Here is a 71,809-nt window from a genome sequence, read left to right as displayed (position 1 = left end):
GAAAAAAATACAAGCTTAATTAAACATATGGACGGTAAGTGAGATAATTTCACGAATTTCACCACACCCACCCCAATTGGAGGTATGACTTGAGTGTCTATTGGACGAAAATGGATATCCAAAATCATGCCCGTCATGAATTGTGAATTTAAAATCATACCTAGGTTACCGAGCTTACCCTACTCAGATCATCCAGCTCATATGATGTGAGTTCCACCACTAACTATCTCCTTCTTGCTCTCTTTCTTCATATTTTTTTTTCATGCAATCAAATTTATTATTCTTTATTTTCCACCATCTACCTTAAAACCTACACTAGACTACCACCTAGTATTCCTCTTAGTGAAACGCTAAATAATACCCCTATTTTACATACTAACGTCCGCATTTTAACTAGAACATATCATTTTTGCCCCTCTCCTTCTTACTGTCATCCATAGAAGCACCTACTCAAAATTCTTCATTGAAAGTGGCTTATGACTGTTATGAGCCATCCTTCATTTGATACAAAATATGGATTCTCTATGTAACACCCTAGAAATCTCTTTCTTTTAAAATACCTGTTTTTTTCCTATTTGAAACTCAAAATAGAAAAATCTAAGACATTACCGCCACCGTGAAAACGGCTAAGGCAACTATCAAAGACACACAGCGGAAGACTCTCCTTTAAAATATTTAGAACGACTCAACTTAAAAAGTCAACCAACGAAAGTAAAGTCAACCAAAAAAACAAAGTCAAACCTACAACTTGGAACCATTGTAAGCCCTTAACAAAACCAAACCAAATTCAAACCTTTACGTTAGTCTTGGAAACAATAATATCATAAAATAATTAAAGCAATAACACCTCATAAACTTATGGAAACTAGCATGATTCGCTCTTCACTCATGCCCATCATGAATATGCTTCATCACCTGAAAAGCTTATCCCTACTTGTTTCCACTACTCTCCATTAGAAATGCGTCATCGTAGGGCCAAGGTAAAGACAAGGCCAACAAACACACAATCAGCAAAGCTGAGTACATAAGCGTAGTTAAACACACTAACATGCTTTTACCTATCAACACACAACTTACCTTGTTGCACCTGTTTTCAAGCACACAACATACAAAACTTCTCAACTAAGTAACTAAATAATTTATTTAGTTTTGATTACGCATCGAACGGGTTTCCCCCCTAACCTGCCCCAATAAAGGGGTACTAACACGGGAGCTAACCGTGCCAGTATAAAAGAACCACTCGTAAGTGGCGGAATTCTTGCGCATAATAATAAAAGGAAAATACAGCGTCCGGTACTCCCAGTAGAAGTTATGGTCAAATATAAAGTCGCATAACTCCCCCCATGTTCATACTCAAGGTATATACGTTCCAAGATTTTTGGTGCGTAATCTCTTTCACTTTACGCTATTTACATATTATTAAACTTGGTAATGACTCTCAAATCATAACAAAATCAATCAAACATTCCAATTTAATTCTTGAATAATTAGTGACCACATAATATTTAAGGTTGAACCTTTTTTAAATCTACCCCGGTGTCAAAGACACCTTAAATGCATATTGCGCCACAAATCCTATCCCTCGATGTTAAAAACACCTTAAGTGCACTAAGGCACCAACATACAATTTATTCCTCGTGTATATAGACACTTACATAGCTCCTTTCCCATTCTTATAGCATCAATAAAAATTATATGAACCATGATAAAATTCCCTTTTAATATTCCAAACCAAATTAAACATTTAGTTTAATTAAACATGCTTTCTATCATACCATAAATAAAAGTGTGGTTCATATTCAACATGCCAAACTATTATTTTCCAATCATTAATCCATCACAAATAAATCATGCTTCATAATTCAATTACCAATATCAACCAAATCACAATTTTCAATCATAATCTAGCATGATACTACTTGTAATTAATTAATCAAATCTAGCATGCTACTACATCATCAAAAATATGCTAAGTACGCGAACGTACCTTAAATACGATCTTAATATCGCCACGACTAACAGAAATCACTCACTTCAAAGTCTCCTACAAACCAAAATCATAGTAGAGCATTAAAATCCACTCTACATAAATTTCCAACAATATATACTCTTATTAAACCACTCATAATTTAATTAAAACAAGATGAAATTTTATTAAAAACCTCATACTTTAATCCCACTTAATAGGTAATTAAAATTCTTTCAAGAAACTTGATTTTTAGCATACTACCAAAAATTCCAGCAATATATATTAATAAAACTTGTTGTAATTATGCTTTAAAACCCTTAAATTAAAAGTTTAAACCACCCTAAATCATAATCCTTCAATAATCAATTATTTATGAATCTAGGGTTTCAAAATTGGGGCTTTTTAATTAGAATTAAAATCTGAAAATTAATTTGCACCATAAATAATCTCAATCATCATAAAATTAACACAAAACCCTTAATTTATAATTAGATCTAGGATTTAAACAAAAACAAAAACAAAAGATCTTTTTTTTTTCCGAAGAAGGGGTGGCCGGATAGCAGGCCGGCGCTGCAGCCGGCTGCTGCCAGCATGCTGGTGGTCGCCGCCTCTGCCTGCTGGTGCTGGTGGTGGCCGACGGTGGTGAACCGAAAAAGGGAAAGTTGAAAAAGAAAAGAAAAAAAGAGGAAAATAAAGGGTGTTTTGGGTAATTTTACCCATGCCACATGGGCTAACTAGATCGTGACACGTGTCATACCCCGATTGGTCCACCTCGGACCAATCTCCATTTGACACGTGTCACTCCTAGAATGTGGGAGAAAAAGGCGACCCTCAAGGGCCCAAATTCCAAGAAAGCCGTAATTCGGCGTAACCCAGCAGGATTAGGTCATTCACATTTCCCGTGATCCTATAAATAGGGAGATTTTCCCCATTTTTGGGGATAACTACAAAAATACATCGACCCTACATTCTCTTACAGCAGAGAAACACCTGATCTCGGAATGCAAGAAGATCTTACCTAAATTTCCGCACCTTTTTCCTATTCTCTTTCAAGTATTAACTTGATCGTCGGAGGCGGAGCTCCAACCACCCGGAGTCTCCGTTGTTTTGCAGGTACAGGCCGCATTCACCAGTCTTCGAGCTGTAACTCTCTCGAGGGACAAAAACACCCAAAACATTTGGCGCCGTCTGTGGGGAGAGTACCTCAAAGATGGTTCAAGAGTCTGTACCGCCTCCTGACACCAATAATCATCAGTTGGAGGTCTATACAGACCAAGAGGATGATGACCTTCAGGTTGAAATATATGTGGCCAAGGATGGGTCACTCATTACCAGGCGCCTTCGCCCCAGAGATAACCTGTAACGAGGTGAAAGCCAGGCGGGTACAAGCAGGCCCCTTGGACAGCCAGAAGAGGAAACCCAGTCGGCAAGAGGTCAAGCCCCAGTCACCAGAGACGAGCTCATGAAATTCATGGCGAGTTTCAGGGGTGAGATAAAGGACCTGATCGAAAAGAAAACGGTTGGATCCAGTAAGGGTCAGTCGGCCAAAAAATATCCTCGAGCAGCGAGGAAGAAGTCAGTTAGGGACATGCAGCCTACTCCACATCCCAAGGAGAAGACTACGCCTGCCCTTGAGTGGTCAAATATCCTTCTGCCCCAAAAGGGCGCAAGGAAGGTCATTCGTACTGTTCAGCCGGATGGTAGAAAAAAAGACTTACACCAATGCTCGACATGCCATCGAGCAAAATCGAAACCAGCAGCTGTCTGAGTCAGCCTCTACTTTGAGCTTTCCAGACAGCTTCAAAAATACATCTGCAAGGAATACTCAATCCTTGCATGAGAGCCATAAAAGTGGTAATACCGTCCATTCTGGCCCTTAGTTGATTGGGAATGCACCGTACGTACCCCCTATGGTCTACGGTCAGTATTTGCCGCATTTCATGCAGTCGGCCCTCTTTGGGGGTCAGGCGGCTTACAATGTCCAACCTTTTGACTGGCAGCTCCGTTTGCTCAAACTTGGTGAACAGACTTCTGCGTTCACCAAGGAGATAACCGAGGCGGCACAGCCAACCAAAGTTAAAAATGTGTTGGTAGGTGCCTATGATGGTACCACCAACCCGGAAGACTACCTCATGGCCTACTCCAACCTCATGCACATGCAGGGTTTGGAGGACGCTATGTGGTGTCGCTGTTTCCCGGCCACCTTGAAGGGCATAGCCCAACAATGGTTCGGCAACCTGCCAGCCGGGTGCATTGACAGCTTCAGGAAGCTCGCCTTCCTGTTTGCCTCCGACTTCTCGATGAACATCCCTGCTGAAAAGACAAGTCTTGACTTGAGCATCATCCGGCAGGGAGAGAGAGAAGGACTCCGCTCCTATGTCAGGCGGTTCAACCTGGTGAGAATCCAGATCAGGGGCTGTCTGACGAGGTAGCTTATACAGACTTTTTCAAGGGTCTGAAGGACGGGTCGACCTTTAAGTTCGACCTTGTCCGAAAAAGGGTTTTCACCCTTCAAGAGGCATTGATAGAGGCGGAGAACTTATCCAAGCTATCGACCTCTGCTCGTCCAGTCATCAATCGGACTACTAGAACTCCGACAAGCAAAAAGATAGTCGGTCTGCTCAGCCGGCTTAGAAATCTAAAGAGACAAAAAAGAGAAAAGAAGTTTGGGCGGTTGATGAGCCTGATCAGACATCCAAAAATAAAAAGGAAGAATTCAAGCCGTATGTCCCACGGTATGAATTCAATAAAGACTGTTACACCATCTTTACAGAGGTGAAGGACCGGTTGGCCATTAAAAAGCCGAATCCTATGAAGAGTTCCGTTTAGTCGCGGAACAAGAACAAATTTTGTCACTTCCATGAGGAGGTGGGCCATGACACTAATGACTGCTATAGCCTCAAACAGACGTTGGACCGTTTGGCAGATAAGGGCTTGCTGAAGTCCTATGTTTTGAATTCCAAAGCGGCTTCTAAGACGAATCCAGGGCAGTCGTCTAAGACTGTCCAGCCTACTATTAACTCGGACATCGACAAGGATCCGGTCTACACTATAGCAGGCGGATTTGCATGCGGTGGCCCGACCATCCGGGGGCACCAAGGATCATCTGAAAAAGATGATTCACTCGGTTGATGATGGACAGGCATCTACCAGCGAAACATTCCCAGATGTCCTCATCACCGAGAAAGATTAGGGTAAAGTCCGCCGACCGCATGACGACTCGGTCGTCATTGAATGTAAGGTCGCCAACCAGCTGGTTGGATGGATCCTCATAAATACGGGTACCTCCTCTGATCTCATCAGTTACAAGTGTTTGTCCAAGCTTAGCTACAAGTTGGACAACCTGAACGACATCTCCCATCCACTAATTGGCTTTGGTGGAGGGGTCGTGCACCTAGTCGGACAAATTGACCTACCCATCCGGCTGGGGTAGAAAGGTAAATGGAGACATATGATCGTCCGGTTCCTGGTGGTTAAAAAGTTGACCGCCTACAACATCATTCTTGGCCGACCCACTCTAAATGAGTGCAAGGCTGTCATCATCCCATCTCTCATGCTTATCAAGTATGAAAAAAATGATGGCTTTGTTAACTCCCTCAACGGGGATCAGAAGACGGTAAGGGAGTGTTACCTTTCAGACGTCAAACCAACGGCTGCTGCAGCCGGACAGCTGAAGGAGCCAATAGACCTTGACGATGTCAAGGATCCTGATTCACCCCCTCCAGCACCCGCAAAGAAAAGAAAAATTGATCAACTGGTGGAGGTGAAGAAGGATAGGAAATAGCAATCACTGACCGAGGAACGGTCAGATAATCTCCGTCCCTAGCCAGCTGGTGAGCACATTGATATTCCTCTGGACGACAACCGTGTAGAGCGAACTGTTAAGGTGGGGCCGGCTGCTTTTGAAAGGTTGGGTGTAGACTTGCACTTCCTGCTGAAGAATTCAAAGACATCATTGCCTTTGAAGTGGAAGAGATGCCAGACATCAGCTCAGATCTTGTTGTCCACAAACTCGCCGTTGATCCAAAAAAGAAGCACATCCGACAAAGAAGAGAAATCACGGTAAGGAGAGAAGTCAGGCGGCAGCTGCCGAGGTCAAAAAGCTGTTAGACGCCGGTTTCATTCGGCCATGTAATTTCCCTGATTGGGTGCAAACGTTGTGCTTGTAAAGAAGTCGAATGGTATTTGGCGCATGTGCGTAGACTACACTGACTTGAACAAGGCATGTCCAAAGGACAGTTACCCGCTTTTAAAGATCGACAGCCTGGTTGACTCTATAACCTGGTCGACTCTACAGCCGGGCATGCCTTGATGAGTTTTATGGATGCCTACTCCGGCTTCCACCTGACACCCCTGTGGAAAAAAGATCAAGAGAAGAAAACCTTTGTCACTGATTAGGGGTTATTCTGTTATACGGTGATGCCGTTTGGCTTGAAGAATGCGCCGGCTACTTTCCAACGGATGATTAATGCATTCTTTGTTAATCAGATTGGGAGGAATGTAGAGGCGTACATTGATGACATGATAGTCAAATCCAAGCTACAGATGGATCACCTTGCTGATCTCCGAGAAACCTTCACCACACTTAGGCGGCACAAGTTCATGTTAAATTCCAAAAAGTGTGTTTTTGGTGTTGAGTCTGGGAAGTTTCTCGGATTCCTGATTGATCAAAGGGGGATAGAAGCTAACCCCGAGAAGATACAGGCGGTAATTGACATGAAGTCACCCCGCACTGTCAAGGAAGCTCAAAGGCTTACCAGTTGCCTGGCTGCGCTTGGGAAATTCCTCAGCCGGTCAGGCGACAAGTGCCTTTATTTCTTCCAACCAATCAGGAAAAAGACTAGATTTGAATGGAGAGATGATGCTGAGGCGGCCTTTCAAAATTTGAAATAACATTTACACTCCTTGCCAAGGCTTGTTAGCCCTCTGCCAAAGGAAACGTTTTACATGTACCCAGCCGTCTCAGATCATGCCCTCAGTGCCGTTCTCCTTGCTGAGAGAGATGGTATTCAGCTCCCGGTCTATTTCATTAGCCATGTTTTTAGAATTGCTGAATTCCGGTACCCTATGGTTGAAAAATTTGGCCTTGACCTTTACATGACTGTCAAGAAGTTGAAACCATACTTCTTGGCACATCCGGTGGTAATCTATATAGATCAACCCCTCAAGCGGCCAATGACAACCCTAGAGTCATCCGGTAGAATGCTCAAATCGGCTATTGAAATGCAGTCTCTTGAAATCACCTACAAAACAAGGAAGGCAGTGAAGGGTCAGGCGTTTGCCGACTTCATTGTCGAAACGACAAGGCCAGTTGCTTCGGACAACCTTGATCAGGTTTGGAAGGTGTATGTAGACGAGAGCTCTACTATGAACGGTTGTGGTACAGGTATAATCTGTCAGTTCAAGTTCCTAGCCTCAAACAATGAGGCAGAATATGAAGCCCTGCTAGCCGGCATCCGTATGTGCAAGGTGGCTGGGGCAACAAAAATTGACGATTGCTCTGACTCTCAATTGGTCGTTAGCCAATACCATGGTGAGTATGAAGCCACCCATCCGGCCATGATCAAATATTTACAGGCGGTCAAAGCTGAAGCTGGGACACTTGAACAATTTCATCTAAGTCAAGTGCCCAGATCTGAAAACAACCAGGCGGATGCTCTGACAAAATTGGCATCCTCCGCCTCCTGTGATACGCCACGGTCAGTCTTCTGAGAAGTTATGGAAAAACGAAGCATATCTGATGATGAGCCCATTGGAGTAGTAAACCGAAGCTCTACCTGGATGGATGGCATCTGGGCTTATCTAAAAGACGGCACGCTCCCTGATTCACCCTAAGAGGCGGCGGTACTGAAGAAGTGTGCTGCGAAATTCGAGATAAGGGAAGGAGAGCTCTTCAAAGCGGGGTTTTCGAAACCTATTTTGAAGTGCGTTACCCCAGAAAAAAGGAAAGAAGTTCTCGAATAATTGCATGCGGGATACTGCGCCTCTCATGTAGGCGGCAGATCTTTCGCCGTCAGAGCCAGACGGCACTATTTCTGGCCCACTCTTGAGTTTGTTAAAAAATGTGACAAGTGTCAAACGTTTGGCAAGCTAATCCATCGGCCGACTACTAATCTGATGGCAATCCACAGCCCGGTCCCGTTTTCTAAATGGGGCATGGACATTCTGGGTCCTTGTGCTCCTGCACCAGGCGGAAAGCGCTAAATTCTGGTGGCTGTGGATTATTTCACCAAGTGGGTGGAAGCAGAGGCGGTCAAGGGCATCAAGACAAAGGATATCATCTCCTTCACCTGAAAGAACATTATCACCCGGTTTGGGGTACCTATGTCTATGGTGTTTGATAATAAACCTCAATTTGAGACGCTCGACTTAAAACTTGGTTGGGAGATCAAGGGATCTTACATTGCTTTGCATCAGTCGACCGACCCCAAGCCAACGGCCAAGTTGAAGCCTACAACAAACTCATCTCAGACGGTATCAAAAAGAAAATAGAAAGAGCCGGTGGCTTATGGGCAAAAGAGTTAATTCATGTCTTATGGGCCATACGGACAACTAAAAAAAGGGCAACCGGTGAAAGTCCATTTCTCATGGTTTACAGTGTTGAAGCCGTCTTGCCCATCGAGCATTATGAGCCGACTCTACGAGTCATGCTATACGACGAAGAGGCAAATTGGGAAGCCATGCGGCTTGCATTGGACTCACTCCCGAAGCGTAAGGGTAATGCTGCCTTGCGTCATGAGATTTACCGTTTGAGAATGACTCGTGCCTATAACAAGAGAGTGCACAAATGGCCCTTGAAAGTTGGGGACTTTGTGTTACGAAAAATGGAGGCAACCGGTGGGGCCAATGAGCAAGGAAAGCTAACTCCTAAGTGGAAAGGCCCCTGCCGGATATATGAGGAAGTAAGAAACGGCACCTACCGCCTAGAAACTCCAGACGGCAGGCGGCTGCCAACAACTTGGAATATAGACAATTTGAAAAAGTACTACTTCTGAGACTTGTAAATTTTTGTAAATAAAAAGCCTATCAATGAAAGAAGCTGCTTTTTGTGTTCAAATCGTTTAATTATCTCGTTTATATACATGCGCAACAATAAAATTACCGTCTATTTAAAACACAGACGGTCCATTAAATAAGTTAAGCTAAGTTAAAAACTTAGTGGCTAAATCGATACTTAAATTGAGGCCAATGGCCGGAAGCAAATTTATAAATTCGTCTACCCCAACATGAGAATGGCGTCCAGCGACGCCCCTCCGGGTTTTATCGTCGCAGAGGACATTCTATCATTTGCTCTACAAGTATATGCAGACGCCAAAGATTGAACGACCTAATAGGTCAACTTATAGCTGTCTGACCAAAATAGTCTAAAGAATGATTCAAGTTTAAAACCGGGTGTCAAAAGACACCAGCCGGTTGATAACCGAAGTTCTGAGTTAGACTATTCGGAAAAATTGTACAACTCTCCCCAATGGGGCAGTGGGACAAGTGCAATGTATTGCGGGTATCTCAGACGACCTCTAAGTCGTCTAAGGACCATCTGTCAGGCGGACTATTTGTCCCCAGCTTCATAAACTGCCAGGTGGCAATATACCGCCTAAGTTATCAAAAGACAATATAATCATATTGCGAATGCCCCCAAACGGAGGATTCTGGCTACAATCTAGTTAATTCCCTGGCTGGGTGAGACGACTACATATTGGTCATGTAGACGGTTGTGTACTTGGTTTGGGGCAATCACCACTGTGATTGATTGACTTAGGAACTTTTCATACTCCTTAAAGTATCAAACCTTCCCAAGTCAATTAACCAAGGTGCTGAAACCAACCACACAGCCGCCAGGGGCAAGAGTATCCGGTGTACTAACTGCCGCATGCTTTTGATAAGATAGGCAAACTCAGACATACATAGAAAAATTTAAAGAGCAAAATTTAATAATCAAAACTGCAAAACAAACCGACCCAGTCGATATTTTCATATATAAACCCGGCCACAAAGAGCCGGGGAGAATTGTCTAACCAGACAACCATCCGGTGGTAGATTTAAAAATCGTTGATTCACATCTAAATACTCGGCACGCAGGCCGGAAAAAACTAAAAGTTGACATACTGCCGCTGAAAGTTAAGGCTGATGTTGGGCCGCTTGGTCCTCCTTCTTGGAATCCTCCCCATCAGATTGGAGATCAATTGCTTCTCTTTCTTTGGGGAGCTCCTTCGTAGGCTCCTCAAGCTCAGCGTTTGCCCAGGCTTCAAAGGACTCAGGCTCCGGCTCTCCTTTCTCTCTCCTATACACTATGTCCTCAGCGTATTGGAAAGTCAAAGCTCAAATACCATAATCCTTTTTTGGGTAGAGCGCATTCCAGGCAATCCTCATCCGGGTGTCGGAGTCCTCTTCATTCTCAGCAATCAGACGGTCTTGCTCCGCCTCAATTGTTGCTTTGATGTTCATTAGACCTGCTCCGCATCCTTTTTCAGGCGCTCCACCTCCACCTTGAGACCAGTATTCTTCTGGGCAACACCTTGCAAGGCCTTGAGGTCGTCCTGCGCCTTCTTGAGGTTGGTCTCAGCCGTATTGGCCTTCTCCTTAGCCTCATTCAAGGCTGCAGTTAAACCTCTGATCTGATCCGCTTGTTGCATCAATTCGACTTTAGTTTCAAGTTCATTAATTGTACATTAATATTCAGCAACATCTTGAGAATCCCTAGCTGATCTAATGGCTCTTTTTACCTCCTCTCTCTTTCGAGCGTATGGCCGCTTGACTCCATCAACCCTGAGCAAAGCCTGCAAACACAAGCGGTGTGAATCATACGAGATATATTTTACCTATTTCCACAAAAGAAGGAATTAGTTATATCTCAGACAGGAGTGCAGTGATCCGTTCAACATTGAACGTCTCAATGCCCGGGATGACATCCTTCTCCTTCTTGGGGACGGCCGCCAGCATGGATTTAGCGTGCGCCTGCACGTCCGACCATCGGGGGGATTAATCTGCACCATATGTGAAAGGGGGTGAATTAGCTATATACGTGGCACCAGCTTGAAGCCGGCTGTCTGATGAAGAGGTCTGTTGAGAGTAAGATTCCACTCGCAAGGGTCATCCCAGCTCAGGCGGAGATTCGAAAGGATTGTATGTACCTTCAGAAGCCTGTGGGTTTGCACCACCCACAGGCGCAGAGAGGCCGGATATGACCATGTCGAAGCCCACTCCGAAGCCTCCAACGGTAACGTTCTTCCCCCCGATGCGCAGGCGGTGTTTCCAAGAAGAGCCTTCTGGGCCCGTCTTACCTGAAGCTGCCTTAGCAGACTTTCCAGGCTTGGTTGGAGTGGAGGCGGTATCGTCCCGTCCCCGCTTGAAAAGGTTCTTGGTGAAAGACCTAGGAGGCTCTCCACCCTGCAAAAAAAGATGCGTTAAGCATACAACCGGCAATACCTGTTTGAAAATCAGGTCAGGGGGCTAGACGGCTCTTTACCTCAGCCTTTAGCTTGGCGGCTTTAGCCTCCGCCAGGTCCTTCCGAATTTAGGCAGAAGACCGTTTGGGGGTTTTCTCGTCTGCGACCATTTTCAAAGCTTCTTCTGCAAAAATAATAAACAAACACTTAGTATAAAGTCATGAATGGTTAATAGAGCAATAGCACAAGCGGCATTTCGCCGAATGTGTAGCAAACATACGCTTTGAAAACATCGTGCTTAGACCGCAGGCGGACAAGAACGCCTCATCTCTAAACCATGCGCACATGGGGATCCAGTTATTGGGAACCTTTATTACCTCCCCGGTTGAGAGAGTCTCTGGCCTGAGCTCAAAGAACTTGGTTTTCATAATCTTGTCATAATCATCCCCTGGGATCCGGGGAAGGGCGCATTTGCGACCCAGAAGGTCGGGCTTTTTATTATACCGGCGGAACTCCCGATTTTCACGATGAGTAGGGGCAGACATCAAATAGAAACGATTTTTTAGCCGTCATATTTGGACACCTTGTCCAAGGTCATCTAATATTAAGGGAGGGTGGTCAATGTATACTACGCTCCCCACCCGCCTGGGTTGCGGCTGAAATAGTGCATGTGAGCAAACGCCTCCCAGATGGGGTTCAAATTCTGCATTTCGCAGGCGGCAACATACCCAAAAATGTTAGCCCACGAGTTTGGGGATAACTGCCAGACGCCCAGGCCATAACCCCTAAGAATGGCCTTCACAGCATCGTGAAGCGGAAAACGGAGACCAGCCAGGAACGCCGCCTCGTAGCAGCCAAAATAGGCATTGGCGTTCTCCTAGTCATCCTTCCAAGAAATGGTGCCTAGCTCAGGCGGCACCCGGATAGTGTATCCCTCTCCCAGAGGCCGCTTTTGTACAAAGTCTTCAATTCCTTTTAGCATGATCCTCCTATCCTTAGCAGAGATATGGATTCTAAAGGGATCATCCTTGGCCTCTGTAGGCGTCGTTCGAAGTGTGCCTATGTTAAAAAACGCGGGGAATTTTCGCGTGAAAAGAACGCGGAAACAAGCACGAGAATTCCCGTGTCACGGCACCAGGCACCATGACACGTTGAGAATTCCCGTGTCACGGTACCAGGCCCCATGCCACGTAACCTTCTCCCGCGACGCGACAATTTTACACTGTGCGCGATAATTCCAGTTTTTTACGCGTTTTTAAAATTACGATAACTTTTGATCCATAACTCGGAATAAAGCATATAATATATCATTGGAAATCTTATCAAGTTTAATTTCCAACCCAATTAGAATCAGGTTAAAATAATTTTTATATTTTAAGATATGACCGTTTTAGTAGAAGGGTGTCGGTTTTGGGCCGAATTTAGTGTTTGGTTCATATCTTCTTCGTTTTAAATCGGAATTGGGCTTATGATATATGGTTGGAAAGCTTATTAAAAGGCCTATCTAACCAAATAATAATTGAATCAAAATTATAAGGCAACAAAATCAGTTTCTCTTGGTTTTGCAATATGGACACGAAAAGAGGAAAACAAGTTATGGTTTAGGGAAATGAGCTAGGAAATGGATTGGTTTATGAAATGTATTGAATAGAAACATGGATTTAAGCACTCTAAAGATTAAATACTCAACCTGAACAATAATGGCAGTGAAAGGTTGTTCATCATAAGGTTTGGTTTTGGGGTGAGCAAAATTCAGGGTACCCTGACGTGGAATCGGAACCTGTAGATGAGGTTTCAGTTGCGGGTAATAAAACTGGGAATCTGTTGCAATATGTTCCGTTTTCGGGTAATAAAATTTTGGACCCGAAACCTATAGGGTACCCTGTTAGTATAGGTTCCCTATAGGGTAGATGAAACCCGACCAATAATGTACCGTCTCTTCGACGCCGTCTGGAGGCTGTCTGTTTAATTCTAGCCATCGTGTCCTGCACAGACACATAGATGGTCGGTTGGGGAGTACAAAATTGCTCCATGCACCCAGTTCGGCACTCCCAGTCCTAGACTCAGCCATACCATGAGACCGGCTGACTACTGACCTAGGCCGTGCTGTGTGTGTTGGTGATGAGTCCAATTATTGAATGAAATGATACAAATGTAAAGAATGAGATGAAAAGGGTAGAGGCGGTACCTTTGTCTCTGAAAGAGGGGCAAGCGGTGATGACCGGCTAAGAAGTGATATTGAAGACGACCTTGCTTGCGTGGGGCACAAGTGGTTGTCAAACCGACTAGGGCAGGCGGAAGGGAAGCAGAGTTTGTGTTTACACACAGACGGAAGTCAGACTTTCTCTCTCTAAAAAGTTTTTGAAAACGTCCAAAATAAGGGGGGTAAAATGTGTATTTATAGAGGGGTAAAAGCAGGGGTAATCTTGTAATTTTCCCCGGAATGTGAAAAGTTAAAATTTCGAAAAGTTAAAATTTCACAGTAATATATATATATATATATATATATATATATATATATATATATATATATATATATTATTAATTACTATTTTAGGTGGCTGAGAGACATGTGTTACAGATGCCACGTGGCACGCCACGTCACATCTGTGAGGGGCAAATGTTTTGGGTAATTTTACCCATGCCACGTGGGCCAACCATATCGTGACACGTGTCATACCCCGATTGGTCCATCTCAGACCATTCTCCATTTAACACGTGTCACTCCTAGAATTTGGGAGAAAAAGGCGGCCCTCAAGGGCCCAAATCGCGAGAAAGCCGTAATTCGGCGTAGCCCAGCAGGATTAGGTCAGAATGACCTAATCAGGGGCACATTTCCCGATGACCCTATAAATAGGGAGATTTTCCCCATTTTTGGGGACACCTACAAAAATACACCGACCCTACATTCTCTTACAGCAGAGAAACACCTGATCTCGGAATCCGAGAAGATCTTACCTAAATTTCCGCACCTTTTTCCTATTCTCTTTCAAGTATTAACTAGATCGTCGGAGGCGGAGCTCCAACCACCCGGAGTCTCCGTTGTTTTGCAGGTACAGGCCGCATTCACCAGTCTTCGAGCTGTAACTCTCCTAAGGGACAAAAACACCCAAAACAAAGGGGAAGGGAGAGAAAGTTTACCTTAGGTATTCTCCACTGTTGAATATTTATATCCCTTTCTCTAGAAACCCTTCTAAAAAAACTTTTCCTTTTTACTTTTTCCTAATCCCTTTCCCAATTAAACTTTACTCAAAATAAAACTTTCCTAAATTAAATTTCAACTTAGTAAAATAATTAATTAAGTAAAACTTTCCTTTTATAAAATATTTCCAAACTTGTTTATAATAAATAATTAAATATCATAACTAATTCATTTCAAATTATTTAAATATCCCACAAGATATACGTATAAAAATACAGGGTATTACACACTACCATAGCCTAAGTGTAGTATTACTAATCATAATACATTGCAAATCCTAAAATCGAACTCAATCAATCTAATCAATACACTAATACGTAGGGGTGAGCAAAATTCAGGGTACCCTGACGTGGAATCGGAACCTATAGATGAGGTTTCAGTTGCGGGTAATAAATTGGGAACCTGTTGCAATATGTTCCGTTTTCGGGTAATAAAATTTTGGACCCGAAACCTATAGGGTACCCTGTTAGTATAGGTTCCCTATAGGGTAGATGAAACCAGAACCTATCATTTAAGCCCAGGTATAAAAGTCCTATATTAAAATTGTATAAAAGTCGTCGTCTAACTCTCTCCATCCTCTTATTCATTTTTCATCTTACTTTTATAAGTTAAATTAATGGTATTAATATAAGTATTTGTAGTTTTATATTAAATATTCTGGACAATCAAGTAACTGTTAAGCTTACTTTGAAATACAGGGTACCCTGGTTCCGATTCCCAATTTTTAGGAACATGTTGAACAGGTTAGGTTTCGGTTCTTATTTTTAGGAACCTGTTACAAGCTTACAACAGGTTCTGATTCCGAGTCCTAATATGTTTACTGGGTACTCTGCTACGTTGACCCCTACTAATATGTACCAAATTTCAATTACATGTGATTGATATCTGCTAAAAAAATTTGCTGATTTTTTCATATACTATATAAAAATTATGTAATTCTACATAAATCTTTAATTAACAAAAATTTAAAAAATAATTTAATTGGGATGAAAATTACCAACATTTTTCACAGAGGCCTTTAATGGGTAGGAGAAATGGTGAGTTCATAGTTAATAAAATCAGCGACGGTACATACAAGCATAGAGAAAGGAGGTGGTCGGAAAACGCCTATAGATTTTGCAACCCACGGGTGAAATTGTTAGGCGTTTGGTTAGAAACGCCTATCGAGGGCCTGTTCTTATTTACTGAATTTGAATTGAACTGAATATTTTATGAGAGAAAGAAATTAGGAACTGAACTGAACTAAACTGAAAATAAGCTGAAAAGAACAGGCCCTGATTTCGTCCACACGCCTAAAAATTTCTAAACCCGTAGGTGGGAACGAAAAAATCAGACGTTTCCACCTACGGGTAAAGATATATATAGGCGTTTCTTTCATTTTTTTTTAAAAAAAAAAAAAAAAAAAAAAAAAAAAAAAAAAAAAAAAAAAAAAAAAAAACTCTAAAAGCCACTAATGGTAGTAGTGGGCTTGGTCACTGGTGGTGTTTGTTGTGTGGTTGGTGAGGAGATGGTGCTGGCGATGGGGTTAGTGGTTGGTGGGGGAGATGGTGGTGCTTCAATGGTGGAGAAAGCATGGAAGTTGCTTCATTCAAAGCTGATAAGCCCGTTCTGTGAATGATTAAGAGCAAGTGGTTCAATGGATTAGACATGAATTAAGAGCAAGTGGTTCAAAGGATTAGACATGAATTAAAAGCAGGGCATAATGGTCTGTTTAAGACAAAATGCGGGCGTTAGTATGTAAAATGAGGGCGTCCTTTATCTTCTTAATATGTGTGCTCAATTTTTATGTATTTTTAAAAAGTAATTCCAAGTGAGTATAGGCAGATAATAGATGAACATACATGAGTAATAGATGGGTAGCAGATATCCACTTGGGTGGTGAAGTAGACATGGATTATAATATAGCTATATTTAGCCCTTAGGGTTAAAAATAAGCATTTAACATCTTGGTATATTTTAAAAATGCATGACAAAATCACATGTAAATCGATGTTAAAAATGTTATACGGAGTATATATGTAACCCCTAAAAGCTACGTATATCATTTTCCTTAAATATAAACCCACTTAGACGGCGATGGATGGCTATTGGATACATATCCAACATAGGTAGTGAATATATAAATTATATATGGATGCGGCCGTGTCAGTGTGGGTGTTGAAGAGGGGGATATCTGCACCTGTTTGGCGTGAACAAGATAGATGATACAGTCGTTTTTACGGCCTTTTTCCCGAACAAGCTAGATGATACAGTCGTTTTTAAGTATCTATTAGTCATTTCGCATTTACCAAAGTTACATGCTAAACTGAGAGTCTGCTAAAGGGTTGATGTTTAGTTGCGGTACAAGTGAGATCCACTAGGCCAGGGGCCTATCACAATTTGTACAAAATTAATTTCAGCAATACATAATGGCATTGCTTCAGTGGTTAAAGATGTAGTCTTAGGATTTTCCAAAAAAAAAAAAAAAAAAAAAAGGTAACGATGTCACCGATGTGGTCTTAACTCTTGAGGTCAAGCATGAATGTGAAGGCCTGAAGAGGGGTCCAGTGACAAATTCCAATTACAACCATTCATACTTCGTACGCCAGAAAAAAGTTTCTCTCTCTAAATTGAGAGCTTATCTCTCTAGAATTCTAGAGTCTTATCCCCAACCGCTTCTACCGTCTTCCACCATCTTCCACCTTCATCAATCTTCTTAACACAATTTCAATCATCAATCAGAAAAAAAAAAAAAAAAGAAAACTAATGAAAAAGGGAAGGGGCTGCAGTACAAAACAGAGGAGTACGGAAAATTCAATTTCCATTTTCTTAGTTCAATAGTTTGATACTTTTTACTTGATAACCACTTTTCTCTTCAATTTCCTTGTTCTTTGCGGTTTCCTACTTAATACAAGTAGTAAATAGTCCACTATTTTTGTTGTTCCCCTGTTTCGATTAAGATGACGGTAAGTCAACTCTTTGATCATCATCTGGTACTAGGTAAGTTCATAGATTACAGGAATTTCTCGGAGACTCGAATCCAAAAGTGGATTTCGAACCAGTGGATTAAATATGGGAAAATTACAGTTCAGAAATTCGACAGTATTTTCCTTTTCCTTTGTGAGGATGTTCGTGATAAAGATGCTATGCTACAACAAGGCTCGGCTGCGTACCAAGCGGCTCTCTTGATCTTTACACCGTGGACACCGGGTAAGTCAATCAGAGATATAAAATTTGACGAGGCTGGTATTTGGGTTCATCTCGATGAGGTACCTCTGAACTTATGCGAGATTATTGTCGTTAATCCAATGCTTGCTCTGGCTGGGAAAATTTTGTGTGTTGATGACCCGCTTCTAGGATCAATTAGATGCTTGGTTAGAGTAAAACTCCACATTCATGTTTTGGAACCGTTATTATCTGGATTTTACTTGGACATTGGACAATCTGAGTTTAAATGGATTAATTTCAAATACGAGAATGTGTTTATTTTGTGCTCTAATTGTAATAGAGTTGGCCATAAGCAGAATACATGTCCTATGAATCATTATAGCTCGGCTCCTTTGTTAGTTGACAAGAATGGGCCGGTTAAATTTGATACTTTACTTCCCCATAATCTCTCAAATGTGAATATAGGCCTAAAGAGAATAGAGAAATTTAGAACTACCGCAGTGAATCTAAAAAGCTTTTTCAAAAACTCCGACCGACCCCAACCCCAGAACTTTCAACCCAACAAAAGACCCCGTGAGTTTACTACTCATTTTTCTTCACCTTTGAAAAAGAAGAAATCAGAAGCAACCCACATAAACCTTGTTCCAAATGAATTGTGCCAAACACCATCCCAACCTGAGATAGAACCTTTACACGCTTCAGTAAACAACGAACATTGCCCTGACACCTATCCACCATCACCTTCCAAAACTACTACCCAATCTGCTCAATCTCCTCGACCCTCGAGGTTAAACCCTCGTAAGAGACCAAATTTCTATGTCTCTTCGTCAGGTTCATTGCGAAAGGGGCCTAAAAGCACTTCATCATTAGAAAGGATGAATTCAGTTTGTCATAAGAAGAGACTGCCCTCGGGTTCTGCTGAGTTCATAATACTATGCTCTGAGGAGAATGGAGCACAGGTTGCTACTGCTAGGTGTTTCTCATGTCTCTCTGTTAAGAAACGTAAAGGAATTGGTATCTTCTCTCCCATTCAGATGTCTCATTCTGACTCTTTCTCTGAGGGCTCGGTGGCCGCCCGTTTAAGGCCACCAGGTGATAGATGAAGCTTGTGGCTTGGAACTGTAGGGGTTTGGGTCAGGCGGACTCCCCTAAAGTTCCTTATATTGCATCCTTAGTCCGCTCTTATGCTATTGATATTGTATTCTTAGCTGAAACCATGGTGTCTGTACATTCGGTTATTCATAAGTTATCTTCCCTATCAGGTTCAGGTTTTGTGGGTGTTGATTCGGTAGGTCTTAGTGGTGGGCTATGTGTGTTATGGTTTGCCCCAGTTATGGTTGAACCTCTTTTAGTTTCTCCGCATGTAATATTTTGTCGAGTTGTGGAGAATTCGGTAATAAAACATGTCCTTTTTCTGTATGGAGCGCCTCAGGTTTCTGATCGTATGACTGTGTGGTCGGAAATATCTGATATTTTAGATTCTTATCCGAATGTAGTGATAGTTGGCGATTTTAACCAGGTTGAATATTTATCGGATAAGGTGGGAGGTAATCTGGATATTCCTGGCCGTCATGATTTTATACAATGGAAAATGGACAAAGGGTTACTTGATATTCCGTTTTCAGGACCATCTTTTACTTGGACTAATGGGAGAACAGTTATGGACCCCACTTTTGAGAGATTAGATAAAGCACTGGCTACTTCCCATTGGCTTCAGGATTGGTCGGCTACCTCAGTTTATCACCAGCCCATTTTGTTTTCTGATCATGCGGCTATTATTTTGTGTGACTCTGTGCCTTCTGGTAGTTATAAAAGGCCTTATAGAATTGAAAACTGGTGCCTACACTCTGAGGAAGTTGCTACTGTGGTTCGGACTATTTTTGCCGAGCTTATCCCGGGGTCTCTGATGTTTTCTTTATCAAAAAGGCTATGTGTTCTTCGTCATCGTCTGCTTGCTTGGTGTGTTTCGCATAAAAAGGTGTGGGGCATTGATTGGAAAGCTCTGGTTGCGGATGTTACTAATGCTTCTTTTAATCTTGATTCTCGGAATAGTCGTTGTTTATTTAGCACTTTTAGGAGGGAGAAGATTGAAGAGGCTCAGGCAGCGTATCTTTATTGGAGACAACGAGCAAAAGTGAAGTGGGATGCGTTTGGTGACGAGCATACTCGGTTGCTTTTTTCTGCAGTTCAGGCTCGACGTCGGAAGAACACTATTCATGGTCTTAAGGATAACGATGGCTATTGGGTTTCAAGTGCTGGGGACATTCGTTTCGTGGTTCTGGATTTTTACAGGTCACTGTATAGTACAAATTCAGATCGAATTTCAGTTTCTCAGTTCCCTTGGGATTCTCTTCACCTCCCTTCTTTGTCTGACAGACATCGTCAGTCCTTACTAGCTCCCTTTTCTGCTGATGATATTAGGCAGGCAATGTTTAGTATTGCTGATGGTAAATCTCCAGATGGTTTTACTTCAGCCTTTTTCAAGACCTATTGGACTGAGGTGGGTGATCATGTTGTGAATGCTGTTCAGTTCTTTTTTGCTCATGGCTATTTACTTAAAGACTGGAATCGGACGTTCTTAGTTTTGCTTCCTAAAGTAGATCACCCTGAGTTTGTTTCTCAATTTAGACCGATAGGTCTCTGTAATGTCATTTATAAATGCATAGCTAAATGTCCGTCGTCTGCGTTGGATTCTACCAGACATAGTTTCAGACTTTCAGAATGCCTTTGTGCCTGGTAGGTTGATGTCTGATAATTGCCTGATGGTGCATGAGATCCTTTCTTTTATAAATGCTTCCAAAGCTAGGAAACGTTTTTACGCGGCCTTGAAGCTAGACATGAACAAAGCTTATGACAGAGTTGAATGGGACTTTCTAAGTCGAGTACTTCAGGTTTTTGGGTTTCCTCCCTACTGGATTCATCTTATTATGGAATGTGTTTCTACGGTCTCTTATCAGGTGCTAGTTAATGGTTCTCCCACAGAGGGTTTTCGTCCTCACCGTGGTCTGCGTCAGGGAGATCCTCTATCTCCATACCTGTTTGTTTTGTGCATGGAGGTTCTTTCAACAATGCTTCGCAAGGCGGAATCCGAAGGCCTTTTTCAGGGTATTAAAATAGCGAGGGGGGCTCCAGCCATTTCACATTTATTCTTTGCCGATGATTCCTTACTATTTTTCCAGGTCTCTCCTCCAGCGTGTGAACAGGTGTTGAATGTGCTTTCTGCATTCTGTGATATTTCAGGTCAAATGCTTAATTTGCAGAAGTCGTTTGTCAAGTTTAGTCCCAATACTCCTGAGGACTATCGAGCTTATCTGTCTGGTTGTTTGAAAATGCGGTCTGAATCTAGATTGGGTTCTTATTTGGGGCTTCCTGTTGATTTGGGCCGTAGTAAATGCTCTGAGTTTGGGTTCCTCTTAGACAAGGTGGCCAAACGCTTACAGGTCTTTGCAGCTCTGTAGCTTTCGCCGGCGGCGAAGCTTGTTATTATTAACTCAGTGCTCATTGCCTCCTTTAATCACATTTTGTCTGTTTTCAAAATTCCTGATTCTATATGTTCTAGAATGGATAATCTGTTAGCCAGGTTTTGGTGGAAGTCCTCTTCTTCTAATCGAGGAGTAGCTCTTCGTTCTTCGTCGTTGCTCCATCTTCCGAAGGGTTTAGGAGGATTGGGAATTCGCAGCATTAACCCGTTTAATTCTTCCCTGTTGGCTAAGCAGAGTTGGTGGCTTATTCAGTGCCCTCAGTTGTTGGTTTCACGGCTTCTGTTTGCAAAATATCCGGCTCTTCGTTCTTTGGATTCGTTCTCGGTTTCTCGTCCTTCTTGGGGTTGTAGGGGTCTTATGTCGGGATTTTCCGTGTTGTCGAAGGGTTTGTTTTGGAAGATTGGTTCAGGTTCTCGTGTTCGTATTTTGGAGGATTCTTGGGTTCTGGGGGGACCGGTTCATTTTAAGGATCTTCCGACTGAGTCGGTTCGACCGACTCTAGTGTCTTCTTTACTTGATCCGTGTTCTTGCGCGTGGGATGCTTCTATCATTCATGGTCTGTTTGATTCTAGCTCTGCTACTAGAATTCTTTCGTTGGATCGGCCATTGCAGTTGATGGATGATTTTGTTTACTAGAAATTCACTAGGGATGGTGTTTTTTCAACAAAATCTGCGTATGCTCTTCTTTGTGAGCCTAGGGTCTTGTCTAGCAGTCAGTCTCAAATTTCTCCAGCATGGTGGAGGAAGTTTTGGGCTTTACCAATTCTTCCTAAGTGGAAAATCTTTGGTTGGAAATTGTTACGCGACGCTCTTCCTTTAGCGACTATTCTCCATGCGCGAGGTCTCCCGATTGATCCCGTTTGTGCTTTTTGTCATGTGGATGTGGAATCTGTGTCTCATACATTCAGAGATTGTCCTGTTATCCGCAGTCTTTGGCTGTCTGGAGTGTTGGGCATTCAATGGGATCTTATGCAGTTTCCTTCGTTTGGTGTTTGGTTCTCGTGTACAATTTCTTTTTTTTCATCATTGAGGGACTGGAAGGGTATTGCCTCGTTATTTGCTATTCTCTGGGCGATTTGGATTTCTCGTAATCATCTGAGGTTTAGGAAAGCTGTTTGGTCGCCTGGGACTATTGTTGGTCTGGCGTCAGAGTGGTTACTTTGTGCTATGCAGGCTCAAAATTGGAAGAGGTCTTCGCGATCGTCTTGTTTGGTTCGGTTGGAGGATAAGCAGGATAGGTGGCATTGTCTACGAGGGTTACCTAATATCTCTCCAACTGTTTGTTTGATCATAGATGGGGCCTGGGATTGTTCTACTTACAGGGCTGGTGCTGGATAGTTCGTGAGATTCATTCTTCTAAGGTTCTAGGGGGTGGAGGTCGGGCTTTTATGGCAGGTTCAGCGTTGCAGTCGGAGCTTCAAGCTTGTGTTTGGGGTTTGGAGTTTGCTATCCGTAGAGGCTTCTTAAAAATCCGGATTTACACAGATTGTGCTGCCCTCCTTGCTCTTTGTCAGCCTTCTGGGTCAATGGAAATTTCGGTTTGGTGGCTCATTCAGGAGATGCGGGCTTTGGTTCAATCCCTTTTGGTTTGTCAGGTTCAAAAGGTTCCTCGTTTGTGGGTTACTCCGGCTCACTGGTTAGCTGGTTGTGCCCGGCGTCGTCAGTTGTTGTACTTTTTGTTTTAGCTTTCCGTTGACAGATGTTGTATTTGTTTGTTTTTTCCTTTTATTTGTTAGCTCTTTTGTCAAAAAAAAAAAAAAAAAAAAAAAATACTTCGTACGCCGTATTTCTCATAGATTTTCAGATCCTTCATCCCCATTTGTAATTGTATTGTTCCCTATATTACAAATAATTCAAAGACATATCTATTTTTTCCTTAGCCATTAAGATATAATCGTACTACTGGTTTTATTGCAGCGATTACGAAACAGTTGAAGCAAATAACTGAATGTGACAACAATGGACAGAAATCAAGGTGAAAGCTTCGAACAACCAACAAACTAAATGCTTTCATTATCGTTACCTAACACAATGTTAAGGTGGGATAATTATCAAAACATTGAGGTCATGATGCCTCGTCAATAAAATCCAATGAATAAATAATAACACTTGGATTGAGACCAATCTCATCCTTCCGTTCTAAGAAGTTACCATTTATGTCAGAAGTGCATATGTTTAGCAAAAACAGAGCATAATATCCATACATACGAATTATAAACAGTCTAAAGATCTAAATGCCATTTTTTTTTTTTTTTCTTATTTTACGATGGGCAAAAAAGGAAGCTAACTCCCAATAGTCTAAAAACAACACTATGGTTAGATAGGACCTTTCCTCACAGTTAAACTTATACAAGATAGGAACTACGGAGTACTTATCAAACTGTGGACTAGGGTCAGGAGTTCAAATCTTCCGCAGTGTAATGGTAGAAATTATGTATCATTGACCAAAAAAAAAAAAAGTAAATAAATAAAAATTATCAAGGCAAAAAAAAAAAAAAAAAAAAAAAAAGGAATAACAGGCTTTGATATGGAATTGTCAAAAAAATAAATAAATAAATAAAAACTTCAAAAAATAATAATCCGTATATGTCATGACTAGAAATTAATAGGCAACTTAATTTAATGTATTAGACATAAACATGCTCAATGAAGAACACCAAGATTTAAAAAGCAACTTGCTTTCTAACTCTAGCTCATCAAGCGAGGGTTCCGTAAATTCTAAAATCATGTATTCTCCCTAGAATCAAAGAATCTCCGCCAACATCCGACATCTTTTGGATATTGTTCGAAAGCCCTTGACAAAAGATGAAGGTTGTTGTAAATTTGATTAAATTCTTGGTCAAGAGTTGGATTTAATTTGTTCCTCTTGGGTGAAGAATAGAGGGGGTATGTACACCAATTTTGCTTACAAGAGGATGAAGTAGGCTGTCCAAGTTAGCCCACAACTGTTTGTTCCACACTATACATCCTAGAATTGCAAGTTAATTCCTCAAAAAGTCTACTCTTCACAATAAATAGAGCACATTTATTTATATTAAGAAAGAAAAACTTATCGCCAGACCTCGGAGGCTCACACCAACAGGACAGTACTCCAAAGAAATTGCAAGAAATCAGGATGTTTGTCCAGAAGAAGACAATGTAGGCACCTGAATGCAATTGTTACACAATGAGTTAATTCTATATTGAAACTCAAACTATACTCACTCAAAGCTTATGATCAAAATTATAATTAGTAGAAGGCAAGGAAAACGCAATCTAGATTGATAAAAAAAGATTAGGATTAAAAATAACTAATCCCATAAAACATATTATTATCAACATAATCCTATAAAATGCAACATGTGAATTATCCGAAGAAGCATATTAATCAAATACTAGTTTTAAGATAACAAACAAGTATGCTATGAAACTGTTATCAATCTTATCACGAATTCTTGATGGTAAAGCATGGGAGTTTCTTCTACAATGACAGACAGCTAACTCAAAAGCCACAAAAAAAAAAAAAAAAAAAAAAAAAAAAAGAACAAGAATCACAAACATGAATTTAGATGAAACATTCAGAGGCAGCTGCAATTTCTTCAAATTCAGTTGCATCAGCTAATCTAAACATGTCTGACACAAATAAAATAAGGTTTACAGAGCAGTAGCTCTAACTTTGTGAGTCCTTGTTCCTGGTAAAACATGGATTTTAATACACACATTTATTAGAGAGGAACTAAATGAAGCAATGCTCTTAAATTTTTTTATAATAAAATATTACATTGCATTTATTGCAAAAATCCATGTTCTGTTTCCTTTGAAAACTAGGAAACATATACCAGTATATAAACTGATATTACAGTCAGGCAGTGGATTTTGCCGAACCATTGTGCAGGGTCAGGATATGATGGATCACCTCTCACTGGACATGCCATGCTAGCTTGGCTAGTAGCCAAACCCAAGCATATGACACACAACATGCCTAGCAGGATGGACTCGTAATAGTTCACAAGCCACCACATGCCTGCACTTTATATAAGTGGGCTTACGCAATAGACTAACCTAAGGAAGGATAGTATGGGTATTCTAGTAATATTAGGTTAGAGTCCTTAGCTTTAGTGTTTAGTATATATAAAGAGAGGGTAGAAAGAAGAAGGTAGGCAGAAATTTGTATTGATGGAATGAGGGAAACCTTAGAGAGTTAAGAGTCTTAGAGTCATGGCCTAAAGCCATTTTGGAGAGTTGTGAGCTAAACTCACTATTTTAGGAGTAATAGCCTTAAGCTAATAACTTATCTTTTGTAACCCTTCCACCATTATCCATCAATCCTAAAGCTTTCATCTTTATTATTGCATTAAAATCAGAAATATTAAGCCAGAAAATTCAGTCCACTACTCCACTACACCTTTGCCGATACAGCTGAAGTTTGAGTAACACCATCTCCCCCTCCGTGAATTGCTCATCCCGTCGATGCTTATTGGCTTGTTCTGTCATCAATTGCTGAGCTCAAAGCAGGGTCAGCCTCAACTCCTCAAGCATGCAATCGGTATTCTTCTAACGAACCCACCACCAGGCCCACCTTTAACAACCTAGGTGGCTCTCGTCCATATACCACCTTGAATGGGGTTGTTTTGGTCGTGGAGTGAGGTGATGTATTATAGGCATACTCTACCCAGGCAACCACCACGCCCACCCTCTTGGATGTGCCAACGCGAAACACCACAGGTACACCTCTAAGCCCTTGTTCACAATCTCCGATTGGCCGTCCGTTTGCGGGTAGTAGGCCGTACTTCGCTTCAATTGACTCCCCTACAACCGGAACAATTCAATCCAAAAAGTACACATAAAAATTCGAGTACAATCAGACACAATGGTTGAAGGAAACCCGTGTAATTTCACAATCTCCCTCATAAAACAATTGGCCACCTTTAACGCCGAGAATGGATGTCGCAACCCCACAAAGTGCCCATATTTCAAAAATCTATCCACCACAACCATGATGACGTCCACCCCTTTTGACAATGGAAGCCCTTCGATGAAATCCATCGGATGCCCTTCGATGAAATCCATCGGATGTCCTCTCACACCGACACCGGTAAAGGTTGTAGCAGACCGGCCGACTGTTTTTGGGAGGCCTTGTTGCGCTGACAGACCTCGCAAGTTCGCACATACTTTCCCACGGCCTTCCTCGTCACCGACCAATAGCACTCTGCCACAATTCTTGTGGGTGAATTGTGATATTCGTGGAGGGGTTTGGGAATAATACTGGCAGTTTTTAGAATAACTAGCCTTCCCTTGTACAAAACCTTGCCATTTTCTATCGCAAATCCATTGGGCCCATCCTTATTAGGCACAATCCTCCCCTTAAGCTCAGTGATCCACTTATCATCCTTAAGTTCCTTGTGCAACTCCTCAAGTTAATTCCTTGTGTGTACACCAAGGCTCCAAATTCACACCCTTTCTGTGATAGTGCATCGGCCGCCCGGTTGGAGGCCCCCGGCCTATATCAAACCTCAAAGTCAAAGCCCACAAGCTTTCGCATCCATTATTGATATTTGTTTCCTATCTCTCTTTGTTGGGTAATATAGCGTAGAGTTTGTTGATCGGTTCGCACTAAAAAGTGTCTACCCAACAAGTAGTGTCGCCACTTCACAATCGCCAAACAAATCGCCATGAGCTCTTTCTCGTAGATGGATTTAGCTCGAGCCCTTACTCCTAATAGCTTACTATAGAAAGCAATTGGACGATTCTCTTGCATTAACACAGCACCATCTTGTTTCCACCACGAATTCCTTACAAAAATCCAACATCGCCAATACCGGGGCGGTTGTCATGGCAACCTTGAGCTTTTGGAATGCCAATTCAGCTTCACTAGTCCACCCAAATGCATCTTTTTTGAGTTGGGAGGTGAGTGGGGCGGCCACTTGGGCATAATGGGCTATGAATTTTCAGCCCGTTAAGCCTAAGAAGCCCCTTAGCTCCAAGGGCAAAGGGAGGGGGGGCTGGTGGAGGCCCGACCTCCCCCGCCCAAATTTGCGGCCCTTGTTTCATAACTCTTGGCCCCCCCTAAAATTGTTATATATAGTATTAAAGTCATATATAGTACAACAAGTAAGGCTTGTCATGTTGGTTGGGTAATGATCCTTTTTCCCAAGAAGGCTGGGTTCGAATCCCATCACCAACTTGTTTTCTTAAATAAAGCTTCTTATTCAAAGTGGGCTTGGAATTGATGATAAAGCCCAAACACTAAACCTCCAAATACACTAAATGACGTGATTCGGCACTCATATTTTCATAATTGAGATTCAACTCAATACTCATCAATTACCATTGTTCAACCAAACAGGTATTTTAAAAAAATTTCTTGATTAATTTTTTAAATTATGTAATTTCATTTAATTAATAAATTTCTTATTGTTATTTACATGATTGTGATTAGTTGTTTACTTGGTTAATATGTTGATTTATTTAATAATTTTAGCTAATTTTTAATTTATTAAATGGACCATTAGATCAAATTTTAGGGTTATATGCTACTTAATTTGATAATTGTTGTTTTGTATTGATATAGGTTAAATCATGAAATCAAAAGCGCTAGATTTTTTTAGGGCAAAGGTCCGAATTCCCAACACAATAAGAATCAAAAGGCGTGTGATGACTTGTTGAATACAAATCAACATATTGAACCATCACTTTTAGGGCAAGCAGAAGAAGAGATTAAGAATAACAAGTTGCGATTAAAAACTTCAATTGATGCAGTTCGTTGGCTAGCATTGCAAAATTGTCCATTTAGAGGCCATGATGAAAGTGTAAACTCTAAGAATCAAGGAAACTTTCTTGAACTAATAAAGTTTATAGCCTCATACAGCAAAGATGTGAACAAAGTCGTTTTGCAAAATGCTCTAGGTACTCATTATAAATTTTTTTAGAGGATTTGTATTTTTATTCAATGCTCCCATACATTATTTAACTAACACTACTATTTTTAGGGAATGCTTCATGTACGTCGTCCACAATTCAAAAGGAGATTTTGCAAATTTTAGCGAAAAAAGTGCAAGATAAAATAAGAAAGGAAATTGGAGAATCAAAATTTTGTGTCATCCTTGATGAATCCCAAGATAGGACATTAAGAGAACAAATGGCAATTGTTTTAAGGTTTGTTGATCATGATGGAATTTTAAAAGAACGATTTTTTGATCTTGTTCATATGGAAAACACTTCATCATTGACCTTGCAACAAGAATTATATAAAATTTTGTCTTATCATAACTTGAACCCAAAAAATATTCATGGTCAAGGATATGACGGAGCTTCTAATATGAGAGGGGAATTTAATGGTTTGAAAGCTTTAATATTGAAAGATTCACCCTATGCATACTATGTTCATTGTTTTGCTCATCGGCTTCAATTAGCTTTGGTTGGAGCTACAAAAGAAGTGATTCCCATACAACAAACTTTCACTAAATTGGCAATAATAGTCAATATAGTTGATGCATCTTCGAAAAGACATGATGAGTTACAAGCTGCACAAAAAGCTAATTTAGCAAACAAGATTGCTAATGACGAGGTTCAAACTGGGAGAGGAATGAATCAAATAGGAAACTTGCAGCGTGCTACTGATACTCGATGGACATCTCATTTGAATTCAATCAACAGTTTAGTAAGGACATTTGCTTCTACAGGTACTGTTCTTCTATCCATTATTAAAGAAGGAAATTCTGAACAACGTGCCAATGCTGATGCTGCTTATGATACATTAATGTCCTTTGAGTTCATTTTTATTTTACACTTGATGAAGGAACTTTTAGGGGTGGCCGCTAATTTATGCCTAGCTCTACAACGGCGTGGTCAAGATATAGTTAATGCTATGAGTCTTGTTTCTACAACAAAAGACTTGATTCAAAATTAGATTGAGTGGTTGGGATGATTTGTTTCAAAAGGTTAAGTCTTTTTGTGAGAAGAATAATGTTGATATTCCAGATATGACTACTCTTTACACGGCCGATAAAGGTCGTTCTCGTCAAGGTGGAAAAATAACAATGGAGCATCATTATCGAGTTGATTTGTTTATTGCGGCTTCAGATTCTCAACTTCAAGAGATTAATAATAGGTTTGATGAACAAATGATTGATCTTCTTATATTGAGTGCAACATTGGATCCTAAAGACTCTTTTAGGTCTTTTGATGTTGATAAAATATGCCACTTGGTGCAAAAGCATTACCCCAAATCTCTGAATAAGAAAAATATCAACTTGAATGTGAGTTGCAACATTTTTACTTAGATATTCGTGTACATATGCAATTTGATAAGTTATCTACCTTATCACATCTTTGCCAAGAGTTAACTACTACAGGGAAATCATCTACATATCCTCTTGTTGATCGATTGATTCGTCTTGTGCTTACTCTTCCTGTCTCTACAGCAACTTGTGAGCGTGCCTTTTCTGCAATGAATATCGTCAAAACTCAACTAAGGAGTAAAATGGAGGATGATTTTCTTAGAGATGTTTTGGTTGTATACATAGAAAAAGAGATTGTTGTAGATTTTAGTGTTGAATGTTTGATTGATGATTTTGCTACTATGAAAAATCGTAGAGTACTACTAAATTTTTTTTTGTAACAATAAAATACTAGTACATTTTAATTTTTTCCATCAATTTGTTGTTTAACAAGTTCGGCCCCCAGGACTTAAAAATCCTGGCTTCGCCCCTGCTTAGCTCCCTCAAATTCCTTAGCTGGCCAATTCATGATGGCTTGAATCTTGTCATCATCTATTGCCACTCCATTTCATGAGATCACATGGCCTAGATAAGCCACTTGTTGTCTCCCAAATTCACACTTTTTATAATTTGCATATAATCATGCTATGCCACTTTGACAAGACTAGCGCCACATGATCTCGATGGGCTTCATCCTTACTATAAACTAGTATGTCCAGACGACCAACAAAGGCCTAAAAATGTCGTTCATGAGCAATTGAAAAGTGGTCGGTGCATTCGTTAGCCCGAAAGGCATTACGAGGAATTCGTAATAACCCTCATGTGTACGAAAGGCCGTCTTGTGAGTGTCATCGGTCTTGACTAGAATTTGATGGTATCTGGACTTCAAGTCCAACTTCGAGAAAATTGCCGCCCCATGCAACTCATCAAGCATTTCATTTATGACCGGTATGGGATATTTGTCCAGAACCATCCCTATATTTAGAGCACAATAATCCACACAAAAAAAACCACAACCCATCTTTTTTCTTCACTAACAAAACCGGACTAGAAAACGGACTAGTGGAGGGTTTGATGATACCGGCTTGTAGCATTTCTCATATGAGCTTTTCGATCTCATCTTTTTGAATTTGCGGGTAACGATGCGGCCTTACACTAACCGGGTTACTACCCTCCTTTAAAGTAATGGAATATTCATGCCCACGTGAAGGAGGTAGCCCACTAGGCAAATTGCACACTTTCTCCAATTGTTTCCTAGGCCCAAGAATTCTGACGGCCACCACATGATCTCCAATTGATCCAAACAATTCTGGCGGCCACCACATGATCTCCAATGGATCCACGTGCGGGCCGACCCATCAAGGTTTATACCCGTAGGCCCAAGGTCAAAGGTCAAGCAGTGGTAACTGAAGAGCACGAAGAAGTCAACAACAACAAGAGCAAAGTGACAAATTTCATTAAGATAAAAATGGGGACAACAAGCAACAAGCAGAAACAATGTCTTATTTTCATTTTGATATTTTTGCTAAGTAGTCACATGAAGCCTAATTTTCTCTTAGAAGCTTGAGTATAAATGTAGTAGTAAGCTTAATTGTTTGCTTATCCAAAAATTTAGTATAAACATTTGTGAGACTTGTAGCCTCAAGCTACTTAGAGATTTATAGCCTAATGCTATATTTATCATCCTTAGTTTGTAGTCCTTCAACCATTAGTAATTAAATACTCAAGCTTTAGCCTTAATTAACAGTTAATTGTGCCTAATCTTGGGCCTCTTGGCGTGAGAAATCTGGTCCATTACAGCTTAATATTCAAATAGGTAAAGATCAAGATTCTTGTAGAGAAAAACCAAGTCTAGAGCATGCTATGGAGTTCATTAACAGCCTCTACTACACAGGATCTCTAAAAGTAATAGGACAAATCTGGACAAGCCACCCGTTATAAATAACTTACTCAAGGCGGTGGCCAGCAATCAAGTAAGAAAAGGAATGAGAACTCAAGGTAATGGAGCAGTTTTTTTGTTTTTCTTTCAGCAGAAGAAATCAAGTTAGTTGGCATCACCCGAGGACAAGGGGTAATTAAAAAGGAGAGTATGGAGGAGTGTGAAGAGTGTTGGTTGAACCTCTTGAAAGTTCTCACCATCATAATCATGTTCAATTTTTAAGCTTAATCAATCAAAATACACAATCATTCCTTATTATTCCTTATTTCACGGGTATTTGCTAGTGATATTGCGTTGGGAAGGGGTGAGGCCATTACAGTCGCATTTCCTTTTACTCAAATAAGGAAACTTTGAAGCTAAATGAATACATAAACCCTCTTATTAAACTAACTAAAATAAATAAATAAATAAAAACTCTTCTCAAGGATCAAAATAATCTTTCAGCTCTAATACCTCCCTGATGCATATTACTGCTAGGTAGTAGCTACAGACAAAAAGGCAAACACTTTACGCAAAAGAAATAACTAACGCTATAGTGCTTGCATTCCCATTTCCTAATTGTTTAAACATTATGGTTTCTACAAATCTAAAATTCCCAAATTTTCATCTTCATTCCCTTTATCCAAGCAACATTGTATCACCCCCAAATTTACCAATGATCTACCTCTAGAGCTGCTATTGTATCTAATTTGATGTCATACAGATACAGTACATTTTTGTTTTCTGTATGCTTCTCTAATTAAATCAAATGGTAAAAGTCTTCCTAGCTGAAATTCGGATCACAAGGAAAACATTGTAGATTTTTCTTAGCTTCAGAGTTCAGACAGGGCAGCAACAATTTGAATATCTATAAGCATTAGAAGCTTTCCTCAAATGTTGCTGGTTTCACAATGCATGCCCAATTGTGACATTATCACATTACAGTTGACAGGAGCATAAGCTGGAATTGTGAAGTTGAGAAAAAATTTACTATTGTTACCAGGTACAGCGGCTAAAGGGCGCTCATTGGATGGCAAACCTATTGGCCACAAAGATTATTTATAACTAGCCAAGTTTTAAAGATTTTTCAGTAGTGCTGCAGGGACATTAATGGTTTAAACACCATAGAGATCTTGATAGAGTTCTACTTGCGAGGAAAGAATCAGTAAAGAAAAAAATTATGAAGCTGCAATTATGGAACAAAGTCGCATTTTAAATTGCTTTGGGTATTGAAAAAAAGAAGGAGAAAAAAAAAAAAAAAAAGGGAGAGAGAAGCAGCAGGTTTTAGGATACACACCTACTTGTAATACATAGATTGGCCTCCGCAGGCAGCTTGGGCTATTAGGAAGAATTTGGCAAGCAGATAACCTTTATTGACCCTTTCGAGTTCTAAACTTATGAGTTATTACTAATTCTAGTTTAAATGGAACTTAGGTAACCTTTATTGACCCTTATCAAAACTTATTTGTACTTATATGAACTTATTTTCCCCCGAACTGGAATTAAGGTGAAAAGTACAGGATCATGCACTAATGTGTATCAATGCCTCCAACATGAATAAAGAAACATGCTGTCTATCTCTACTACGACAGTTTATCTCTTCCTAGGTCCCCCTCTAAATAAGCAGTCTCATAAAAAAAAATAAAAATAAAACACTCGCAATCTTGCACAAAACCAGAAACCTCAAGCAAGGGTTGTTATGTGGTTTCCCCTGCATGAAAGGCTACTGGCTACGTATAACCTATAGCACTAAATGGGGGTTACAATAAGTCAACAAGACTAAACTTGGACTTGTGTCAAGCACTATCCACACACCACCTGAGTGTTTTATTTCAAAGTTTTTCTTACAGTTTGAGTGAACACAGGATTTAGGAAATCTGAGTTCAAGAAGTGGCGAAAATAGTAGAGAGAGTTAGAAAGGGATAAGGTTCCCCAAAGCATTTCCAGGAGGAGATTTTTTTACTGCCTCTTTACACATGTCACGTTCCAAGATACACATTTTTGGGTTTGAGTTTCCGACTTTGAAGTACTTTGTGGACATTAACTTACAATAAAAGGAATTTTCATGTACCAATGATAAAGATACGACTACACTCCAAATTGCATAATCTAAGCACCCTAAATTTAATGCTGGAAATGCAATTTACCATTATTTTTAGGATGAGCATGAGATGAGCACATCTTAGAGAGTGATGCCCCATCTTAAACAAGCTCAGGCTAGAAATAAAAATGACTAAAATTATCTGTGAGGCTATCGTATTCATAGTCATTAATTCATCATCATCTGAACGGAGCATTATACAAACCTAATCCTTATTGAGTGATATCCCATCCAATCTAAGAGGTATAGTTATGGTACTGCTGGCCACTGGGACTCACAAGACTACATACACTACAAGAGAAAAAATTGGTAAAGAGCTCACTCAAATTATTTAGGCCTAGCCGCGTTGGGACTTTGTTACGCACACCATGTAAGCACAGTTCTCTACAAACTAACAAATAAACATATTCAAGCAACTTTTCCATTGTAGTATAGTCATGATGCACAAACAGACATTACATAACAACAATTTAGAAAACAAAATTAGTCATAAAAAACTCAAACAAGCGTCAATTGCAAAGCATAAGAATCAGCAATGCCAACAACAAAGGTAAATGCAAGTTGATGTGACATGACATACCTTAAATCAGCGAAGATTAAGAGCTACAGCCAGACTGAACCAACTAGAAGGCGGCCAATAAAGCTTGGCATAACTCTCAGATTCTACCAAGTAACTACTAGAGTTTGTTTTCATGTCAAAAACTTTAGTGAATTCATCAATTCCACCAATTCTATCACCTTCATCTTCAACAGAGACACCCTTAAAGTAGATGACATTTCTTATATCACCATAATAATCATTTCTTGACAATGAAAAATTTGCATCATCACCCACAAAGAACACACAATCATTCAAGTCCAACTCATAATCCCAAAAACGTCCCTTGTCTTCCAATTTAAACACTCCAAGCTTAAAATCTCGACTGTCATCAACGCCAACTCGATCAACTACATACAAATTCCCATCACACTCCACCAAATATGTACATATACCATTACCATACACCAATTTTGGCACCAAATCAAGGGGTTTCAACCTGGAATCAATCATCACAAGCCTTCCTTTTCTATCAGCAGTAGCATAAAATTTCCCATTATAACTAATAATATCATCAAATGAACGACCACTAACCCCAATTTCAGTCCACTGTTCATCCCCAATTCTCCAAATCAACAATTCCCCACTTAATTTCAAACCCAGAACAACAAAATCACCATTTACAGCGAAATTCTGCGCAATAACAGCCTTCTTAAAAGGATTCTGCGACAACCCCAAATCAGAATCAACAACATACGATTCACAAATAACAGAAACCCTATAATCCATAAGATTCAAACACAACTTCGGTTGAGGGAATTTAGAGTAACTCAAAAGAGGGTCGAAAAGAGAGAACCCATTTCGTTTACCTTCTCTCTCCTCAACCTTAATGAGAAAACCACCATTAGAGAAGTTTTCAGGAGGAGATAAAAGATAAACTGTTCGTTTAGAGAGAGAGAGGTGAGAAGGAGAGGTTGAGACGCCATTAGAGAGTGGAAAAGGGAGCTTGAGAGGGAAAGTAATGGAGGAAGGAAGAGGAGAAAGGGAAGAATGCCATGACCTGCAAACGGAGCGAAGTCGAAGAGTGCCAATTTTCGGGTCGATACGATCGGCGATCGATGATAGAATGTCGACGGGAAGATCGAGCCACCGTGAGCTCAGCCCGCCGCCGCTGCTGCTGTCGCCGGAAATAGTGGACATCGTCTGATTCATTCACCAAATGAATGAATTCTGAAATTCTCCGATGGTAAATAAGAAAGTTTGATCACCTAAAGTTTGTTCTATTTTCGGTAGAAAAATACGAATATTCTGTTTTTGTGTTGACTGCTTTAACCATCGGTAAGCATCAAATTACAAGAAAATGCAAGTTTATCACCATACGAGGGTAAGGGTTTGTTCATTTCATCTTAATTTTAATTCAATTCAGCTTTAATCAGTTTTGTTTAGCTTTTAATTTCTTTCTCTCATAAAATATTCATTTCATCTCAGTTCAGCTCATTTCAATTCAGCTCCACTCAGTTCAGTTCAGTTCAATAAATGTAAATAGGCCCTAAAACCCTGTTATTTTAAGCTTTTGGGTAGAGCATAGCAGAGTCAGCAGAGTAGAATTTATTATTATTATTATTATTATTATTATTATTATTATTATTATTATTATTATTATTATTATTATTATTATATCTCAAAAACAAAAGTCATACAACCTACAATAAATTAGTGGGAAGTCGAGATATAATCTAGGCCTCCACTCCTCTAGCTATAGCAAAACCTACCATAGTGAATATATGAGCTGTAGTACGAGCCCCAATGTCTTGCGTCGACGAGAACCTCTGAATCCGCTTCAGCAACGCAACAGCCTCCTTCTCTAAATCCCCAAGCAAAGAAAAGGAAAAGGGAATGAAACCATATCCAATCGCCAGACAACGAGCTTCATACTTAACCCGCTTCCGATGAGCCGCATCAGCCACAACTCGTCCTGGAACAAAGTCAGATAGCCCTGTCTGCGTCAAAGGAGAAGACCTTGTGAAGTCGACACATACATCACGACCACGATCCCATGAATAAAGTAACACATCGGCAGGTCTGAGGGTCCCATCATTCCCTCCAGACAATCCTACGTCAACCTCCTTTCTTGCTGAAATCCCAGATCTGTAGCAAATATCAACAAATGTATCCCGAACAACATTGTGCCGATGTTTAATACCTACAATGCCAGCACACGACACCGCATGGTCGCCGAATACATCCCCAGTAAAAAAAAAGAGAGCAAGCAAAGCACGCTGTCGAGACAGAGAACAATGGAACACCCATCCGATAACACAACATATATCCATATGTCTTAGCGTTCATGCAATGGTCAAGCAGCTTATTATTATTATTATTATTATTATTATTATTATTATTATATCTCAAAAACATATAATGTCAAACAACCTACAAAAAGTTAGTGGGAAGCCGAGATACAATCTTGGCCCCACTCCTCTAACTATGGCAACTCTTATCCCAGTGAAGATATGAGCAGCAGCACGTGCCCCAATGTCTTGAGTCTTTGAGAATTTCTGAATCCGCTTCAGCAATGCAACCGCCTCCTTTATCTAATTCCTCAAGTGAAGAGAAAGAGAAAGGGAGGAAGCCATATCCAATTGCCCGACAACTGGATTCGTACTTGACCTGCTTCCGATGAGCCGCATCAGCCACAACCCGTCTAGGAACAAAGTTAGATAACCCAAACTTTGTTAAAGGAGAAGACCTTGTCAAGTCAACACAAACATCACAACCACGATACCAGAAATAAAATAACACATCTGCAGGTCTAAGGGCTCCGTCGTTCCCTCCGAAGCCCACCGTACCAGCACATGACACTACGTTATCACCGAAAATATCCCCAATGAAAACCCTTGAACAAGCAGAACACGACATCGAGACAGAGAATAATGGAACACTCAAGCAAATACATTGGTAAGTCTTTATTATTATTATTATTATTATTATTATTATTATTATTATTATTATTATTATTATTATTATTATTATTATTATTATTATTAGGATTTTTTTTGTAAATTACCACCCTGAAATGTACCATGTATTGAAATAACCACCCATTTTTGTTGAAATTAAAAATAACCACCCATATTTTACAAACTGTAGGTTTTACCCCCCGACCTATACTCCAGCCAGTTTTTCGAGCATGTGCCCCACAATTTCATTATGAAGAACCCTAATTTCCAATTTAAGTCAAATTGAATGAATCAAACAATGATTACATCATTAAATTCCTAATAAAACACATTCCAAACAACAAATATCGTATAACTTGAATTCTACTTCATAAAACATTGCAAAATAACCAAAAAAAAAATTAAGTGCGTTCTTCAATTATCTTGCTGTACAAATTGGTGTAAAAAATTTAAGTGCGTTCTTCAAAGGATTCGCTTGTCAATTTGCAAAACTTGGTGTAAAAATTGGTAGAATTTGTGGAAAAAATGAAGAATTTTAAGTTTGGGAGTAGTTTTGTGAAACAAGGGAGGAAATAAATCGAGAAACAACTTTTATAAAAATAAAAAAAAAAACAGCCGTTATGTGGGGCCTATGCTCGGAAAACTGGTCGGAGTATAGGTTGAGTGATAAAACCTACATGTTTTGTAAAATACGGGTGGTTATTTTTAATTTCAAAAAAAATGGGTAGTTCTTTCAATACATGGTACATTTTGGGGTGGTAATTTACAAAAAATCCTTATTATTATTACCGCATAATTATTAATAATGATATTATTATTAAATATTAATTATTCTTATTAATTATTATTATATTATTGTTATTATTATTATTAAATATTAATTATTATTATTATTAAATATTAATTATTATTTCTTAGCTGAGCAAAACAGATTTAAGTAGAGCAGAGTAGAGGAGAACTTAGCAGAGCAGAACAACTCAAAAGTACGGGACCTAAATGTGTAACTTTTGGGATGAAAATGAGTAAAACGGCTACTTTAAAACCATTCCAATTACTCAAACTCGCTAGTTGACGTGATAAAGAAATCTTGCTTATCATGAAGATTAAGTAGGGCAGAAAATTTAATACCCAACACAACACTTTAGTCATTTCACAATTTTCCTGGGGATCTGATTGTAACTTACAATGAGGACGGGATAGAAGACGTTAACAAGCGTTAGTTAACTAGTGTTGATTGTGAGAAATTCAAAAAGGTTAAAAATAATTTTGAAACACACAATAGCCGAGTAAATTAGAGAAATGTTGAGGTTGGAATTGTCGACTATGGACTTTATGCAAGGCACTCGGAGAAGGTTGGAGTTGGTGAAATCGACAAGAAGGTTGCAGTTGTGTAATTAGTGTGGTAGAACCCGAAACTCGATTGTTAACGATTTCATAACAATGGATATTTCAAAAGCTCAACATCTGCTTCAATGGAGGAACATAACACCCCTACCGTTAAGGGTTGTCTATGCCTTTTATTTCTCCCTTTGTTCATAGGGTTTCTTTGAAATGGTGGTGGGTAGGGATGAATGGTGTTAGAAATGGTGGGTGGGGGTGAAGATGTAAGTGGAGCTCTAACGTTGTTAAAAATGAAGTTAATACCTCTACCAATTAGTATACGGCTTTAAATGCAAACATGTGATTCTACAATGATGAGTCAGCTTGTAAACTATATATATATATATATATATATATATAGTTGCTCAGATTTATGATATTGCCATTTGAGAAACAAAAATCATTACTCAAATTGATTGGAGCTCCCTCAAAAATCCAAATTTATCACCTTAGTAATTGAATGCGTATTTTTTGTACTCATCAATTAATCAATTCTTCATAGGTAAAAGCAATATCGATTTTTGTAACCATTAATTTTGGAAAGCGATTCTTCAGAGATAAAAGCAATATGCAATATTGTAAAGGTTTTCAAAAAACAAAATAGAGCAAGTAATAAAATACGGAGTCTTTTCCTCCTCCACTAGTTGTCCCCTCATATGATATTTTTCTTATTCTTTTTTTTTTCTCCCACTTATACTTACTTTTGTTTTTTCAATTTTTTTTTTTTTTTTTAATTTTTCAACCAACCCCATTTCCATCATAAAATAATACTTTTTTGCTTTTTTATTTTTTTATTTTTTATTTTTCAGCCAACCCCATTTCCATCATAAAATAATACTTTTTACTATTTCTCTTAAAAGTCCATGTCCGGAGGAATGGAACAAGTACAAAATACGAAGGGAGTATTATTATACTTTGGGTTTCAACGCGCTCGTGGTATGACTACCCCTTTGAGAACAATATTAATGTTGGCCTTTATGTCCTATGCTTGCTTGTATGATACTCGTATGTTATTATAACTATTTGCATATAGGCGATAAATGTGTTGGATGTTGTGTAGCTGTGCAATGTTCGAAACTTTGGTAGAGCTACTTTGATTTAGTGAGGGAGTGGTAAAAACAATATCGAGTTCTAGAAATATAATGTCTAATAAATTTTAAGCACCTATTGAGACGATTTAAATAAGTTAAATAAGACATCACACAATTACATACTCCTAATACTTCTTGTATTCTATATATATTAAATTTAACTTAGAGTCGTCTATTTTATTACAGTGTTTAAATTCTATATAGGAAAAACAAAAAGAAATGGAGAGTGTAAAAGATGGCTTTAAAATTAATATTAAAAGCAATCAATTTAGGGGGATTCAAGAGACAATTTTAAGGTTTTTGAAAATAAATGGGGGTAAATATTTAAAAGATCATTTTTAGGATATAAATGTCCATGCACTATTCATACGAATTTTTTAAACTTTTTAAAAGGTAAAGGTTATACTTCCTTCGTTCCAAATTATATTGGATGACACGTTTTGACTTTTGTCACTATTCATAAACTTTGTTTTGACTAACATTTATGATTTATAGAAATAAAAAACCTTAGTCATTTACGAACTTTTTTTACAATAGTACATTTAAAGATTTTTTCAATTGAATTTTTGCATTGACAAACGTGATAAAAGAAATATGCCATCTAATTTGGAGGAAATATGAATTTAACTACTTTAATGCAATTTTTTTTTCCAATAAATTACTTTATTTACTACATTATACATAAATATTGATTTAGAGTAGCTAGGTTAAAGTGTTTGCAAGCTCATTCTAATGTTGCTAATCCAATTAACCAAAATGCTTGTGGAGTTGGTGGAGGAATTCACTTTTTTGATTTTGAAATTATAAGTTCAAACCCCACCAATTACAATTACTTTGGAGTAGAGGATTTTGCTACATTTTCCCTCTAGTCTTAAGCATTGACCTATGGAGTTGACTTTACCTGTGAGAGGTACTAATAAACCAGGGTTCATAACATCATCTTACATGGGCATGCTTGGATTGGGGGTAATATATTAAAGGGTAATAAAAGTCAAACATGAAAAAATATAAGTAATTAGACGTGTTGTTGTAGGAGGTATGATATTTACAAATGACATAAGGTAGTTGTTCCATGAGGAAAAGAGAGAGATGGAAGAATCATTACTCTCATAATAGTTATACACCCCCCTAGTGTAACTATTACCCCAAAAATGAGCCTCTTTCTTCACCTCATAACTCACCATCACTAAATACTACCTCTATTTCTTATTATGTGCAACAAAGGGGTATTATTTGTGAGACATAAAATATTCCTTTGTTACACATAATAAGAAATGGAGGTAGTATTTTTCTTACAAGCAACCATCACTATCTCCTCTTTTCCTATCTACTTTTATTTTGCTTAGTTTGACTTTTATTATCCTATTAATTAATACGAGTATATTTTCTCTCAATCCAATAATGCCCTAAAAATATCTTGTTAAATCAATTGTCTCCTTTCTTCTAAATCTCACCCGGCCCACTTTGAGGCCAAATAGTAACTTAGGAAATTCCTAAGCCCAAATACTATTTGCTCCCAAAAACCCTCACAATTCGTCAATTCTACGTACTACTCCCAAAAAAAAAAAAAAAAAAAAAAAAAAAAAAAACCGAATTCTCTCTCTCTCTCACGAACGCACAGTCCAGTCCAGGGCCAGGCAATCCTTCTTGCTTCTTTCTCTTTTTTTTTTTTTTTTTTTTTTTTTTTTTTTTTTTCTGAAGAAGAAGAAGAATCTTGCTTCTTTCTCTTGGTTGCTCTTTACTTTATTTTTTTGCAAGTTTTAATCTTTATGCAATTAATCTATTTTTATTGCTAAAAAAAACAAAGGAATGTGACTGTTTATATATCAATATACATATGATTTAGTATTAATTCAGAACTGATAACTAAATTTCTCAAAAACAAAAAAAAGAATTGATAACTAAATTAAATTTTCAGATTACTCAAATTAGAAAATAAGGGTTTAAAAGTAGGTTTAATTAAGTCTTTAGGGTTTTAACGCAAAATTCATGTTCATCTTCAAGATGAACAACATTTGTTCATCTTGGGGGTAAATATGGTATTTACTTACGTGGCAAGGCCCAGTTACGTACTTTCCTATTTGTCTACGTGGTATTTTTGCCAAGTTGGCGAGGTACAATTGGCATTCTTCCTAAACGGCGTCAGTGATAACATCCTTAACGACGTTAGGGTCTTTCATGTCTGATTTTGAATTGGATCTGGGGTTTGTTTCAACTAATTCTCAATGCTGCAGCGTTCAATAATTCGATTTTCTCTTATCAATCAATTCTCCATCCACACAGTAGCTACATGCTACATCTGGTACCTGCGCAAAATCTTCGGTCCATTTCTGTGTCAACTGCAAAGTGAGTAGTTCACTTCTTTAAATCTGTTCAATTAGTTGCAAATTAATAGCAAAGTATGTATTGTAATTCGAATTGCCGTTCTTAATGTTGTGTTTACTTGAAACTATGCATTAATTGGATTACAATAGCAAGGTTAGTTGATTTCCCGATATTAATGTCAGAGCTTGTGTGAATTTCCTCGCCAATAGGAAAATGGTTCTTTTGATTAAAAAAAAAAAAAAAAACAAAGTTGACGGCAATTAATTAAAATAACGGAGCTTCACTAACGGCTTAACGGCGTTGATTGGCCACGTGTCCTGTTGAATGACTAGCAACCTATGTGGAACAACCACTGTTCTCTTTATTTACAATATGCCCCTATGATAAACAATCTTGTTTATCTTGAGGATGAATGGGGGTCAGCTCGGGTTTTAAACGTATTAACTAATAATATTACGTATTTTATGAATTGGGATGTTAAACCTTTATTATTTGTGGTTATTTCAAATTATTTAAAGTGTTGATTTTGGGCTATACACAAATACGGATCTGATCTTATATGTGACGACAACCACATAGCGTGTCCAATTCATATATACCCAATATAAGGTACTTATTTTAATAATAGGGGTCACAACGATGAGTACAATAATTAAGGTTGCTTTGACGGAGATGGGGTAATCCCAATGAAAATTAGGGTTACTCACATAGATAAATGAAGTAATTAGGGATTACATATTTACTTAACAAATTAATTGGGTTACTTAATTAAACAAATTATAGTACTTGGGTAATCAGTTTGGGTTAATTTATGGATAAAATAGGCCATGATTACATTTATGAATATATGTTATTCATATTTCATACAAATGAATAAAGATTAATCTTATAAATCAATATGATCATACCGTACAAGAGTTACCGACAACTATATTATGATTACTAGATGAAACCCGTGCATTTTGTTTGAATTTTTTAAAATAATTTTTTTTTTAAATTTATGTGCTAAAATTGGTTATATATTTAGATAATATTCCTATAAAAGATAATATTTTATATTTAATTAATTTAAACTTAAAAATCTCATTCGCCAATTTTGCCTACGTGACATTTGAATTATTTAATTACAAAAGATTTTAATAATCTCTTATTTGATTGGTTTCTACTAAAACTTATAATCCTACGTGGCGCGCTGAAAAAATTAAATCCTATGTGACTCTTTAAAAACTCGGGAAAAAACTCCCCTTTATATGTATATATTAGATTTGTTGTTAAAGTTTCAAAGTTTAGTTCCAAAAATCCAAAGCTTAAACCGAATTATTTACTTAAGATACGAACAAGTCTACGAGAGAACATTGACTTTTAGAAGCAAATCTAATGACTTGAGAGAGCTAATTACTCAATCCGTCCCTGTTTTTATTCCTCATTTGATTTAACTTTTCACGATCTTCAACACGCATTATCTTAAAACGTATATCTCCATTTTCATGCATGTAAAAATTATATAGATTTAATATTAATAAAATTTACAATTAGACAATTTAACAAGATCTCATGTGAATATATTATCTCATATAGATTAATGAATATCTAAGGTCAAACTATTTAAAGTTTGACCCAAATACTAGAATTGGGTAAAATATGGGATGGAGAGAGTAGTAGCATGTTTAGGGAACTTGTGGTTTGGACTTGATTGTATGGTAATAAGATGCCATTGTTACAACTTGTTGTGATTCATGATTGAGATTGATGAAAAGGTTGTCATTGAATTGTTGCAAGTATATGTTGGAATTACCTAATTGTGATTATGTCTATGTACTAGTATGCAAACAAGGATGATTTGGAGGCAACAAGGTATGTGAAATATATTGATTGAATTGTTTCACAATGCTTGGATTTTAATACTCATTCACAGCATGTGTGATATGATGGGTGGATTAAAAGGGAAATATTAAAGTCTTTAATGACGATGTTAGTTAACTTGGTTCAATAGGAATTATTCTATATATGTATGTAATAATGAATTAGTTTGTGTTATTAGTTAGATAATCACTAGTGTCTAAGTTGAATTAAAAGTGAATTGTTGTGAAATGTTATGTGGTGATTTGATTGATGAGTAAATTATAGATTAAACTAGCTAATCTTGTGAAATGAAATAGGTATAAGTTTATCTTATTTTGGGTTGTTATTAGTTGGAGATCTCATATTAGCAATGAGAACGGAGTCGTGCCTGTGTTCACCATCTTATTTATTCTTTTATATATGTTAGAAGCACAAATTATTTAAATGTATCTTTGTAGTTTGTAAGTATTCATCATCATTAATTACGTACTTTGTTGTGGGTGTGTTTTCTTAGTTATCCCCTTCCCCTTTTAAATGACCATGTAAGATCCAATTATTACAATTGTGTTATTGGGGAGCGGTTTACTCACAAGTATTTGAATGATGACTTGGTGTATGTGGATTTGCACTGTGGTGACAAGAAATGAATGAAAATCGTTATTCATATCAAAGGATGGTTATAGTAGTTTCCTCTGACATTGGTTAAAATTGTTGACTAATTTGGGTTTAAATGAGGACCTTAAATGATTCTAACTTGTAAGACTTAGTTTTAAATTTGTTATTGTTTTTCATTCTTATTTAATAAAATGGTGATTGATAAAACCACTTGTTGTATATCAACAAATAAATCATGACAACTAAATATACAAAAAATTTACTCTTACAACCCCAAAATCTTTGAGTAAGCGTATAGTGCAACAACTAGTAATCATAAAAATGCTTTACAATCTTTTTTAAATAAGAATTTTTTTTGTTCAAATTTGACATAGTCTGATTGTGAGCTAATCTGATCCAAATACTACTCAACCCAATATTAATTCGACTTTTACTTGATTTGAGCCCAAGAGGCTAAGAATTACCAGTATGGTATATGTTTCAATTTAACCCGAAGGTCTCAATTTCAAACCTCGTAGAAGCATGCAACATTATATTGTTGAGAAAGATCGATCTAAATTCAATTGAAGTCATTTGACCTGATTCAAATCCAAATTGATGTATAGATGAGGTAACACCGTAACACCCTTAAAACACTCACATACACGATATAATAAAATTGTTACAGTGTGAAATCTAGGAATAGTGTAACCAATAGTAGGCCACCGCTCCTAACATGACAAAAAACATAATCAGGAATAGTGGAAGAATATGTTGTTAGACTTGAGTTGTTATTATTATAGATTACATAAATAATTAATAAATTAAACAAAAAAGTAATCACTAATTAATGAAATGTTTAGGAATAGAAAGTTCGGGGTTGCAGGAACAAATAACAATTGGAGGAGGAAAGCACATGGGACAACGACAGCATATGGATAGTGGAGGAGATCCAGAGCATCTTTTTTAGTGAAAAAATTACAAGAAAAAAACATGTATATAATATTTATTTGAATAATCAATAATTAGTTGCAATAAGTAGCAAGCAATATATGCAAGGATCCAACCAATACCAAAATGGATTGAACGCCCCTAGTGATTTATAAAATTGAACAGTGGCATGTGATGGTTACAAGGGTATTTGGGAAATTTTGGGAAACTATGAAGTTGTAGACGTAGGACCATCCATAACCTCATTCTTTCATCCTACGTCCTGAATGCTCTGAATTCGAGGGAAAATGATGTGGGTCCAAGTCTATTGTTTATGTTTGTGTCGAGTACCCGGAATTGGAATCGGTGGTTCCAATTGTAGCTAATATGCGTTTGAGCCTGTTCTGATTTATTAAACTGAACTAAACTAAACTAAAATGATCGGAGCTGAAGTGAAGTGAACTGAATATTTTATGAGAGAAGGAAATTAGGAACTCAAATGAACTAAATTGATTGGAGCTGAATTGAACTGAATTGAAATTAAGCTGAAAAGAATTGACCCTTAGTTAGTGAAACCCCAAAAACTTAGTATCAAATCCTAAATAAAATTAAATTGAATTCAGGAAAAACTTAAATCAATTATAATGTATAAATGGATTCCTAGAATCATTAATTGGTTGTTCCAATTTTAGCTCCAAAATTTTAAGAATCAATTTGCTTGGTTATGATTTCAATTTTAAGGATATGGTTCCAATTGATTTTTTATTCCCAAGTTTTTTCAATGATAACTCTGCTTTAGCCCTTCTAGGTATTCACCGGTTAGAACATTTGATTATTAATTACTAGGTGGAATTGCTGAGTAACCTACAAGAGAGAAACCGCGCCCTCAGGGATGGCTCTAGGAACGACCCCTTCCGATGATTTAGTAATTTTTTGTTAGAAAAAGATTGAGTGTCTTAAGTATCTAACTTATTCTTTGTGGCATATGGGAAGGTATTTGATAATGTACTTTAGTTGGATTGGGGTGGTTCTTTGAAATTATTTACCCACCCAATGCAACTCGATCGACTTAGGTCCCATGAGGCCATGAGACATCATTTGTGCACATCTTGGCGAGGCTAAGCTACTATGATATTGCCTAGCACGAGTTATTCTATAGAACTAGCCCTCTAATTGTGAAGTTATATAAGATTTCTCATGCTACCTATGTCAAACTACATCACTAGAACCTTTGTTGAGTTATTCATTCATGGTGTCCTGACTTTGAGTTGTCCCATACTTACTCTATTACGCTTATCCCTAATTATGACCACACTTTAACTTTGTCCTTTATAGATCTAGGTAAATATTATATGTCCTTGAATTAAGAGGTCAATTCTGATTAAATAATTCATCTTTATCAACATTTTTTACCACCTTCTCGACGACAATAATATGTCAAATCATATTATATTTACCATCTTCTCAACATCAATCATGTAAAATCAACTGTGTATATCTAAAATTAATTGTAATATTGATACTGTGCTAATTACATTACTACTAAAGATGTACGGAGTACAATATTACTTGAATGCACACCTAGTTTAATTACATTATAAAGGGTTTGAAATGTAAGTCTAGTTTATAGAAAATAATTATCCATAAAAGATTGTAATAATAATGACAATAAATCTAATAAATAAAACTACTTTCTTATGATTGAAGGGAATTGTTGCTAATAAATAAAACTACTTTCTTATGATTGAAGGGAATCGTTGTAATTGTTGCAGCCTTGCAGGTAACATAATGATGTGTAACAATGTACGTACCATGCAATGTATACGGATGAATAATTTAATAAAATTACCAACGACAAGCTTTGCACCTGAAATATGATGGTGACCGCTGTTTTCCTTGTAGGTAACAACATCACATTTATACCGAATTACATTTTTTCCTTAATAAACCCATCTTATGCAATAACGACTATTGGTTAGGTGAAGGTGATTAAATAAGTTTGAGGGAATGTGTAAAAAATTTAAAGAATACAAAATAATTTAGAGCATAGAAATAAGTTTAAAGATATTCAATTATATTACGACCATGATAAGTTAAGGGAGATATAGTTGAAAAGAACCATAACACATTAGAATTGTTATGTTTTCAAGTCATAACTCAAAATCTCCTTTGGTATAAATCTTAGCTTCTATTTTACTGAAATAAAAAACTATTTTAAAAAACAAATGGCTAGCGTCTCTATACAAAAGTTTCCAAGAATTTCCTATTAAAAAAATTATTTACATCAAAATTGATAAAACAATGTACACTTTTATAACACTCCTAATTTTTCTTCAAAAAAATTTGATGATCAGAATTCAAATCACCCAACAAAGTCCTTAAATATATCCACAACGCCACTAATTGCGCTGCACCAAGGATCTTACATAACTATTAATCTAACCCTAGGTCCATATTTTTGAGGGAGGAGGAGGGGGGGGGGGGGGGGGGGGAGTTCCCTTATTTCACCAAATTTGGGGCACCACGGCTATGATTAGAACTTGTAATTGACCAAGACGATTTCACTTTATCCAACATGGCAGAACTTCATTCGTTCCTGATAGGCCACAAACGACTTTTATGTGGACGGTGCATAGGGTTATAAAACATAAAATAGCTCAACATGAGACACAATAGGCAACCCATGGACCGATACAAACATTATCAACTAAATAAAAATTGATGCGTATTAATGTGGTTCATTAGTCTATACAAATTTGATTTGAATAGAAACGAATTGTTTTATTCCATAGCTTGTGTTCTTGGTATGGTCGACGTGATAGACTCCAACAACGGGCTTGGCCCAGCATGACGCACAAGTCTTGTTTAAGAGTAACCATGCATCTATCAAGAAGTCACCAAACTTAACCAAGGATATAAAACATTTAATGATATTATATGTTTATATCTTATATGCAATGCAATCAATCACTTTTCAACCGTTTATAAAATTAAAACTTTACATCCATTAAAGTTAAATCAAACGAGACGAATTAAACTAAATCGGATCACGCTCTCAACAAAATTACAGCACTTTACGTTATTTTAGGTCGATAGCATATTACCATGATACTCAAATATTAATCGAATCTCATCTACATACATACATCAAGGGCCTGTTCTCATTGACTGAACTGAACTGAACTGAACTCAGCTGTACTGAACTGAATTAAACTGAACTGAACTCAGCTGAACTGAACTGAACTGAACTGAACTGAAATGAATATTTTATAAGAGAAGGAAATTAGGAGCTGAACTGAACTGAACTGAACTGAACTGAACTGAGCTAAACTGAACTGAACTGAACTGAACTCAGCTGAACTGAACTGAACTAAACTGAACTGAATTTCAACGTAAGAGAACAGGCCCCAAGTCATCAATGCCCTCCCTATACCATTACTTATAAACCCCTCATCCAATAAAAAGGTGAGCTAAGATGAAGCTAATGAAGGTGTAGTGTACCCCATCACATGGTAGGTTTACATAGAATTCTATAATTAAAATTAAAATAAAACTTCCACTCACAACAACACATGATATGATGCAAAAAATGCTATAAATTGATAACTCTACGATTAATGGAAGTGGTTTGTGACGAAACATGGGATCGATTGATCTCATGCACTTTAATTTTTAATTTATAAATTTGATACCCACATTAATATTTCATGTGCTACGATATTGCCTTTGCCTGCATGTCCCAATTTTTATGGGGTTCCTTTAAAACACAGCAAAACATGCTCTGACTTTTTTCTTTTCTTTTCTTCTTTATTTTTTTTTTTCCAATTATTATTTTTCTTTTTATAATTCTATTTTTATTGTGGGATGAAATTAAAGTAGGGGTAAAATTGGATAGCATGCAAAACATACTCTGACTTAATGACTTGTATTATGAATGAATTAATGCATGTTAATTATGAATGAAGCCTTTATTTAGCTAAGCTAGGTTTGTCAACCTAAGCTAAATCATCATCAAGTTATCCATGTAGAGTTATATTATTTGTTGTAGGTTGAGGGAGTATGTACTAGGTTTTACTTTTGTTTCATTAGGGAATCAAAATTTGTTTATCTATTATTATTAGATCCTTAATTTTCATAAATTAATGAGGAATTAAATTAAAATTACTAAATGGCTTTCTTTAGAACAATTATCTCCCAAATCTTACGTGCATCATCACTTTGCATCATGCCTGTAAGGATCAATAGTGACGCTATAAGTTTTTATGTCAAGTTTATATATGGAATTTGTTGATAGAATATAAAATCAATTCTAGGATAATCAGTCTTTTAACCAAAGTAACAAATTACGAAATGTTTTATTTATGGAATAAAGCAATATAATAATTTATATTCATATCAAGGTATCAAACCAGATTCATCTCGACCTTAAATTCTTTTCTATATACTATAATTCTACAACTATACTTCACACATAGTAACATATAATATTATATGGTGTCACTACCGGGGTTTCGATCTTTTTGAAATTACATATCCTAAACATTTATATTCATCATATTTATGATTTTGCTTAAAAATATCTTATTATAACCTAAATTTTCATATGCAAATCGATCTTTAGCTACACATAAAAGTGCATGAAATAATTGATAAGTGTAGTATATGCGTGATAATATATGTACTATATCGGCAATAGTTTTTATTCTGTGATTACAATTTCTTCACCTCCAACTGTATGATCTAATAATATGTGTTCCCAAAAATTGGAAATCTTATACATAATTCCTAAAGAACTTCAATCATGGCTAGACCTTTATAAGATCCATTCCATTTTATCTCATACCAATCATATAATTCAGTGTCTTTTCTCCCCTCTTGTCTACTTATCATAAATAAAAAAGAAAAATAGTTAATGTAAAAAAAAAAAAAAAAAAAAAAAAAAAAAAAAAAAAAAAAAAAAAAAGTAATGGCAGGTCCAAGTTGAACATATATAGCAAGATATTTCCTAGATCTATGCTGAAAAATAATAATTACGAGTACATGTTTTGTGAATAAAAATACTAGTAGCAAACAACTCTTACAACGTATAACAAGTCACATCCACTACTTAGAATTCTGATCTTCTGAAAAATTTATTTAACGTCATTTTTCTCTCTCCTCTAAAAATACACCTCCTCTTCTCTCTCTGCTTCGCTGCACACAACACATCCTTTTCCACACCAAAATTTTCAATCACATGCAAAAGTCAGACACTACTCCTATCATCATCATCCCTCTTATTCACCCCCTCCCCTTCAATTCCTTTCCTTATTAGACTTCACTTTTCTCTTCTTCTCTACTCCCTTTCGTTATTGTTAAATACGAGTCTGGGTCGCACCTGTCCTCACCTGCGACTCCTCTAATAATAAAAATGAGAGAAATGGCATTTCTCTCTCAGGATTACATGATGTATCAACCGCATCATAATCATCATCATGAATTCAATAACGAGGATGATGATCGACATCATGATCCTTCGATTTCGCTTAACATCCTTTCTTCTTGTCCTCCACATCAGGAATTCCAAGGTCGATCCCCCCCTTTTTTTTTAACATTGGATTCGTTAGTTATTGTTCAAAATTCATTGTCGACTCCTTACTTTTTTGTATTATCGTACATGACATTATTCATAATAATAAGTGTGGTATACTTTTTATGTGGGTTGTCTGATGGATAATTTTTGTTCAGAACTGCACCTACATATGATCTACAGTATCAAATACTGTAGTAGTGACAACAACCAATCTTGGACAATGATAGCGGTATGATCCGCTATTAGCCAAGATTGATTGTCGTACTTATATTCATATCGTACGGTGCAGTTCTAATTGAGTAATTGTAGCATGCTCCGGAGTATGCTACTATATTTACGAAGTATAAAATCAAACAACAATAGTTTCTAACCAAGAGTAACATAGTTGGTTAGCCATAATTCTGATTATATATATATATCATGGTTTAACTGCAGGTGCTCCTGGAGTTCCATCCTTAGCCATGATGAACAGATCGATGTCGTTTTCCGGTTACCATCTACATCAAATAGACCATACTCAACACCAAGACGATGTAGTCGGAGGAGGCGGTCACGAAGAGCACGAACACGATCATCACGGCGGTGGGGGAGATCAAGACGAGATGTCGGACGACGGGTCGCAAGTGGTGGTGGTAGGGCCCGGAGGAGGGGAAAAGAAGAAGAGGCTAAACATGGAGCAAGTGAAAACATTGGAAAAGAATTTTGAACAAGCTAATAAACTTGAACCTGAGAGAAAAGTGCAGCTTGCTAAGGCTTTGGGATTGCAGCCTAGACAAGTAGCAATTTGGTTCCAAAATAGAAGGGCAAGATGGAAGACAAAGCAACTTGAGAAAGATTATAGTGTGTTGAAGAGACAATTTGATTCTCTTAAGGCTGATAATGATTCACTCCTTTCTCAAAACAAGAAGTTACATGCTGAGGTAAAACATAATTCTAACCCTCGGTTAGAAATTCAGTTTGCTGTCATATCATTAGTTCAAATTACATACTCTGCTTTATTAGTAACATAATACTAACTCGACTCGAAATTTAATTAGCAGTCATATCAATAGTTCAAATTACACTGTATAATTTAAAAATAAGTATTCGAATTTAATTTTAAAATTACTCTAATTTGTTAATACGAAATTTTAAATTAGGTCAACTCAGTTTATCCTTTAAATCATATGTATATGTACAAATAGAAATGAAATATAAAATTTTGCAATTATTTTAGAAAATATGTATATGAAAAAGATAATAGTAAGAAGACCTAAGATTTTCTCTTTGTTGTGGATGGTGTGTGACGGTTTTAATTAATTAATATAATAAGCTTGCATGATTAAACTTCCATGTGCATTCAACATGGCCAGAAAACCAAACCTAATATTATTAGTGTATTTTTATAATTAAATATCACAAAATCCAAATATCAAAAGTATCTTACTCGACTGGAAGGATTTAAAGTTAAAATGCGCCGCCACCAATCTAATATAATATCATAATTTTTAGAAACTAAAGAATAGAATATACTGTAACAATACCTTTTTTTTTTTTTTTTTTTTTTTTTTGGTGTGAAGACAAGTACAGTATAATTACAGTATAATAGGTTTTGCATATTACAAATGTACAATTAACATTGTAAAATTCTTGTATTATATATAGTGTTTTATAATGGCAAAAAATTCAGACAATTAATCGATCAATGGTTAAAGAATTATAATTCAGTTATATATGGAAACATTGATGTCTAGTCTTTAGATAGAAAACAAAAGTATTTGTATATGATGTCTAGTAGTACTAAAATGATTGTGTTAGTATAGTTTTTCCTATTTTTTTTAGTTTAAATGCGAAGTACTTCTTCCGTTCTCAGAGGATGATTATGTATATATCATCCATACCATAGGAGATGAGTCGTAGCTAATATAAAAGATAAGTTTTATTTTGAAACAAGAATACTACTTTAATTCATCATCACTAATTTGAAGCAAGGGTCGTCTTTAAGGAAATTTCATTTAAAAATCATATACTACATATATGTTTGTATCTATAGCTTACCAATGTAATTGTTCGTCATAATACCTTCTTATTCATGGTATATGTATATGCTAAAAGTATCTTTAACACGTAAAATATGAAAATTCAAAACTGATAACATAGTAAATTTAGAAAGTGGCTAATTATTTTAGACAAGCTAAAATAGAAATGTTACTCATTTATTCCGTAATTAGGGTTATAGGAGTAAATATTGTTCAAAAGGACTTGATTTAATTTGGTTCAATATTTTAACAGAGTTACCCTAGATTATTGACAATTTGTATTTTGTTAATATTTCATGCAGTTAATAACACTAAGAAACAGAGAACCAGCAGATTATGGAGCAATAAACCTAAACAATGCAGACACAAAGAGCTACTGGAGCAACAATGGTAGTGAGATCAGCTCAGACATGAACCTTAACAACGCCTCAAGAACCGTTACGCCTCGAACCGGAAGTCCGTTATCGACAAACCCATCAACAAAACTTCAATTCCCTCCAAATTCCTTCATGCCAACAAGTATAACCCAATTCTTACAAACCTCTTCTCCTAAGCCAGAATTGGACCTTCAATGTCCCAAAATTGACCCACAACTTCATGATGATACCTTTTGCACCATCTATGGTGCCGGTAACGGTGGTGGTGGTGGTGGCGGCAATGGCGGTATCGAGAATCAACCACCGGCCTTTTGGGCTTGGCCAGAACAACAGCAAAATCTTAATTAAGTAAGCCAAGACAATGCAAGGAGGGCATGCAAAACAATGCAAGCAATTTAAGCAAAAGTTCTTTATTATATATAATAAAGCCTTATTATTGCTAATGCTAAGCTAGATTTTCTAATATATTACGTAAAAGAAAAAGAAAAAATAAAATAAAATTCTAGCCTTCCAAATTAAACTTTAAATTCTTGGCCCTGCAATTCTAGCTTTTATTATATATGTGTAATTAGAATTTTTTTTAAAAAAAAATTTATATATGTGATATTATTTTTTGTGTTATGGTATGTTCTTTGTTGCTTTTTGATAATTGTTGTATAGTACGTATTCTGTAGTAAATCTCACTCTTTCTTGTAACCTTACAAGGTTTACTAATAAAAAGTTTCATTTTTCTATGATATTTGAAAATTTGCATGGGATATTTACCTAAATAATATTGCATCTTTGTTGTCTTGTCATCTCATCTTATATTTTCATAATTATTATCAATAACGATTATTATTTGATAGAATAATCATGGAACTCTAATCATCAGTAGAATTTGTTATATATACCCTGGTGTACCGTACACCCGGGGTTATCTACTCATTTAATAAATGAACAAACAACCCCGGGTGTACGGTACACCCAGGTGTACAAAACAGGCTCTCAATCATCAGTGAATTTTATATTATTGTATCACTCTTTGTCAATGAGATAAAGCTAAATTAATTATTACTACTTGGTTACTCATGTTGTTAACAGACTTATTTCAAATTGGACCTCTAATGACTTAAAAGTGTAAACGTTACTAGTGTCTCTGATATTATATGTTTTCAAGCATCAGTGAATTTTATATTATTGTATCACTCTTTGTCAATGAGATAAAGCTAAATTAATTATGACTACTTGGTTACTCATGTTGTTAACAGACTCATTTCAAATTGGACCTCTAATGACTTAAAAGTGTAAACGTTGCTAGTATCTCTGATATTATATGTTTTCAAGTTTTTTCAGAGCATATATATTTTTGTTTCTAGATGAGTTGGTGAGTGTAGGAAAATGAGTGTAAAGTTAATGAAATAGAATAAATTTAAAGAGCTGACGAGTGTAAGAAAAAAGTTGATGAAGTAAGAAAAATAGAGTGAAAATGCATTAATATTATGATATAAGATGATAAAAAGTTGTTTGCCTCAAATAGAAAAACTAGAAGTGCGTTGATCACTGAAAAACAAAAACACTCCAATGAAAATGAGTTGAGCACATAAAATGAAAAAAAAAAAGAGGGGGGAGGGCTTTTATTTCAATAATATTCTTACAAATTACAACCAAACTACTTCTTATGCAGTTTTTTACAAAAGGGATTATATATGCTAAGTGAATGAATTAAAAAAACAAAAAAACGAACACTCTTTACTTGTAACTTATAACCTTGCAAGTATATGAACACAAATAAAAAGGAGTACAAGTGTATAGTTTACAAGCTTACCTTTTCAGAGCCGGCTTTGAACATGTTTTTCCTCATCCACAGAACAAAGCCCCCTAAAATCAGGGCCCCATAATTTTTTAAAAAAAAAAAGAAAAAAAAAATCGCTTACTCATTAAAAAAATCATAATTTTCCTATTTACCTTCTTCCCATAAAAGACCACCATTTTCAAAATAAACCCAAAAATTCATTCTAAATCTTTGACTTTGCCTTTTAATTTCCAAATAAAAATTAAATTGATTATAAAGATATAATTTAGGATTTTGCTTTAAAGAATATTAGAAGGATGACATTTTTTAAATATACTATGGATTCCAACGCGCGCGGTATAACTAGCCCTTTGGGAAGAATTATTATCAATGTTCTTTATGTCTTATGCCGGCTTGTGTATAATATTTTATCAAAACTATTTGCATATAAACGATAAATGTGTTGGATGTTGTGCAATGTTCTAAATTTTAGTTGATCTACTTTAAAATAACGCCCACATAAAGAAACAACATTTTGTTGTCCAGTGATTAATGTTGTTATGTAATTCAACCATAACCCCCATTAATATAGAAAATTCTAAACTTTATTATTCCAATCCTCCTTTTAATTTCTGATTAATTGATAAAATTGCAAAATTAATTACACATGGGGATAAGAAGGTAAATAAATATTTTTAGGGGTATAATAGTCCGTGCACTATTCATAAGAGCAATTTCCTACTTTTTATAAGGTAGGGAAAGATTTTGTTTGTGTGTTTTATTGAATTATTACTACCTCCGTTAAATATTAGTTGCAACTAGAGCTGTCAAAAACCGACCCAAACTGGTGAATCCGAACTGTTCCGAAAAGGAACCGAATCGCTAAGAACCAGTTATTTTAAAACCGTAAACCGACCCGACCCGATTTTTTTAAAACCTGAAACTGAATCGATCCGAATGTTTGAGAACCGTTAATGAACTGTACCCGTTATCAAGCCGAACCGATACAACCCGAAACCGAGAACAACCCGAACCGAAGTACTTTTAAACCCGATAGCAACCCGACAATTGTAAACCGAAACCGTTTAAACCCGACAAAAACCCGATAAACCCAATTTGTTTACAACCCATAACTGGTTAGGATCGAACCGTTTTATAACCCATAGTAAGTTATGACCGAACTGTTTATAACCCGTAACCGGTTATGACCGAATCGTTTATAACCTATAAGTCTGTAACCCGTTATGAGAGAAAATTGTGAGAGAGAAAGTGTTTTTCCTAAAGCAGTACGGGTGAGTGTAAGGAATGAGATATGAAGACTTTAGGGTTTGAATTTGGCTTGGGCCGATTTTGATTAGGTTTAAGTGATTTTGGGGAGATGAATGAAAGGCATTGGATTAAAGATAGGATTAATCAATGATTGTGAGAGTATTTTGTTGAGGGGTTTGGATTGTGGTCCATGTTTTAATTGAGTGACCAATGAAAAAATAGCTTAATACAATAGTTAATAATTAATAGTCGTATTTTAATTTATAAACTACTTGTAATAAAGAAATTATAACTAAGTTTTTTTTTTTTAAGACAAACACGGGGAACATTTATTAAATCAAATCAAGTTCCGCCAAAGTAACAAAACTTTGGGGTATAGAATCCATACAGATACATTCACTACTAATGCCCGTATCCCATCTAGCGGCTAAATGAGCTACAGTATTCCCCGCCCATCTAACATGAACACAATCGAAACTAGTAAAATCATTCCTCATTATATTAATATCCTCATTGAAAAGAAAAATAGGAGCCACACCTTCTTGCTTGTCTCTAATAGCACGCACCACATTCAAAGAATCGCCTTCAAGTATCACATTCCCAAAGCCAAACCTGCTCACGATTTGGATACCATAGCAGGCAGCAGCAGCTTCTGCCATATCAGAAGACCACCTGCAGGTTGTTCTTTTCGTTACAACCAGCAAGATGGTGCCCCACTCATCCCTGAAAATCGCTCCAAAGAAAACTCCTCCATGGCTGGGTACATATGCGTCGGTATTCACCTTAACAGAAAAAGAACAAGGCGGAACCCAGCTTGTTCGAGAGAAATTGATAGGGGCAGCCACACTTCCTCCAACTCTGGCATTATATATACAATAATCCTCACACATTTTGACAAAACTTGCAGCAATCATCACCTTATTAAACGCATTAGCATCGTCAAAAATAGCTTTGTTTCTGCAACACCATCCTGTCCATGCAATACACAAAAATACCTGCAACTGAGCTTTGTCAAGTTTGCTCGAAACCCAGCAGAACAGGTCTTGAAACGAAGACATTGGGGCGTCGTTTAGCAGATCAAGAAATTTGCTCTGCTGCCATATATTCACAGCATGCTTGCAGAAAAACAACGCATGGATTATTGATTCACTTTCTACACCACATATCGAACATAAACTTGAGGGTTGTATGTGGCGAAAGTGCAGCCTTTCCATCACACCAAGAGACCCTTTACAAGCCCTCCATACAAAATGGCATAGCTTTGGAGGTCCCTTTAAGTCCCAAATCTCGCGCCAGAGCAGAGTCTCACTATCCCCATGAATCAGTTCCCACGAACGTATCTTGCCTAACCTGCCCAACCAATAGGCTGATTTTATAGAAAACATACCAGACTTTGTAGGCCACCAGAATCTCCTATCCTCCACCCATACTCTCGGCAGTGGGATGTCAAGAACTTTGAGGCTATCTTCCTCACAAAATGTGGCAGCCAACACTTCCGAATCCCAACACATATTATCGAAATCAATGAGTTCACTCACCCGCAAATCAATATCACAATGCAATTGCGTGGTCGGGGTAAAATTTGCATCATACCCAGCCAACCATTTCTCTTTCCAAACCTTAATTGAAGAGCCATTTCCGACTCTCCACTTTAACCCTTCAAGGAGCAAAGATTTTGCCCCCCAAATACTCCTCCACGAATAACTCGGATCAAAGCCTCTATAAGAACCACAAAAATCAGCTTATTTAAAGTACTTGGCCTTGAGAATTTGTTTTAGCATCGTGTTTTTGTTATCACATAACCTCCATCCTTGCTTAGCGAGAAGAGACATGTTAAAACATTTAAGGTCTCTAAACCCCATTCCCCCCATTGATTTAGGGAGACATAAGTCTTCCCATTGATGCCAGTGGATCCTTCTATTCGAGCCATCCGAACCCCACCAAAAACGGGCTAAAGTCGAGTGAATTTCATCAATAAGACAATCCGGAATCCTAAAAATACTCATCATATAAGTTGGAATTGCTTGTGTCACCGCCTTAATTAATATCTCTTTTCCCGGACGAGATAATAATTTCTCCTTCCACCCTTGAAGTTTATTCCATATACGCTCTTTGAGACAAGTAAAAACCGCTTTTTTGACCTTCCAATAAGAGTCGGCAACCCCAGATACTTCTCATGTCTATTCACTTCTCTAACACCCAGAGTATCAGTAATTTCCTTCCTTTTCTCCGATTTCACACATTTGCTGAAAGCTACTTCAGTTTTGCTTAGATTGACTTTCTGACAGGATGCTCTTTCATATATACTGATTATATCAGCAATTCTAGAACATTCATGCAAATTAGCTCTTGCAAATAGTATGTTGTCATCTGCAAAGAAAAGATGAGACACCCTCGGTGCTCCCCCGCAAACACTGACTCCATGAATCAAATTATCTGATGCCGCTTTAGAAATCATACCAGAGAAAGCCTCCGCACATATCAGAAACAAGTACGGAGATATTGGGTCCTCTTGTCTGAGTCCCCGAGTCGGGGTTAAAGCACTAGAAATAGCCCCATTGTATTTGAAAGAGAAGGAGACACTCGAAAGACATTGCAGAATTCTATTGATCCAAGCTACTCGGAATCCCATCTGTAACATGACTTTCTCAATGAAGACCCATTCCAGTCTATCATAAGTTTTACTCATATCAAGCTTAAGGGCAACATTGCCTTCCTTGCCCTCCCCCTTCCCTTTCATAGAGTGAAAAATTTCGAAAGCAATTAGAACATTATCCGTAATTAGCCGGTTTGGGACAAAAGCGCTCTGATTTTCTGAAATAAGAGAACCAAGCATAGGCTTCAATTTATTTGCAAGTGTTTTCGAAATGATCTTATACAACACATTGCATAAACTAATAGGTCTAAATTCAGACATTTGTTAAGGTTCATCACACTTCGGAATTAAAACAATGCAAGTACGATTTACCTTCGAAAGATTAATTTCACCCCTCCACCAAGTCTGCACAAATCTGACCACATCAGCACCAATAATACCCCAAAATTTTTGAAAGAAAAGGGCGTGCATACCATCCGGTCCAGGAGCTTTGTTCGGGTGCATTTGAAATAGGGCTGCCTTGATCTCCTCTGCCGTCGGTTCCATGTCAAGAATATCATTCATATCAGCAGACATTTTATTTTCAATCCCAGAAAGAGCCTCATCGAAATCAGTCGGCCTACTTGAAGCAAATAAGTCGCCAAAATAGCCTGCAATAATACGATCCGTCTCATTCATTGACGACTTCCAAACCCCATTCTCATCATATAAGCCTGCTATTGTGTTTTTCTTTTTTCGCTTACTTGCTTTATGGTGAAAATATTTTGTATTTTTATCACCATCCCGCAACTCGTTTGCTCTTGATCGAGCATGCCAATATGATTCTTCAAGCCTTCGAAGTTCACTAAGCTCTTGAGATATCTCAACACACAAATTCAACCGACAAGCATCTAATTGCTGCCCCTGCACCTCTTGAAGCCGACTTTCAGCCTTCTTTATCTTTTTTTAATCTCACCGAAAGTAGTAGCTGCCCACGAAGACAAACCTTCCGCAACCCGAGCAATTCTCTCATGAATCGGACTACCAGCCCCCACTAGCCAAGCATCAGAAACAACCCGGCCACACTCCTCTTTTGACGACCAAAGTGACTCAAATTTGAAGATTTTTTTCTTTTTTTGTTCCACTTCACCATTCCCAAATTTCAGTAAGATCGGTGCATGATCAGAGTGACATATTGGAAGATGAATCACCTCAAAAGACGGAAACAAAGAACACCACCCATTGCTCGCCACATAACGATCAAGCCGTTCGCGGACAAGAGTCTCTGTCGATGTGCCCCTTTTCCATGTATAAGTATTACCCTTATACCCCAAGTCTCTACAATCACAGTCATCAATAGCCTCACGAAAAGCATCTATTTGTCTTTCACCACGAACAGCACCACCATCTTTTTCATGCATGCCAAGGATCTCAATAAATCTCCAAACTTAACAATCGGAAGGGAAGAATAGGCATAAGTAGTCCTCATTAAATCCCACGTCAAGTGCTTATTGGAAACTTCGGGCCACCCATAAATACCCATCAATCTCCACGTTGGTACATTTTCCGCATTGCATACCTCACCATAAATATGATGATCCGAGAAACTACTAATATTTTCAAATCACTCCACCATAGGCTGATACCTCCTGATCTGCCAGAACTACTAACCCACAAACCATTAGTAAAGCCATACCTATTTCTAATCAACTCTAACCTTTGTGAATCAATCTTAGTTTTCGAAACGAAAACTACATTTGGCCTTTCTCTCCAACACCAATCCTGGAGAGCCTTAACTGTTGATGGGTTGCCAAGCCCATAACAGTTCCAAGCTAAAATTTTCATTGTTGTTCGCGGCGTTGGTCACCACCAACATCCACTACTTTAAATTCAAGAATAGTATCAGAAAAATCACCACCGCTCTTCAATTTCTTCACTTCTCCCACTTCACCCATCAACTCTTCATCCATGCTCCCACTCCACCCTTTCCTTTTCTGTCCCCCTTTATCATCAATAAGCATAGCGTTCCCTCTATCAGAATCATGAGATGAAAATTTCGCCTTCTTTTTTGTCTTCTTCAGTGAGTGAGATAAATTGTTCCCTACACCAATATTAAATGTAGGAATCACAGTATTTTTTGTAGCCTCTCCATCCCCCCTCACCAAATTCTCCACGCCACCTCCCCCTTTACCAGCATTAGTAGCAAAAATCAAACCCCCCTGAGCATCACCCACCAACATTTTATTTAAGTCCACCCCTTGACTTAAATCCCCAAGCAACCCCACCTCTCCAATATTATTTATATTACTCCTCATCCCCACATTACTTCCTTCTGCACTAATTCCCGTCCCTAATCTCCTTATTCTGTATGGACACACCCTCGCCACCCATCACACCTTTTCCCCTCCCTGTCCCAACATGAATCACTATCGAATCCTTCTCACAGAGCACAACATTCTTCTCAACCATAGTCTCCTTTTCATGTACTTGTTTAGGAAAGAACAATAGCTTTTTTGCTGATTGGAGCTCCCTGACCTCCTCCACACTCTGTTTTTTACCTCTCATTGGGGATGCCTTGAGCCAAGTTCCCCATCCAAGCCCCTGATTGCGATCCTCATCCGGAACATTAATGCAATCACGCTCACTATGACCCATAATACCACAAGAGAAACAGAAAAACGGAAGGCGTTCATATTTTAATGGGATTTTAACAATGTTACCTTCCCTGTTCCTAACATTCTGAAATCTCCGTAGCGGTTTGTTAACATCTAACATAACCTTAACCCTACGGTTTTTACCAATACCCAACATATCATCCTCAATTTCAACTAATTCGCCAAGATTCGAAGCTATAGCTTTAACATGAGCATCAGATCGACAGTTAAACGGCAAATTTTCAAGACGAATCCAGAAAGGAGCTTATATAAGGCTAACCTCGTTTGGCTGTTCATCTCCTCGTATTGAGTTAAGGATTAACAAATTTTGTTCGAAACACCATGGACAACCAGCGAGAACCTTCTCTTTGTCGCGCCAATGGAAGAATTGGAAAACGAATAAATTTGGTCCAATACACCGAATCAGAACCTTCCCTTTCATTAACCATGATTGGGTAATAGTCCTCTTAAACGCCTCGACGTTCACACTACGGTCTGTTAACAGTCTCCCGACTAGCATTAGGGAAACCCTAGAGTCTTGTTCGATCGAATCAACATCTCCAAAATCAACAATTTCATTCTCCTCCTCGTTAAGGTTTAGGTTTGAGCATTTTTCGATTAATTCATCGGCCATATTGCCGGAGAATCACCACGAAGTCAATGGTAGAAACGCCCTCTCTTGCAAGGTAGTTCGCCCTCTCTCTCAAGGGAGTATTTGGAAGTTTTGTCAACTTCAAGGAGTTACTAAGTAATTATTATTTATTAGTAACCTGCTAGTTAAAACAAAATATAAATTTAAGTATACAACTAATAAAGTGATAATTATTACTATAACGTGTTTATGACCAGACCAATTACAAGTTTACAACTCGACTCGTTCTAATTCATTACTTGATCAATGTAACTTGCTTAAGTCTTTATATATTTGACATGAACTGATTTTACCCGTTTTGAACCAAACTCGTTTTAAAATCGATCGAGTTCTCCTGAATTGATTATGATCTGAAACGATTACAACCCAACTCTATTAGGGTCCGATCTATTTTTTCCTGAAACCAATTATAAATTGGCATGCAAAACCCGTTTTTAAACCGACCGAGTTCAACTCGAACCGATTACGACCTGAATCGATTACAACTCGACCCAATATGTTTTGACCCAAAACCCGCCTTAAACTGACAAAACCTGTTTTTAAACTGACCGAGTTCAACCCGAACCTATTATGACCCGAACCAATTACAACCCGACCCGTTTAGAATACGATCCGAAAAGAAACCGTAATAAAAAATACCAAACCGAACCGACCCGAAAGTATTTAAAATTGACCCGAACTGACCCAATAATGATTCCAACCTGTTATAAACCGACCCGCTACAAACCGAACCGTAAAACCGATTGACACCCCTAGTTGCAACTTTAGGGTATTATTTGTGAGATATAAAATATTTCAAAGTTGCAACTAATATTTAACGAAGGTAGTATTAAACTTAGTAATATGAATATTTTCCCCTATAATTTGTAGTATTGTAATAAAAAAAAAGCCTTTTTTTTAACGAAAAAAAAGCCATTTTATAATAATAATAATATTTTTAACCTTTTAAAAATAATTCTTTAGAAATTTAAGGGCCCAATTTTTATAGTTAAAATAGGGCCACCAAATTGCCAGAGACGGCCCCATACCTTTCCATGCATGAGAATCAATTTTAAGTTTTGGATATACTTTATCAAATAAGAATTGAGTCACTCTTTTCTGTTTTTTCATATAAATGTCTTTTCTAATACGGAGTATACTGTGTACATTAATATGCACCTTTTAATTGGCATTAGTATATCTAGTTTTGTCAATCAAAAGGTAATTGCTATAAATAGATAAACTATTAAAGTGGTCAAAAATTTATAAATATATAAACTATTAAAGTGGTCAAAATTTTTAAAATTTAATTAAAAATCAGTAAATGAGAAGATAAATAAGGATCAAAGGAAGTAAAGTGAATAATCCAACAAAACAAGCAATAACATTGAGAAATGTTTATCTATTCTCAATAATGATACTTCAAATTGTACTGTTTAACCTGAAAGTTAAAGTTTGATATAAATAAAATCAACACTTTTCGTGTACTAAAATCACATGTAATTATGGACAATAATGTATGCCTTATTAACTAAAATCCATAGATAAACCTCCTCATTCATTGGTAGAGTTTAAAAATACTTTTTTATTTTTTATTTTTTATTTTTGAGGAATTAAATAAAAATATTTAATGTCAACGACTTTAAATCATAAGGTCTCTTTTTAATTAACCAATTTTTTAAAGCAATTTTTTAAAAAAAAAATTAAAAAAGAGAGAAAAAAGAAATTGAAAAAGAAAAAAAAAAAAAAAGAGGCAGATCTGTCAGCAGGTGGGATCCAGCTCTGGCATGTGGAATGGGGGCATGAAATTGAAAAAGATTCTCTGAATTACGTTCTTTTTTCATAAAATATATAATAATATTAATTCTTGTTACAGTGTGTTACATAATAAATATAATACTTCTTCTGTTTTTTTATACCTGCAACACACTTTTTATCACGCTTTTCGGGGAACTGATTAAACTAGGTAAACGAATGAATTAAGCTATAAAATTTAAACCGTAACAACTTATCCCTTTCTTCTTATAGGTGGTAAATTTTTGTAAATTAATTTATTCGTTTATCTAGACTAATATCTTCCTTAAAATATGTGCCGAAGGGGTGTGTTGCAACTAAATAAAGACAGATGAAGTACTTCGTAGTAAGATGCCATGTACTTGCAACCTTATTGTAAAAATTTAGATGATTCTTTGATTGAGAGAAAGTTCTTTTGCAGGAAGAATTGAAGGTGGGCAGAGTTTTCAAGAGACCTGCCTGGTTGGCTGTTGGTGATATAATTAATTTGTGCCAAACATATTCTGTGGCCACTTGAATTTTCATACTCTGTTCTATTCGTTTTTTTAAGTGTTACACTGACTGATACATAAGTTTAAACAAATTGAGTAATTTAAAAATAAAGAAATGTAAGTGGGTTGTTGGGGCATTAAAAAATCGAGAAAAGATAGCGGAGTTATTATTAAAATAGTAAGGGACATAAGAGGGAAAGAAAAAAAAAGTAGTAATGAGTTTGAGTAGACCATGAAAGAGAGAGATGTAATATAAAATGGAGTAATTTGCTAAACCCGGGAGTGCAACACCAAAAAAACTGGTCGCATTTGAGTAAGTGTAAGACCCTCGGTTAAGTAAAATTAAGTTCAGTTCAATAAAAAAAAAAAAATCAACTAGGTAAAAATCAGTAACTATAAAGAAAAAAATATACACTACTACAAAAAACCCCTAATAAGTCGGACTTTTAGAGTCACCTGTACATAAGGTGCAACTTATAAACCTATCGAGTCGCCTCATACTTATTAGGCCACTCGTTAAGTTGGGGTTAAAATCAACAAAGCACCTAACGAGTCGCCTAATATATCTGAGGTGACTTGATAAGTTAACAAGTCGCCCCATATATGCATGCGACTCTATAGTTCGACTTATTTGGTGGTTTAAATCAGATTTTCAAAGTCACATGTACATGAGGTGCGACTCGAAAACCTGTCGAGTTGCCTTATACATATTAGGCGACTCAATAGGTAAGTTTTGTAATCTATGACTCTCACCTAATGAGTCGCATAATATGTATAAGGTGACTTGATAGGTTAATGAGTCACACCTTATATACAACTGACTTTGAAAATCTAATTTAAGCCAGCGAATAAGTCAGGTTATAGTCACGTGCATATATGGTGCGACTTGTAAACCTATCAAGTCACCTCATGTATATTAGGTGACTCATTAGGTGCTTTGTTGAATTTAACAAGTCTCCTAATAAGTATGAGGCGACTCAATATGTTTACAAGTCGCACCTTACATACAGGCAACTCTAAAAGTCCGACTTGTTAGGTGCTTAATTATATGACCACTACCTAATAAGTCGCCTAATACGTAAGACGCGACTCGATAGGTTAATTCTAAGAATGAATTTAAAATAGTTACAATATCTTATATATATGAAAAGTAACTTTGGCATAATGGCAAGAACTTCAACCTTCCAGGCAAAGAATCAGAGATCAAGCATGTTGAGTGTCATAAGCATTGACATTATATGAGCTAATAAATATAATTGGAAAAAATGTTGATTTTTTACGTGTCGCCTCTTTCAACACAAGCGACACAATAGATGAATCTATGGAGTCGCCTGTTTCAACACAAGCGACGCAATAGCTTAACAAATAGAGTCGCCTAATAACTAATAGGCGACTTATATAAAAGCTATCGAGTCGCCTCAGAGGCAACTCCTAAAGTTGGAAGCTATTATGTCGGTGGTTATGGAGTCGCCTTTAAAGCGACTCGTTAGGTCATTTACAGGCGACTCGATAGGGGTTTTTTGTAGTAGTGATAATAGGGAATCAATGAAAATAATTTCAGTTCAATAACTTTAATTTCAGTTCAGTAAAAATAATTTAAGTTCGGTAAAAATAATTTCAATTCAGCAAAAATTAGGTAAAGTGAATTGGGCCTTAACACTTAAAAATGGAGGGGGTAGTGATAAAGTTAGTTTGCCAAATGCCAATGATAGATTATTCAATGAAACAATGTTTCATTCCTTCTTTCACAAAAACAAAAAAAAAAAAAAAAAAAAAAAAAAAAAAAAAAAAAATTCATTCCTAATAGAGTGCTACATAGGAAAGTTATGCATAAGATTTTAGCCAATGAAAAAAGAGATTTACAATTTTTTTTAGAATTAAAAAAAACAATTGTATAAGGAATTAGATTTAAGAGATTAAATTCAAGTGTCATGTAGGAATAAAAACTACAAAAGATATTTTGATGAGAGGTAAAATTAATTAATGAAAATTATCATATGACTTAGTTTATGTAAGTATTCAATCATCACAATTTTTAAATTACTTCAAACAAATTATATTATCAAAAAATAAAATTCATTCAAAACATCAAAGAATAAAAAAGAGAATTATAATTTCTTCCAAAAAAAGAGAGAATTATAATTTAACTTATAATAAAAATTCAAATTGCAAATAAAGTTATCTTAACATCTAATATATATTATTTCCAAAAAATAAAAATAAATAAATAAATAAATAAAAAATATCTAATATATATAAATATTCTAAATTCAAATTGTAAATAAAGTCATTTTAACATCTTAAAGCCACCTACATCTGTAATTGGATGGGAGGTTCGTTTTGCGCACTCCACCTAATACGTCCTTAAATGATATGGCACAGAGGCGCAGATTAACCCTGCGATGCAAGGTTTGAGATATGTAAATGCAGAGTAAATCGGTAATTCTTCTTTTAATTTTTATTTTTTGTTTTTTCTTTTCTTTAAATTCTTCAAAGTTCGATTTCATACACTCTAGACTGTAGGCCCTACTTGTTGTACCGAGTAGATGTAATTTCTACAAAAGTTAGTAATGTTTTTTTCTTTTATAGAAAAAGTTAGCAAACCAACTTTCTCTTCAAGGACGACACCAACATTAGCCAATCCATCCGCTACCTTATTATTTAGGTAAATGACCATATTAATCCCTAACTCCACATAGCCGGAGGGCCAGAAGTTCAGCTTTGTATGAGATAAATTCAAACCTTGTTTGGAATAATTTCAAACATGATATACATGTTCTATATATGTAGACAATGGAATGAGTTTTATAAGGGTGATATTCTTACTTTCATTCATTGTGATTTGAGTTTTACTCATCTAAATAGGTAACTATATTGATATGGTATATATATTTTTATTAACTTTTAATCATTTTTAGACAACTTTACATCAGATGTACAATTTCTATTATACACTTGATGTTAACAGTAGTCTTCATAATAGGTGTTTTGTGAATGATGGGAAATTAGCCCCACATTGGTAGAGTAGAAGTTGGTTGTATAGGTTAGTCTATATAACTTAATATTGGGATGAAAGTCCCACATTGGTAGAATAGAAGAAGTTGACTTGTTCAATTCTATTTAACATGTTATTGGGAAGAAAGTCCTACATTGGTTGAATAGAGGATGATAGCTTACTCTATTCTATTTAACTTGAAGTTGGGAAGAAACTTCTACATTGATTAAACAGAAAAGTATAGCTTGAAACTAGTCTGTAAGTTACTCTCTATTTAACTTAATGTTGGGAAGAAAACTCCCACATTGGTTAAATAGAAAAGTTTAGCTTGGCGCTATTCTACAAGTTTAATATTTGGAGCAAAACAAAAATTTTAATGTGAGTCATGGTTATGACCACGGGCCCAGTCGGGCGGGCTTTACTCGATCGGGCGCGAGCATAAACTTAGGAAAATAATATTTGCTCGCCCGATAGGGCTAAGTTAGCCCGATCTATCGGGCGCGAGAGCAAACTTATTTTCCTAAGTGTAGATGGCCCGATCGGGCGCAAGCCTAGTTAAAAGACTTGTCCGTTTATGTGCCCGACTGGGCGGGCTTGGCCCGATCGGGCGAGTGTCAACAGTTACTTTTCTACGGTTAACTTGATTATGATAATAATGACTTTTCATTAAAAGTCAGATTATCTTAATTAATTATATTTAGGAAATAGTGACTCTTGGATTAAAAGGTTGTTCATTATATATAGTTAATTGCTCCAAAATTGTAACTTACCTTTTTACATTATCTTCTTCTTCCTTATCTATTCTCATTGTTCTTAAAAGTGTTCTTAGGGAGTTCAATTACATTGCTTTAATTGATCTTGAACTTAGGAAAATGCTGGAAGCATATTAACCGGTAACCCATATAAATCATAGTGGGGGTTAAAATTACTTTAAGGACAGTGTAAACACATCCCTAATTCTTCATCCCCATAATTATTTTCTAACACTTGATTTTTGTAAAAATTGTGTATGGGTAATTGGATATATCGTAGCTTGATTTTAGGAGTGTTTCCTAAAACCACGTGACTAAACCTATGTTGGCTATGTTTATAGTTTTGTGAATGAGAAATCAAAAGTACATAAGATTATACCCAAATTACTTGTCTAAAGTATCTGTTTTGCTTTACAGGCAAAAGACATTGCACAAATAGATTATACTATATTACTATCCATTGTCAAAAACTTAACCCAATAACACAAAGAAGTTTAACTAAATTATATATCGTATTATCCTTAGAAATATTATTGTGGACTTTAAAGAAAAATTTACTCATATATATAATGCTATCATTTCTTGAAATAAGAACAAATGTCAGCTTCCCTCAAAAAAAAAAAAAAAAAAATGTCAGCAATTGGAGCCCAAGAAACCTCTAATGTTAATGATGATCAACATGTTAAGAAAAGATGCTTCAAAATGTTATTATATTAATTAAATTAGTCAATTGTTAATGGTTAGTTATTATCCTAAATAATAGTAGCAGTTTGGTAGTATTGTAGTTAGAACTAGTAAGTTTGTAAAGTGTAGTGGAGTAAATCGTGGTACATGATTGCCCACTAACTTATTCATGTTTCCTATATTTTTGGCACTACTTAGGAAGTTGTTAGCTTAAGATTAGGCTTATTAGTATTAGTTTTCTGCCTATATAAAGGCTATTATTATCTGTTTCATTTGAATGAGAGAGTAGTTTTATTTTCCCACGTTTTTATCTTTGGGGTTTTGCTTTTTTATTTCCAACAAATTGGTATCAAGATCCATTTGATTCTTAGGGCTTGTGAGGTTAAAAAATTGTGAGAGTTCTAATGTCCACCTCAAACAACTTTTCACTTTCCATTCCCACATTCAAAGGGGATAATTATAGTACATGGGCTATCAAAATGAAATCATATTTGAAAGCCATGAGTTGATGGGAAGCAATTGAGAGTGATGTGTATCCAATTCCTCTCAGGCACATAGTTCAGGTTCATGCTTACAAAGGTGAGAGCCCGTGCCTAAACCCCAACGTGAGTTGGGAGTTTGAGACAAGATAGTGTTGCCTCAACATCATCCTTGAACTTCACTGCTCACATCGGGCTAGTTTTGCAAGTTACACATGAAATCAAATCATCATCGGCCTCAACAAAATTAAAGTATTCAGGGAAGAAATTTATTAGAAAATGCCAATTTTATTGAAACTGTTTACCCGAAAGAACAGGGAGAATAGAATGGCCTATCAAAATGAACATTAAGCAACCAAGCTCAGGATTTCACAATTTAAAAAAACAGTTAACGCCGTAAGACAAATTTTTCGGTCCATCTCTCCCTAAACTGATTATTGACTGGTGGTTGAAAACTTGAACAACATGTGATGCTTGTAATGTTCACAAGGGGAAACCATCACTGATGGGAAATTCGGGTGATTGACTGCATCAGGGAACGCCTGAGTCTCCAAAGCTAAACCAGCATGAGGTCCATATACGGCTCCTCCTTTACCTTTCTCGTGCTTCAACAAGTTGCCAGTATAGAACTGTACTCCAGGCTTGTTTGCCCACAACTCCATCACCCTCCCTGACTTCTTGTCTTTTACGATAGCAACTTGATTCATAGGACCTGTTTTATTAGAAATGTCAAGCGCGTAATTTATGTCATATCCATTTGGAAGCTCGTTAATCTTGCTTCCTACAGCATGGGATTTGAGGAAATCGTATGGTGTTCCCTGAACTTTCTCGAGCTTGCCAGTTGGGATGAGTTGATCATTAACAGGAGTGATTTGGGAACCAAAGATTTGAACATCATTTGCTAGAATGTTGCCGCTGTTGTGGCCTCCAAGGTTCCAATATGTATGTTGGGCTAGATTAACTGGAGTTGCCTTGTCCAAAGCTTTTGCTGTCATTGTGAAAGAAAGATGGTTTCCATCGACTATCTTGTATGCCACTTTTACCTTGAGATTACCTGGGAAACCTGCAAGTTTTCGTGGTACCATTTACGTCACATATGTAAAAAAAACAAGCAACTACTCCAACCCGATATAATGTTCAATGTCTTAAGCATAAACCATCCAAGCAATGCCTTAAATCAGTTCAGTTTTGTATTCCTTCAATAAATTATCTTAAGCAGCATGTACTATTTTTTTTTTCTAATAATAATCGCATTTAACAAACTACTGCCTACATATCTTAAACTATTTTAAAATCATGGAAATGCTAACGACTAACCTTCTTCCCCGTCTTTACTGAAGTAACTGAACCTAATATATGGAGAAGGAGCTTTCGGGTAGTACTGATCTACCTCCCAGGTAACGGTACTGAATCCTTTTGGGCCACCTGTAACAATGAGAAAATGTAAATGAAGCTGAAATACAATTTAATAAATTTTCGTTTTGGCAGAACTTAACATTTGTACAATAATATATTGAACAAAGAAAGTTGTTGCACCATGAAGAATGTTTTTTCCCTCATTTGGAACAAGTTTATAGGTCACCCCTTCGTAAGTGTATTTTGCACCACCGATTCTGTTAGCAACTCGCCCAACAAGAGCACCAAAGTATGTTTTGTCATTCTGTATTAAGAAGAAATTATATCAGACAAAACAGCTTTCTCTGGAAATTATAAATGACTGCAACGAGACAATTCCTACAATCAAACTAAAAGTTCTTGAAGTTGAACACCCTTATTTTACACCCCCTAACAACTAAAAACTTGTCACGACAATACAATGGCTGATCCAAGATTTAACAATGTCAGATCGAAATTCCTTATAAAATATCGGCATGTTCATTCATTTTTGTTCAGTGGCTACAGTGTTCTGTATCGACATTCATATTTTTTCAAAAAAAAAATCCCCACACAACTTGTCCTTGAACCGGATCAAATTTCTCTAGTCTAAAATCAGAATTCTTATATTTTGAGTACGAGCTCATCTGATATATTGAACAAATAATCAGTGTTTCATTTTTTTTTAGTTCATTGAGATCTAATAACCAGGTATTTACTCATAATCTACATAAATACCAATAGTACAGCTTCATCTACTTCATTAATAGTTGAGTTTTAGTTTTAACAGATAGTTCACCTATGTAAATCTGGATTCTTAAATAATGTGACAACAATGTGGACATACAAAGGGACGCTTTCTTGTGTTGTTTCTGGATAACCTAAGGAACGCTCTTAGCTGCTAAATGTATTTATTAGACTTTTCCAAAGAAGTGACAATTAATTATATTGTAGTATCAATAACATTTAATTTCGTTGATCTAAAATCCAATGCATGTGATTAATGTGCTGTTCACATGCTGAGCTCCAAGAGTATCAACCATAAAAATATAAAATATGCAGTTTGTCTTGGACTCTTGGTTGACCAGCAAAATCTTTGTACTTTCCAGTTAATGTGTTGTACTAATATTTATATACGACTGGTATCTTTAACAATAATTTTTATACGCCGTATAACTTTATATTATCGATTATATCTCATATCTTAAACATATACACAATATTACGGTCTTTTAGGTGCACAACCTCATAACTCTTAAGACAAAGATGGTGGCAAAGGTATTCTTTTTTTTTTTTTTTTTTTTTTT

General features: G+C 37.0%; 7 protein-coding genes across 8 annotated transcripts in view; 4 read left to right on the top strand and 3 right to left on the bottom strand.

Moving 5' to 3' along the window:
• Positions 1-20,448: 20,448 nt before the first annotated feature.
• LOC145583851 (uncharacterized) lies at positions 20,449-22,524 on the top strand. Its single transcript, XM_081640813.1, has 3 exons — positions 20,449-21,158; positions 21,264-21,627; positions 21,823-22,524. Exons 1-3 carry the CDS (start codon positions 20,449-20,451, stop codon positions 22,522-22,524), a joined length of 1,776 nt encoding a protein of 591 aa, XP_081496939.1.
• Positions 22,525-22,574: 50 nt separating this feature from the next.
• Positions 22,575-29,074, top strand: LOC145583849 (uncharacterized). The gene is made up of 3 exons (XM_081640811.1): positions 22,575-22,830; positions 27,865-28,071; positions 28,155-29,074. The coding sequence occupies exons 1-3, from the start codon at positions 22,575-22,577 to the stop codon at positions 29,072-29,074; spliced, it is 1,383 nt and encodes a 460-aa protein (XP_081496937.1).
• LOC145584825 (F-box protein SKIP23-like) lies at positions 23,720-35,208 on the bottom strand. Of its 2 annotated transcripts, none has more exons than XM_081641615.1 (2): positions 33,984-35,208; positions 23,720-24,332 (listed from the first exon to the last, which is right to left on the bottom strand). In XM_081641615.1, exon 1 carries the CDS (start codon positions 35,151-35,153, stop codon positions 33,990-33,992), a length of 1,164 nt encoding a protein of 387 aa, XP_081497741.1. In that variant the 5' UTR covers positions 35,154-35,208; the 3' UTR covers positions 23,720-24,332; positions 33,984-33,989. The 2 variants fall into 2 exon arrangements, with proteins under 2 accessions (XP_081497741.1, XP_081497742.1); XM_081641616.1 differs by lacking the exon at positions 23,720-24,332 and adding an exon at positions 29,530-29,609.
• Positions 29,148-29,785, top strand: LOC145583848 (uncharacterized). Its single transcript, XM_081640810.1, has 2 exons — positions 29,148-29,423; positions 29,477-29,785. Exons 1-2 carry the CDS (start codon positions 29,148-29,150, stop codon positions 29,783-29,785), a joined length of 585 nt encoding a protein of 194 aa, XP_081496936.1.
• Positions 35,209-50,280: 15,072 nt separating the features above from the next.
• On the top strand, positions 50,281-53,495 carry LOC145584824 (homeobox-leucine zipper protein HAT7-like). The gene is made up of 3 exons (XM_081641614.1): positions 50,281-50,630; positions 51,071-51,555; positions 52,956-53,495. The coding sequence occupies exons 1-3, from the start codon at positions 50,474-50,476 to the stop codon at positions 53,376-53,378; spliced, it is 1,065 nt and encodes a 354-aa protein (XP_081497740.1). The 5' UTR covers positions 50,281-50,473; the 3' UTR covers positions 53,379-53,495.
• A 2,910-nt stretch (positions 53,496-56,405) lies between these two features.
• On the bottom strand, positions 56,406-60,493 carry LOC145583847 (uncharacterized). The gene is made up of 5 exons (XM_081640809.1): positions 60,295-60,493; positions 59,625-60,095; positions 59,042-59,520; positions 58,215-58,945; positions 56,406-57,792 (listed from the first exon to the last, which is right to left on the bottom strand). The coding sequence occupies exons 1-5, from the start codon at positions 60,491-60,493 to the stop codon at positions 56,406-56,408; spliced, it is 3,267 nt and encodes a 1,088-aa protein (XP_081496935.1).
• Positions 60,494-69,387: 8,894 nt separating this feature from the next.
• LOC145584823 (uncharacterized) overlaps positions 69,388-71,809 on the bottom strand; it is a 5,307-nt gene continuing 2,885 nt past the window's right edge. The window contains exons 3-5 of the mRNA XM_081641612.1: positions 70,665-70,788; positions 70,446-70,553; positions 69,388-70,191 (exon numbers count right to left, since the gene is read on the bottom strand). Coding sequence (XP_081497738.1) covers positions 69,563-70,191; positions 70,446-70,553; positions 70,665-70,788 — 861 coding nt within the window. The 3' untranslated portion in view covers positions 69,388-69,562. The remainder of the gene's footprint in view (positions 70,192-70,445; positions 70,554-70,664; positions 70,789-71,809) is intronic.

This window comes from Chenopodium album, chromosome 16 (genome assembly GCF_948465745.1).
Source record: "Chenopodium album chromosome 16, dcCheAlbu1.1, whole genome shotgun sequence".
In the NCBI taxonomy this organism is placed as follows: Eukaryota; Viridiplantae; Streptophyta; class Magnoliopsida; order Caryophyllales; family Amaranthaceae; genus Chenopodium; species Chenopodium album.
This window is presented reverse-complemented; position numbering and strand designations above follow the sequence as displayed.

Bases quoted from the DNA above. Each gene is read 5' to 3' on its own strand.
- LOC145583851 (XM_081640813.1), top strand. From the start codon at position 20,449: ATGTCTGATAATTGCCTGATGGTGCATGAGATCCTTTCTTTTATAAAT. The intron at 21,159-21,263 runs GTAGCTTTCGCC...TATATGTTCTAG, and splicing joins TTACAGGTCTTTGCAGCTCT to AATGGATAATCTGTTAGCCA. The intron at 21,628-21,822 runs GTTCTGGGGGGA...TTTGTTTACTAG, and splicing joins GTATTTTGGAGGATTCTTGG to AAATTCACTAGGGATGGTGT.
- LOC145583849 (XM_081640811.1), top strand. From the start codon at position 22,575: ATGGCAGGTTCAGCGTTGCAGTCGGAGCTTCAAGCTTGTGTTTGGGGT. The intron at 22,831-27,864 runs GTTGTGCCCGGC...CATCACTTTTAG, and splicing joins TCCGGCTCACTGGTTAGCTG to GGCAAGCAGAAGAAGAGATT. The intron at 28,072-28,154 runs GTACTCATTATA...TACTATTTTTAG, and splicing joins CGTTTTGCAAAATGCTCTAG to GGAATGCTTCATGTACGTCG.
- LOC145583848 (XM_081640810.1), top strand. From the start codon at position 29,148: ATGACTACTCTTTACACGGCCGATAAAGGTCGTTCTCGTCAAGGTGGA. The intron at 29,424-29,476 runs GTGAGTTGCAAC...CAATTTGATAAG, and splicing joins AGAAAAATATCAACTTGAAT to TTATCTACCTTATCACATCT.
- LOC145584825 (XM_081641615.1), bottom strand. From the start codon at position 35,153: ATGAATCAGACGATGTCCACTATTTCCGGCGACAGCAGCAGCGGCGGC.
- LOC145584824 (XM_081641614.1), top strand. From the start codon at position 50,474: ATGAGAGAAATGGCATTTCTCTCTCAGGATTACATGATGTATCAACCG. The intron at 50,631-51,070 runs GTCGATCCCCCC...GTTTAACTGCAG, and splicing joins TCCACATCAGGAATTCCAAG to GTGCTCCTGGAGTTCCATCC. The intron at 51,556-52,955 runs GTAAAACATAAT...TATTTCATGCAG, and splicing joins ACAAGAAGTTACATGCTGAG to TTAATAACACTAAGAAACAG.
- LOC145583847 (XM_081640809.1), bottom strand. From the start codon at position 60,493: ATGAAAATTTTAGCTTGGAACTGTTATGGGCTTGGCAACCCATCAACA. The intron at 60,096-60,294 runs GTATCAGCCTAT...CCGATTGTTAAG, and splicing joins TAGTTCTGGCAGATCAGGAG to TTTGGAGATTTATTGAGATC. The intron at 57,793-58,214 runs GTCAAAAAAGCG...TGGTTCTTATAG, and splicing joins TTGCCGACTCTTATTGGAAG to AGGCTTTGATCCGAGTTATT.